Genomic DNA, 72,089 nt, shown 5'->3' on the forward strand with positions numbered 1-72,089 from the left:
ATATACTCTTTCGTGTGCATTTTTAAAATTCATAACATTGATGAATTTGAAGTTTTGCTGAAAAAAAATTCTGTACATTTTGCGACAAAAAACACAAGTATAGCTATAAATGTAAGGTGAAGGGCAATAACTCCTACAGCCTCCAGGTCTCATCTCCTGTCGTTAAAATTATGATTGTAGGTACGATATATCGTATAGATACAGCGGCTTGGCACGATTTTCCATATCATCTTATAGACGACTTCCACGTTGATCATGTCAGGGTATCGGGCCGACCATCACTGCGCCATTGAAACGTTCTTTTTAAGAACAAAAAGTTGACTCAGATTATTCTAAAGAGAAATTCCCCTAACGCGGGAATATATATCTACAAAGCAACCGTATAGCCTGTCATTCTCCTATAGGTAGTATACCTGGAGCGGTCAACAGCACATATTATTCTTGTCCCTCTACATATCGTAATAAACTAACTGTTAATAGTTCCTCTGAATATCGTAATATACCGACTGTTAATTCTAGTTCCTCTGTATATCGTAATATACCGACTGTTAATTCTAGTTCCTCTATATATCGTTATATACTAACTGTTAATTCTAGTTCCTCTGTATATCGTAATATACTAACTGTTAATTCTAGTTCCTCTGTATATCGTAATATATACTAACTGTTAATTCTAGTTCGTCTATATATCGTAATATACTAACTGTTAATTCTAGTTCCTATGTATATCGTAATATATACTAACTGTTAATTCTAGTTCCTCTGTATATCGTAATATACTAACTGTTAATTCTAGTTCCTATGTATATCGTAATATATACTAACTGTTAATTCTAGTTCCTATGTATATCGTAATATACTAACTGTTAATTCTAGTTCCTCTGTATATCGTAATATACTAACTGTTAATTCTAGTTCCTCTGTATATCGTACTATATACTAACTGTTAATTCTAGTTCCTATGTATATCGTAATATACTAACTGTTAATTCTAGTTCCTCTGTATATCGTACTATATACTAACTGTTAATTCTAGTTCCTCTGTATATCGTAATATATACTAACTGTTAATTCTAGTTCCTCTGTATATCGTAATATACTAACGGTAAATTCTAGTTCCTCTGTATATCGTAATATACTAACTGTTAATTCTAGTTCCTCTGTATATCGTACTATACACTAACTGTTAATTCTAGTTCCTCTGTATATCGTACTATATACTAACTGTTAATTCTAGTTTCTCTATATATCGTACTATACACTAACTGTTAATTCTAGTTCCTCTGTATATCGTAATATACTAACTGTTAATTCTAGTTCCTCTGTATATCGTAATATACTAACTGTTAATTCTAGTTCCTCTGTATATCGTAATATACTAACTGTTAATTCTAGTTCCTCTGTATATCGTACTATATACTAACTGTTAATTCTAGTTCCTCTGTATATCGTTATATACTAACTGTTAATTCTAGTTCCTCTGTATATCGTAATATACTAACTGTTAATTTTAGTTCCTCTATATATCGTAATATACCGACTGTTAATTCTAGTTCCTCTGTATATCGTAATATACTAACTGTTAATTCTAGTTCCTCTGTATATCGTACTATATACTAACTGTTAATTCTAGTTCCTCTGTATATCGTAATATACTAACTGTTAATTTTAGTTCCTCTGTATATCGTAATATACTAACTGTTAATTCTAGTTCCTCTATATATCGTAATATACTAACTGTTAATTCTAGTTCCTCTGTATATCGTAATATACTAACTGTTAATTCTAGTTCCTCAATATATCGTAATATACTAACTGTTAATTCTAGTTCCTCTGTATATCGTAATATACTAACTGTTAATTCTAGTTCCTCTGTATATCGTACTATATACTAACTGTTAATTCTAGTTCCTCTGTATATCGTAATATATACTAACTGTTAATTCTAGTTCCTCTATATATCGTAATATACTAACTGTTAATTCTAGTTCCTCTATATATCGTAAAATATACTAACTGTTAATTCTAGTTCCTCTGTATATCGTAATATACTAACTGTTAATTCTAGTTCCTCTGTATATCGTTATATACCGACTGTTAATTCTAGTTCCTCTGTATATCGTAATATACTAACTGTTAATTCTAGTTCCTCTGTATATCGTACTATATACTAACTGTTAATTCTAGTTCCTCTATATATCGTACTATATACTAACTGTTAATTCTAGTTCCTCTGTATATCGTTATATACCGACTGTTAATTCTAGTTCCTCTGTATATCGTAATATACTAACTGTTAATTCTAGTTCCTCTGTATATCGTACTATATACTAACTGTTAATTCTAGTTCCTCTATATATCGTACTATATACTAACTGTTAATTCTAGTTCCTCTATATATCGTACTATATACTAACTGTTAATTCTAGTTCCTCTATATATCGTAATATACTAACTGTTAATTCTAGTTCCTCTGTATATCGTAATATATACTAACTGTTAATTCTAGTTCCTCTGTATATCGTAATATACTAACTGTTAATTCTAGTTCCTCTGTATATCGTACTATATACTAACTGTTAATTCTAGTTCCTCTATATATCGTAATATACTAACTGTTAATTCTAGTTCCTCTGTATATCGTAATATATACTAACTGTTAATTCTAGTTCCTCTGTATATCGTACTATATACTAACTGTTAATTCTAGTTCCTCTGTATATCGTACTATATACTAACTGTTAATTCTAGTTCCTCTGTATATCGTACTATATACTAACTGTTAATTCTAGTTCCTCTATATATCGTAATATACTAACTGTTAATTCTAGTTCCTCTGTATATCGTAATATACTAACTGTTAATTCTAGTTCCTCTGTATATCGTAATATACTAACTGTTAATTCTAGTTCCTCTATATATCGTTATATACTAACTGTTAATTCTAGTTCCTCTGTATATCGTACTATATACTAACTGTTAATTCTAGTTCCTCTGTATATCGTAATATACTAACTGTTAATTCTAGTTCCTCTGTATATCGTAATATACTAACTGTTAATTCTAGTTCCTCTATATATCGTTATATACTAACTGTTAATTCTAGTTCCTCTGTATATCGTACTATATACTAACTGTTAATTCTAGTTCCTCTGTATATCGTAATATACTAACTGTTAATTCTAGTTCCTCTATATATCGTTATATACTAACTGTTAATTCTAGTTCCTCTATATATCGTAATACACCGACTGTTAATTCTAGTTCCTCTATATATCGTACTATATACTAACTGTTAATTCTAGTTCCTCTGTATATCGTAATATACTAACTGTTAATTCTAGTTCCTCTATATATCGTAATATACTAACTGTTAATTCTAGTTCCTCTATATATCGTAATATACTAACTGTTAATTCTAGTTCCTCTGTTTATCGTTATACACCGGCTGATCATTCACTTACAATACCAGAACTATAAGTCTTAACAATCAGACGAGAATTCAGTGTGTGTATCAGCAAGACTCGGTCATGTGAGAAAAGGAAACACCGATCTGGACAGGAAGTCAGTCGGACGTGTCGTGTTTATTCAGACAATACCACAGATCTGGACTAATGTATAAGAACAATGCTAAATGAAGCACAGCGAGATGGCCAACGTTTTTTGTAGGTAAAGGAATTATAGTTTGTTTGTTTACATCAAAACACGAATATCATGGATTCCAGAATGGTATTTAATATTCGGGGTTCTAGGTTCGAGACTTTAAAATCGACTTTATCAAAGGCACCAGGAAAACTACTAAAACAATTAGATACAGGTAGCGAATATTATGATCCAGGTAAACAGGAGTACTTCTTTGACCGCGACCCAGACATCTTTAACAGTGTGTTAAACATGTGTAATACAGGATTACTACACATCCCAAAACACATCTGTACCAGGCTCTTCAGATCAGAGATGATGTTTTGGGGTGTATCTACCACAAAGATATCCACGTGCTGCTGGGGGACCTACTTCAAAGAGGACGAAGAGGCGGAGGTTATTGAACATCTACAGGAAACAAATAAACAAGTGAACGAGATGTCACAATCTCTAAAGAAGGACAGTGCTCGATACAAATTCTGGATTACCATAGAAGACCCCGAGTCTTCACTAATAGCCAAGGTAGGCCGATCTGTGACGTAATGTCAACGTCAAACTATTGTCTATGACGTCATAGATTTATCAGTTTTAAACGTCACATTCTCCGATATTTAGACATAACGTTAACCTGTTCCTCAAAATTATAATATATCACAACGAATTACTCTTTCTGATCTTGTTCATTTTCGTCGTGACACCTGAATTCATTGACTTACATGATAAATATTAAAGCGACTATAACTGTAGATTTCATAATCGGTTTCATGTTCATAATATGATGACTTCTTATAAATAGTGATATCGGTTATATATAAAGATATACATGTATAGCGATGAACGAGCCTATACCGTTAAAACAATTCTATGAATATATATTTAAAAGAGTGTTCCGCGGAAAAAGCCGAGTGGAGTCACGTGAGTGCGAATGACTAATCCGCACAGCGTTCAGCTGACGCGCATTAATGTACATTGTTACCGTTCTACGTATTTCGAAAGGACGGCTGAGAACACTTTTGATGTTCTTAATGAAGAACAAGTCTTATCCTTACGATACTTAATTTTAATGTTACGAATGATAACATTTTTACAGTTATAGTCACTTTATGTTACACGAAAGGTAGCCATCGTTATTGTTTTCGCGGTCTTAATGATTAGCGCCTACAAAAGTCATACAACTGAATAGTTCCTTCCAATGTGAATTTGTAAATAAATGCAGTGATAGTAGAAACATTATTATATTAATATTAAATTATTAAACTACCTCCCTTAAACAATGTCTCACTTTTGGCCTTAATTTGGTATTTCACCCCTTTCTGAAAGGATTTAGGTTCAGTCCCTTGGCCTTTGATTGAGCGTTCGTGCCTGTGAGGATTCCCCAGACCGTGACATACCAGAGTCTTTTCCGTCAATAGTAGTCTTAAACTAATGGTACCGTATGACGTCAAAGTTCCTGCTTAACTTTTGGGGGTTAGACGACTGGTTTGACAGTTGTCATTATACAATTATTGCCCTTGTTCAGGGTTGACATGAATATTTGACCACCCGAGTTGGGGCTCACGAGAGGGTGACATAACGATTTTGGAGGGCTCACGAGAGGGTGACATGATGATATTCAGAGGATGACATGATGTTTCGAAAGCGACAGCAAGTAAATAATGAATTATTTGGAAATTTGTGGTTGACATAACGAATGTTTTTAATCACGTGACATGGTTTTCACTAATCAGAAGCTGTGATACAAGTCTAATGTATGATACTATATTTTGACAGGGTGGGGTATCCTGCTGGATATATTCGGCAGTATCCTTCAACGAGGTAACACTGAAGTCTGCATCAGTTTCGTGCAATCACAATGTGCCTTCCGAACCACTCATGCACAAACCATCGATGTCTCACACACGGGAGGCCGTCCTTAAAATGTTCATTTAAAAGGATTTTCAGGACAGTGAGCCGATGATGCAAACCCAACAATTGTATAAATGCAGGAATATCTTTTTAGTATATTTAAAATAACACCTATGTTTAATCAGCTTTTACTTTATACATTGTAGATGTGGTTCACGTTTTACATGGCCGTCGTCGTGGTGAGCAGCATCACTCTCTGTCTTTGGACCATGGACGCATTTCGGGCAGATCACTACCTATCGATATATCAACCAGACACTTTCGCCGAATTCCGAAACTCCTCCGAAAAATGGATGCGTTTGATGCTGACAGACCCGATATTGTCTGTACTTATCATAGACGCGCTATGTATGCTTATATTTACATTCGAATTTGTCGTCCATGTTTTAATTAGTCCCCGGAAACGACTTTTGCTCAAGCGACCCATCAACATAGTAACAATTCTCGTGATTGTTGTCATGTGGATAGGATTTGTGCTGGAATTCACCAAAGAAAAAATGGCTGCCAGCTCATCGACACGCCATTTCTTCTTCGCCTGTAAAGCTCTTACTATGGGGAGGCTGCTCTTATTTCTGAGACTGGGGAACCAATTCCGAGCGCTGCGCGTGTTGATAAAAAGTATCCGAGCAAGTCTGTTTGAACTGTTGCTGATGATCCTAACTTTTGCGATAGCTGCTCTTATCTTCGGTAACATGATGTTTTTTGTACAACTGGAGGAAATGGATGGCAAAGACAATCTCTTTATTTGGGTGTGGTGGGCTATAATTACAATGACAACCGTTGGATATGGCGACTATTTTCCAACTACTTTGCTTGGTTACGTTGTGGGAGTGACTTGTGCAATATGTGGAGTCGTCATTCTGGCAATGCCCATAGCAGTCATCTCGTCAAACTTCTCCGCGTATTACACACTTAGCAAAGACAAAGGTAGAATGGCTAAGATACGCAGGCGCGAAATGAAAAGTCTTAAAGAAAGTCAGGACGATACAAAACTTCTAATCAAGTCAGATTCTAGCTGATATGCTTTTGCTCATTGAAATGCTTTGTAATAATAAGTTTAAGTTACTTTGTACCACTATAGCACAGCAATATACATTATCAGTCGTTGTTATCGTACCTATAGCAACCAGCAAAGGTTTTCTCAACTTCCCGGATAGCATACAGCCGGTACTGACATCTCGGCGCGAACAACTCATACAGGACATTTCATATCACTTTATCATCTATGGCGTGTGGAATGTTGCAATATTCATAGAATTTATGTGTATGTTCTAAAAATAAATACATATATTTGTTCAAGGTGACTCATACGTTCTTAAATGTTTTCTGACTTTTCTCTCTGACTTCCCTTATTGTATTGCATTGTCAAAGAGACTCCAGGCATCTGAGTTTGACATCCGTCCTCATAAGGTAAGGGCGTTAAAATCCTAAAACAAAAAAACAACCAAGTCACACTTTAAAGCTGAACATCAATCAAACAGGGCAAGTAGACTGTGTTTACTAACGCAACCATGACTGCGGATACAATTGCTAGGCTCTTTTTAATTTAATTTTTTCAATACTAGTGTAACTCTGGTAAATATTAGTTTAGCGATATACCGCTCAGCTAGAGATATCTTCTCTTTAGCTCGATCGGTAGAGCGTAAGACTAGTAAGCCAGAGGTATAAGATGATGTACAAGGATCACATTGTTATTCTATCTTTGCTATTCAATGAGTGAATGACCAATCAATTTTATTGAATTGGTATCTTATCCTTCAGATAGAAATTTTGTTGTATATTCTCCTTTCAATGCTACAGATCTCAATGCCCCTGCCATACTCCAGTATGCAGCGTTCGGCTGTCATGCCTGTTCAGCTTTTGGCTTCTTTCTCGCCATCTTGCCAGACACATCCGTATCTCAAAGAAGGATTTTGTTGCAGTTGTGTCCTAAGTTTTGCTTTATACCATATAGGAGGTAAGTATTTTATTATCAACACTGGCATCAGGGCTAATGAATGGTGGTTAAGTAGGTAAATTTTGGTTTGATTTTGTTTAGTACTCTTCAACGCCCTCTTTACAGCTAATGTCCCATCAGGGGGGCGTCCACTGTGTGTGAGACGCATACGTCTCTTAAGTATGTAGTCACGTGTGCATCTGCTCCGCGAACATGTATTCAGTACTGCCCGATGTTACTGGACCAACTCAGATTCGAATTGAGTTGTTGTTTGTATCAATAGAAAATTATGCCCAAAGACATATCAACAGTGAACATAAATACATTAACAACAAGAACTGACAGTGACTAGAAACAACATCACTAAAATACCTACCGTAGCGGTAACAATGGCCGCGTAAACATGACACTCCATCCATAAAAAGTAACCTTGGTGATTACAACACAACACACACACACACCCCTAACAATGGCCGCGTAAACATGACACTCCATCCATAAAAAATGACCTTGGAGATTACAACACAACACACACACACCCCCTAACAATGGCCGCGTAAATATGACACTCCATCCATAAACAGCAACCTTGGAGATTACAACACCCCATCCCCCCTCCCTCCCCCCCCCCCCCCCCTCTCAGGTAGGGCGAAAGAATTGTACCTGCTGCCCCCATTGCAAGAGGCGACTAAATTTGGGATCTTATCTTTTCTCTTCTTTCTTTACAGCTTTCTTCTTCCAAATGTCTCCCACTTTTGGCATTTAGTTTAGCGTTCGCCCCTGTGAGGAAGGCTTTGGGTTCTGTCCCCTGGCCAAGACATACCAGTCTTTAAAAATGGTATTTGCTAATCCTGCTTAGCGCTCAGCATATTTGGAGTGGAACGACTGATTCGCCCGTTGTCAGTATAGTGTGACTGGGTGGGGTGTGCTGCTGGGTGTCTTCGGCAGTATACTTCAGTGAGGTATCACTTTAAATCGGCAAAAGTTCCGGCCTATCACAAGGAGACATAACATGAACATACCGCAGCCTCCCAAAACACACATACGCACGGGAGGTCGTCCTTAAATGACCTTAGTTGTTAACAGGACGTTAAACAAAATACCCCCCCCCCCCCCCCCCCCCCCAAAAAAAAAACCCAAAAAAAACAAACCATGCTACTCGATACATATTAAGCAACCTTTGAGACGACCTACTTAATTATGTTCATGCAAAGGTGGGAAGGGCCAGGTACAATGTCGCCGCTTACAAAATACATCAAAATATAGTTGCACATATCCAATAATGTTTTGATCTAAATTCCCTTTCATGAAAACAGAACAACGAAAACTATATGATCATCCTTGTCCCCATTTAGATTGAATAACTATACGCATAATTTTACACTAATTTTAAAACATATAATTTAATTTTGCTTGTAACAAGCATTTTCATTGGCTCAAAAAATTATGTTATCATCTCATAACATAAATAATGACTGTGACGTTGGCGGAGTAATCGTTGTTCACGGGATTTTGTATTTAGTATTTATACAGTCATAACAGAAAAAACTGGAGTGTACTCTAAATAAACCGCGAAGCGGTTTATGGAGAGAGTACACTCCAGTTTTTTATGTTATGACTGTATAACAGAAAAAATAATTAATGTTAATTCTTATAATTTAATTTCGTCTTATACACACCAAGATATTTCACTTTCTTTGGCGAACTCTTTTCTGTGATAAATTATTACGCAACGTCATCAGCCAATCAAAAATGACGTTACATTTCGCAACGTCAAAAATTTTGTTATGGAGGTATAACAAAATTATTTCAGCCAATGAAAATGCGTGTTTCATACAAAATTAAATTATTAAGGGTTAACTGTAATATCTGTACTCTTTTCATAAACCGCTTCGCGGTTTATTCAGAGTACACCCCACTTTTTTGTGTCATTGCTCAATAACGTAAAAAATATTACAGTTAACCCTTATATCTCCCTATTGAGTCTCGCCTTCTGCCCCACGATACTCAATTTTATCAATATTGAGTCGCCTTCATCCAAACATTTTGCAAACCGATTAAATATACAGGTATGACTACTATTTATGACCTGTAGCGATACTTCACTTTTGCTAATTCTTTAAAACAGAGAATTGTATTTTGCGTATTGACGTTATCTGTTATAACTGCTTTCTACTTACAAACTATTATTTCAACAAAACCTACATTTCATGACAGGGTTGCTGAGCATTACAGGATGCATCGTTCTCCGTGTTCTATATCCATAAACCACACTTGGTTATTCCTTCTACATGTGTGTAGCATCCGGCACCTACACGCTGTTTCTGGTAAAGTGCTTTCAGATGTAGCTAAAACTGTTCAGATAATGGTAAAGAAATGGATACATTTTTATCAAAATAACCGTATCTTTGTCCTGGCAATACAACTTCCACCTATCATTTCAATCGTGATTCTCACTCACCTATGACATTTATGCTTTGTTTTGTGTTCAAAAATATTTAAAAATTAATATTGTGTATTTTATTGGTAAATGAAAATATTATGTTTTGTTTTCTATATCTACCAAGCTGCTTTAACACCAATTTATTACCAGGTCACAACTTTTTGGACATTGGTAGTATGTTGTCTTATCCCTGAAAATGAATCACCAGGTGGAGCCATTGGTCAGCAAACTGGAGATGACGACAACGGACACCAAAGCAGGGAAACTATCGGGCATTGTTCTTCCATGGAGTTGGAAGGTATTGGAGACCCATCAGAAATCAATGTCTACCACACAGATATAAACCAACAGCATGTTTCTATTGGCAGGGGACATGTGAACAATGCCTGTCAAACAGATAGCAGTCAACAGCAAGTGAACATGGCTAGAGCACAAGTTCATGTGACGCTGTATGAAAACTTATTTGGTTGGACAAGATCGGGGCGTTTCACTTCGGTTAGGTAGAACAATGGCTGACTAAACCTCGCTACCCATAATTTGCCATCATGACAACCAAATGACGTATAGTATTTTTGAAAATAGCACATTGTATTGGCTATCCCTCAAAACCGGTTTATACCAATGTTACCATCAAACACGTTTCCATAGTAACATTTATGGAAACGCCTGGTGTCTTAAAAACTCTATTTGTTTTCTTAAAATATTAATTGTGACAAAGTTACAAAAATGTGTTAAATGGTAAAAATGAAAATATAGTCTAATGATAATAAAATGTGAGAATCAATGCCGAAGTGTTTATACATGTATAGTCGAAATTAAAACTGGATACCTACCAACTTTTTATGTAAAGAGCCGCGAAAAATCTTATACACGCATGCGCAATGCGACTAATGCCCCAATTAAACCTATAAACAAAAACATACATCTCCTTTGACTTAGAGGCATACATTAAGTTTGAATGAACTTGACCTGGGTACTGATGAGTTATTTGCCATCAAACAAACCTGTATACTGTGATCAGTTTACCATGGCAACCACAATTTGCATATAAACGTCTATTTACATCTACACATGATCCACAACATTCCTGTGTAGTTTCGATAAAATTCATTAAAGCTGACAGTGCAAGTTAAAAAGCATCCAATTGAAATTAAAAAAATAATACATGTACAGATTTCCAAAAATCGTTTCCGAGACAATCCCCAGTTACGGTAGTGTCGTATCTAAGGACGGGCAGACAGTTTTCTTCTTTGTTATGCGTGGATACAACCAATGCTTTTTTTTTTGGATGCTTTTAACTTGCACTGTCATCTTTAAACATGATTGGTGCATTATCGACAAGATGGCCACCATAGGGTTTATGTGGTTATCATGGTAACTAAATCACTTCTTTTGTTTTGAAAAATAGTACCGTTGCATGTTATATACCAAGTGTCAGCTTATAATTGATTAATATTTCGATCTGTTTCCGTAATAACTGTTCTTAAAACACCTGATGTTGAACGGCCTGTGTGACCTAATGGCTAGTACTCTAATGCATGCGTATGACGTCAGAAGTGTGGCGTGCATTCCATGCTTTAATACGGTTTCCAATATAATAACAATTACCACAAGGACAGTAAAACGTAGTGGCATCACGGGTTACAATCAGGGTAAGAAAATTATGGCACCTCATGACATCTGGGAGACATGAGAACTTGTTATCAGAACACTTATCATCATCACTGGACAAGGTTAATGTGTACAAAATAGCCGGTCGTCAAATCTAAATGTGTTTGGATCATTTTGTGAATGCAGTCAGATCTCCGCTTAGCTTCAATAGAGGTTTACATTTCGCTAGATGTACAAAAAGATGATATGATCTAAATAAAGGCATGAACTGAAGAGATGCACTGTAGTTGTCATTGTTATTTCAGTCGATAAAAGGTCAGTTTGGTCGTATAGTGTGTGTTTATTCATCAAAACCGATACAGTTAAAGTAACATGTAGTTATGGATTCGCCGAATGGGCCACAACCAAATGATATTAAACTGTAACGGGAATGGACTTTGTGAGTTATGTACCTTTGATTGAGAGTTGTGTCCCTTAGCAGAAGTATGGCTTTGTGTATGTATTAGAGTATTTTGTGGAATTATAGTTGAATTATTAATTGTGAGTGTGAATATATGTGTTCAGAATGTAGAATATATGTAGTATGAGAGTATGTATATAGTTTGGGAATGTGTGCTTGTAACTATGATTGTGTATTTTATATTGAAAACAGTGTATGCTAATCTATGTCTACCACTGTGAATGAAAACGGATGCAAGTTTATATGTGTGAATGTACCTAGTATGCGTGGGAAGTTGTATGAAGATATAGAAGCTGGTACTTCATTGTTGCAAGTTGGTTATCAAACTTTAAAAAAAGCAAGTTGGTTGTTTATTTCCCTTCTATTCTTTCCTTTCTACACTTTCCTTTCACTTAACAGAAGCCATTGGCTGGTTGTTTTCCTTCAATATTTCAGTCTATGTTTTGGGTTATAGCTGTAATTCAAACCGTTAAAGAATTGGTGCCGTGAGAAACTTTTTAGTCATCCATACTTTGAATGTGTATCTGTGTGTGATTAATACTATGGAGACATTGTTGAAGTCCTTTAGTATCAGTCCTACATTGTATTATGTTTTATGAACCAGGATTTACACATGTTGGTATTCTGTTTTGTGAACCAGGAGTAACACCTGTTGGTATTCTGTTTGTGTGAACCAGGAGTAACACATGTTGGTATTCTGTTTGTGTGAACCAGGAGTAACACCTGTTGGTATTCTGTTTTATGAACCAGGAGTAACACATGTTGGTATTCTGTTTTGTGAACCAGGAGTAACACCTGTTGGTATTCTGTTTTATGAACCCGGAGTCCCACCTGTTGGTATTCTGTTTTATGAACCAGGAGTAACACCAGTTGGTATTCTGTTTTATGAACCAGGAGTAACACCAGTTGGTATTCTGTTTTATGAACCAGGAGTAACACCAGTTGGTATTTTGTTTTATGAACCAGGAGTAACACATGTTGGTATTCTGTTTTATGAACCAGGAGTCACACCAGTTGGTATTCTGTTTGTGTGAACCAGGAGTAACACATGTTGGTATTCTGTTTCATGAACCAGGAGTAACACATGTTGGTATTCTGTTTTGTGAACCAGGAGTAACACCTGTTGGTATTCTGTTTGTGTGAACCAGGAGTAACACATGTTGGTATTCTGTTTTGTGAACCAGGAGTAACACATGTTGGTATTCTGTTTGTGTGAACCAGGAGTAACACATGTTGGTATTCTGTTTTATGAACCAGGAGTCACACCAGTTGGTATTCTGTTTTATGAACCAGGAGTAACACATGTTGGTATTCTGTTTTATGAACCAGGAGTAACACATGTTGCTTTCTGTTTTATGAACCAGGAGTAACACATGTTGGTATTCTGTTTGTGTGAACCAGGAGTAACACATGTTGGTATTCTGTTTTATAAACCAGGAGTAACACATGTTGGTATTCTGTTTTATGAACCAGGAGTAACACATGTTGGTATTCTGTTTTATGAACCAGGAGTCCCACCTGTTGGTATTCTGTTTTGTGAACCAGGATTTGAACATGTTGGTATTCTGTTTTGTGAACCAGGATTTGAACATGTTGGTATTCTGTTTTGTGAACCAGGATTTGAACATGTTGGTATTCTGTTTTGTTAACCAGTATTTAAACGTGTTGGTATTCTGTTTTGTGAACCAGGATTTGAACATGTTGGTATTCTGTTTCATAAACAAAGAGTAACACATGTTGGTATTCTGTTTTATAAACCAGGAGTAACACATGTTGGTATTCTGTTTGTGTGAACCAGGAGTAACACATGTTGGTATTCTGTTTGTGTGAACCAGGAGTAACACATGTTGATATTCTGTTTGTGTGAACCAGGAGTAACACCTGTTGGTATTCTGTTTTATGAACCAGGAGTAACACATGTTGGTATTCTGTTTCATGAACCAGGAGTAACACATGTTGGTATTCGGTTTGTGTGAACCAGGAGTAACACATATTTGTATTCTGTTTTATGAACCAGGAGTCACACCAGTTGGTATTCTGTTTGTGTGAACCAGGAGTAACACATGTTGGTATTCTGTTTTATGAACCAGGAGTAATACATGCATGTTTGTACATGTTTTCTGTTTTGTGAATAAAGAGTATAAGTCTGATTATATAATTACACCATTTATTTTAAAATCAATATTATAATTATAATTCAATTACTTCACACAGTACAAAAATCTATCTTAATGATAACAGTATTTTGGAATCCAGTAAAAATTATAAAACATAATTCTGAATTTGAAATAGGAAATTAATCTTTCTTCTATAGAGACTGGTACAAGAAAGAAATAGTCATTTTAGGTAATATGTTGAAAGACCTACTAAATCAATTTACTTTACTTTTAAAGAATTTGTTCAGAAGTATCGTGTTAATGCTAACCATGGCTTGTTGACATCTGTTTTGAAATTCATTGAGAAAAACACTGCTCCATCTTACAGGATTTCTATTCCATATATACCCACAAATATTTATTTTTTTAAATACAAAAGAGGTGAAGGATATGTTTATTAGCAATAAAATATTTCCTACAGGAAGAATAAAGTGAGAACATGTTGCAGTAGAATTTGCAAACAAAACATGTAAATCTATTTTCATGACCGTTCTAGGTAAAAACACAAAATTAAATGGCATCAGTTTCATGTGAATCATTATATATTAACAACAAACAGCATGTTATTTAAACCAAGCCTTGTTCTAACACCTTTATGTTAACTATATTTAAAAGAAACTCTTATTCACAGTATATGGGAATGTCAAGAAGTTCAAAAACTATTGAAAAGCTTTAAAAGACTATCAAATATATTACAGTGTAACTATTCCATTCTCTATTAATAACACTTCTTACCGTTTTTGAATATTGAATCCAACTTGCAAATGCCAGAGTTAATAATGAGATCATTTTACTTGTTTAACCAAAATATATAGGAGCAGATGTCTTCATAATTCTCTTCATTGAGGTTCTTACAATCTAAGATAGTTATAAAGCAAATATTTATCTAGAAGTTAAGGTCAGGCTGAATCTGAAAAAAAATTGATAGAGAATGGGATAAATACAAGGGTTTACTTGAACTAGCCATTTGTTACAATACCATAATATCCTTATCTTCTCATTTCCTTAATAGTTATCTTGAAACAGATCAAAGTTACATAAAGAAGCTTCACATTATATAAATTTTATTGGTGTTACCCCTCTCCCCATTTCTTTGTACCCCCTATTTCTCCTTAAAATGTATATATTAGAGCAAATTCTATAATATAAATAGTTATGTATGACTGTAAATGCATGTTTTCTGTGTTCTATTTAATAGGTTCATATTTTCATTAAAAGAAAACTATAAGAATTAAATAGTACCAAATCACAACCAATAATATAATTACCACTCACTACAGGAAGAGGAAAGCAATAAGGTTAGGTGAGACAACCTCACTAGCCAATACATCGTCTGGAATCTATACTGTAGGTTGAGATGTAAGCTGTACATGTATGTCTATTCTAGACGATACATAAACACACATATATAGACTACTTTATGCATCTTAATCTCTAGGGTATGAATGCTTGGTTTGTTAAATGGGATCCCCTCCTGTGTGAGGACAGCTCATTGTGTGTTTTATTCTCTTAGAGCATTAGAATTATTTGAACCTTAAAAAAAAAGAAACAAAACCCTAACAAAACAAACAAACATTAACAAGATGCCCAATGTGTCTGCAATGAACAACCAATTGGAACTTGTTAACTACCTCAAACAACAACACGAATGTGACTGGTGTATGGATATGTAATGAATTAGAACATTCTATTTACAGAAGTAAGAGAAGCATAAATATTGTAAAGAATTCAAAATGAAAAAAATATTTCAAATATACAAAAATGTATAGTAAAGAATTAAAAATGAAAAGAATATCTCAAATATATATTAAAGAATCTAAAATGAAAAAAAAAAACCCATTTCAAATACAAATATATACAAAGTTTTTTATATGATTGAAATGATGCCATGTCAGTGTTTCCACTGAAAAGGTAACATGTTTTTGAGAACAGTTCTGACTTCCTCATCACGCCATGTGTTACCCTGGCACCTTTATACCCCCTCCATATTAGGAAGGTTGGGATACAGTATAGGCTGGAATCAGCCAATCTTCATCTTCACCAATCTACTAAGGTGTTGTCTTTGTCGTGCCGACAGCTGACCATTCAGACTGATAAACCGTTGCTGCTCCTCCAATTGCTTGAGTTCTGTTTGAGTCTTGACCGACACCAGCTCCGAGCTGTACAAATCTTGTTCACCGAGAGGTTTGGCATTTCTCTCCTCGTAGTGGTACAGGAGAATCACATCAGCTGTAACAACAAATAAACTTTTCTGTACTTGAACTGCCTCTTTGAATTATTCTAACTATGCTTCACATACTAACCATATTTCACATGCTAACCATGCTTCACACTCTTTCCATGCTTTGCTTGATAACTATGCTTCACATACTTATCATGCTTCACATACTAACCATGTTTCAAATACAACTAACCATGTTTAACATATTAACCATGCTTCACATACTAACCATGCTTCAGATACTAACCATGCTTCACACACTAAGCATGCTTCACATACTAACCATGCTTCACATACTAACCATGCTTCACATACTAACCATGTTTCACATACAACTACCGGTAACCATGTTTAAAATATTAACCATGCTTCACATACTAACCATGCTTCACATACTAACCATGCTTCACATACAACTAACCATGTTTCACATACAACTAACCATGTTTCACATATTAACCATGCTTCACATACACCATGCTTCACATACTAACCATGCTTCAAATACTAACCATGCTTCACACACTAAGCATGCTTCACATACTAACCATGCTTCACATACTAACCATGTTTCACATACAACTACCGGTAACCATGTTTAAAATATTAACCATGCTTCACATACTAACCATGTTTCACATACTAACCATGCTTCACATACTAACCATGCTTCACATACAACTAACCATGTTTCACATACAACTAACCATGTTTCACATATTAACCATGCTTCACATACACCATGCTTCACATACTAACCATGCTTCAAATACTAACCATGCTTCACACACTAAGCATGCTTCACATACTAAGCATGCTTCACATACTAACCATGCTTCACATACTAACCATGCTTCAAATATTAACCATGCTTCAAATACTAACCATGCTTCACACACTAAGCATGCTTCACATACTAAGCATGCTTCACACACTAAGCATGCTTCACATACTAACCATGCTTCACATACTAACCATGCTTCAAATACTAACCATGCTTCACATACCAATCATGCTTTACTTAATGACTATACTATACCCAAGCAGGAAAAGATTAACATTTTTGCATCTGTGCTACAGACGTAAATCAATGCAACATACTGATCAGTATTACTTAAGCAATATGCGTCCTCTTCCTGCCCTTTTTAGTTGTGATACTGTTAATAAAGATGGTGCAGGTTCTGATATTGGGAAAAAATATAGTTTCTCAAAATAGTAGCATTAACCTTGACCTTACAACCCTGGAACTTAGACTTGTCCATGATATTATGAACCTTTTTAAGTGTCTAAAGTTTGATCAAAATCCCTCAAGAAATGAAGCCTCAAGAGTGTTAACAAGTTTTTTCTAAAAATTTGGGTTTTGAGAAAAAGACTTGAATTTTCAGTCAGTCTGACCCCTTTTTGCGCTGCCCATCAGTCCTGTGAGGGCTGGGGACCATATGATTCATCATTATGGTTGACCTTTGGCTTTAGAATGCTGGATGATTCCAATGAAATCAGTTTAGGGGTTTCTGCATGCGGAGTCAAAAATGTCACAATATCAGGGCATTCTGATTAGAAGTCAAAAATGGTTTACGAATGCACAACACACAACTCTTCAACTCTGTCTCAGGTGACCTAATATTGCCTCAAAAAATGAAGCTGCTATAGGGACCAACCAACCTATTGTTTTTCCATAGACTATAGTGTTAACCTTTTGAGTATATCATTAAAATTCTTGAATCCAACATGGCAATTATGGTTTATATGAGAGTTTAAGGTCTCATATAACACGTAATAAAAAAAACCCGTTATGTCCTTCACCTCAAATTTTCTCCAGGGTAGCCATTTTGAAAAATGAGTGAATTTCGCAGTAAAAATTTTCAAAAATCTTAAAAGTTTTCCTATTAATTATTATTACCCAAACTTTTGGAAAAAATTCAATCGGACTTACAAAATTTATATCAACATTTCTTATAGATAGTTACCTATCAGGCTACAGTACATATCTTTTTTCTTACTTCATAACACACTGGCCAATCAGTGACTGCCAGACATTTTATCCTTGGCTCAACTTTCTATACACAGGGGATGTTTCAAAAGTCTATTGTTTCAATTTGTTGGTTGTTCCCTTTGTTAGAGTGCTTCAAAACATCGGTTGGTGTTCTGTTTGTACATAGAGAGGGACAAGGTATATATACAACCTCACCTCCTAAAGCAGCAGAGATCTAACAAGGAGATAGCATTATCAGATGTTTACCCTGAAGGATCATGCAAAGTTGTTGGGGACTTTTTAAGAAAATTATAATACATGTATGTTATAGATAAATGATAAAAGACACTAAGGTATAGCTACATCAAAGATGTACAAATAAATTGTATGAACACACTACCAATTTTCAATAACCAAGAGGCCTAGAGACATTATATAAGGCCTAAGTTGTGGTTCGTGAAAAAAAGAGCTCAACTTTCTTTCAAGATCACAGGGGTCAAATGTGCTAAAATCTTTGAAATACATTTTTCTCAAGGTCATTAGAGTCAAATCTGCCAAAATATATATCAAAACTCAAGTGGATATTAAGGCCCAAAGCCTCTTATTAAGATTTGCTTTGGACAGCAACAGCATAAGTTAGTGATTTGGGCCGTTTGTACAGGTAAATGGTGAAATACAGTAAACAAAAGCTCCACTAAGATGTCTGTAATTACTTTATCAGGCCGCAAGAATAAACTAAAGTTCTGTTATTTTATCATGAATTTAAAACAGCTGAATTACATGTAGTTATGCTATCACCCATTCCTATACAAGCTGGAAATATACAGAAAATTGTAATGAATCAAAATAAAACATACTTTTAGAGAAAAAATTTGCACATGTAGTTTCTCTTGTCTAATTCTATGAGCAATACTCTAGATGCTGCATCAGACAGACAGAACCCATTTAATACAAATTAACACAGGTAGAGGAGGGGGGGGGGGGGGGGGGGGGGGGGGGGGGGGGGGGGGGGGGGGGGCAGGTGGTGTAACAGTATACTAGGGGAGGTTGATTGTCTTAACTACAGGGGAGGAAATAGTCTACATACAAAGGGAGGTAATTTGTACATAAACAAGGGAAGATAATTTCTCCAAAAATAAGGGGAGATAAACTGTCTTTACACCATTGGAGGTTGTTTGTCCATATACAAAATGGAGGTTAAGCATCTACTGTATACCTGGTATTTTTCGCCCCAGGTTATTTTCATCCTTGAGCAACACAAAAGATATTCGCCCCGTTTTAATTTCGCCCTAAACTACTTTTAAGAAATGTATTTTCCTCATTCACAATCGGAAAATTCTGTTCGGAATTCTCGATACAATTGCACTCGGAACACTCGGGATTTATCCAGTTCCCGCATTTTCTTTTCTTCGCATATCCCGCTAAGGTGTGAAATGTAATCAGGTGTGAAATATACAACGTTTACCTGTGTTCAGATTTACTTTAGCCTATATTGATTCAAATAGTACTATGTTTTCATGGTCGATTTTAAGCAAACGCGATGAGTGGTAAGTTCACCGTGCCGTGACTAATTAGAAGTCTACTGACCAGTGTTTTCTTTTGTTCATTTGTCATCGATTGAAGCCACAAGCGATGGTGAAGTCATAAAATCAGCTTTCACAATGGCAGAGACCTATTTGTGTGCATAATTTTAAAATATGTTTGGATTTTAAAAGTTACTTAGTATTTAAAGCTTTTGTTTAAAATCAAATATATACTAAACCTAGTACGCTGTCTTAGCCGATATTTTCGATTTAACTCCACGTGATATCGCAAATTTACAAGGCCTATATTTAGATCTAGATTTTATTTCACATGCACAGACTGGAATAAAACAATTACCTATTTTATAAACTTAGTGTAAATATATAACACGTGTTGCCTGTAATTGTATAGGATATAACACACTTGGAAAATACGAGGGTATGTTTTGGATCCGACTACAAGTATCCTATGTACGATAACTTGTAAATCCTGCAATTGAGCTTGAAATTTTCGCCGTCATCTTAAATTCGCCCTATCATCAAAGGGCGAAAATGGCGAAAATTAAACGGGGGCGAAAATTACCAGGTATACAGTATATACAATGTTAGGTGATCTGTTTATATATTCAAAGTCAATAATTCGCTGGTCTGTGACCTACCATTCATTTTCCACAAGGCCAGTACCGTTTTCCTCTTCAACTCCCCTATCTCCCGTTCAGGACTCTCCAGAATGATGTTACGAGAATTGAAGTCAACATGGACCAATACAACCTTTAATAGAGAAAAAAAAAATATTGTAAATTCATAAATTGTTAACAAAATAGATACATTTGTATTTGAAAAATCTTTTATTTCCTGATATTTTACTAAATTCTGGGGATCATCATTTCACCTCTGATTTAGATGATCCCTCATAACATCTATCTTAGATTCAAAATCTACAGAGTAGTCAGGGCACATCCTATCTTATAACTAACCTGTTTTGCATGCCAGATTTTCATGAGAGATATTTGATGCGAGATATTTCATGAGAGATATTTCATCCCAGATATTTCACGAGAGATATTTCATGAGAGATATTTCATGAAAGATATTTCATGAGAGATATTTCATGAGAGATATTTCATCCAACATCTTTCATGGGAGATATTTCTTCCAAGATATTTCATCTGAGATATTTCATTTTTAACTTGATCAGTTACCGTCTAAGAGTCATTTCATATGGAGATGCATACAAATACACAGTATATTCATGGCAATAATACAATGCTTTTATAAAACTGTATTTCAGTCGGAGTATCAGGATTAGCTGTACAATGATAATTTTATTTTCATGAAAATAATGACAGTTATCAAGTGAAAACTGCACAGACAAACAGGAGGAAGACAGTTTCTCTGACATTTGTCTGACTATACTTACCTTTGATGGGGGCACATTTACGATGTCCTCCTCTCTGTAGATAATACATTTAGTGACCTTGACCTTTCCACCTAGGAACGACATTGATACTTTAACATGTTTTGTGTGTTCGGGATCATTATTGAAGCTCAGGATACACACAGAGTTCTCCGTGGACTTTTCTGAGATACCATCCAAGACAGACCGAGGCTGACCTTTAAATCCATTGGTGTGCTGCTTGTCGAAGGACTTTGGTGGCTGGAAGACAAAACATATTATCCTTTATGGTAGAGTGCTGCGTATCAGAATGCCACATAACCAGTGGTTATGGGGATGTGTTGGGTGGAGGGGTTGTAGGGATGTGTTGGGTGGAGGGGTTGTAGGGATGTGTTGGGTGGAGGGGTTGTAGGGATGTGTTGGGTGGAGGGGTTGTAGGGATGTGTTGGGTGGAGGGGTTGTAGGGATGTGTTGGGTGGAGGGGTTGTAGGGATGTGTTGGGTGGAGGGGTTGTGGGGATGTGTTGGGTGGAGGGGTTGTAGGGATGTGTTGGGTGGAGGGGTTGTGGGGATGTGTTGGGTGGAGGGGTTGTAGGGATGTGTTGGGTGGAGGGGTTGTGGGGATGTGTTGGGTGGAGGGGTTGTCGGAATTTATTGGGTGGAGAGGTTGTGAGAATGTGTTGGGTGGAGGGGTCGTGGGGATGTGTTTGGGTGGAGGGGTTGTCGGAATTTTATTGGGTGGAGAGGTGTGGAATGAATGTGTGGGTGGAAAAGGGGTCGTGGGGATTGTGAGTTGGGTGGAGGGGTTGTGGGGAATGTGTTGGGTGGAGGGGTTGTGGGGATGTGTTGGGTGGAGGGGTTGTAGGGGTATGTTAGGTGGAGGGGTTGTAGGGATGTGTTGGGTGGAGGGGTTGTAGGGATGTGTTTGGGTGGAGGGTTGTGGGGATGTGTTGGGTGGAGGGGTTGTGGGAATTTATTGGGTGGAGAGGTTGTGAAGAATTGTGTTGGGTGGACGGGTCGTGGGGGGGAATTGTGTGGGTGGTAGGTTTTTTGGGGCCTTTGTTTTTGTTTGCATTGGTTGGGTGCTTTGTTTGGTGTGCGTGGTTGTCGGTGTCCGTTCGTTTTGCGGTTTTGTTGGTATTTTTTTTTGTTTATTGTGTTGTTGTTCTTTTTTTTGCTTTTTTGTTTGTATGTTTTTGTATGTCGGGGTTTTTTTTCTTTGTTTTTTCTTTTTTTTTTTCCTTTCCTTTTTTTTCTCTTTTTTTTCTCTTTTTTTTGTGGTTACTTTTTTTTTTTGCAGTTTCCTTTTTTTCTTTTTTTTAGTTTTTCTTTTTTGTTTTTTTCTATTTTCTTTTTTTTTTTTCCTTTTTTATTTTTTCTTTTTTTTTTTTCTTTTTTTTTTTTTCTTTTTTTTTTTTATTTTTTTTTTTCTTTTTTTTTTGTCTTTTTTGTTTGATCGTGTTTGGGTGGAGGGGTTGTGGGGATGTTTTGGGTGGAGGGGTTGTGGTGATGTTTTTGGTGGAGGGGTTGTGGGGATGAGCTGGGTGATTGGGTTGTGGGGATGTGTTGGGTGGAGGGGTTGTGGGATGGGTTGTGGAGATGTGTTGGGTTGAGGGGTTGTGGGGATGTGTTGGGTGGAGGGGTTTTGGGGGGTGTTGGTTGGAGGGGTAATGGGGATGTGTTGGGTGGAGGGGTTGTGGGGATGTTTTGGGTGGAGGGGTTGTAGGGGTGCATTGGGTGGAGGGGTTTTGGGGGTGTGATGGGTGGAGAGGTTGTGGTGATGTGAGTTCTCCGTGGACTTTTCTGAGATACCATCCAAGACAGACCGAGGCTGACCTTTAAATCCATTGGTGTGCTGCTTGTCGAAGGACTTTGGTGGCTGGAAGACAAAACATATTATCCTTTATGGTAGAGTGCTGCGTATCAGAATGCCACATAACCAGTGGTTATGGGAATGTGGTTGGGTGGAGGGGTTGTAGGGATGTGTTGGGTGGAGGGGTTGTAGGGATGTGTTGGGTGGAGGGGGTTGTAGGGATGTGTTGGGTGGAGGGGTTGTAGGGATGTGTTGGTGGAGGTGTTTGTATGGTGCTGTTGTTGGGGAGGGGGTTGTAGGGATGTGTTGGGTTGAGGGGTTGTAGTGGATGTGTTTGGTTTATGTGGTTGTGGTGATTGTGTTTTGTGGAGTGTTTTAATTTATTTTTTGTGTTGGATTTTTTGTGGTGATGTGTTGTGGTGTATTTGTTTGTAATTTATTTTTTTTTTTTTATTTTTTTTTTTTGATTTTTGTTTTATTTTTTTTCTTAATTTATTGGGTGGAGAGGTTGTGAGAATGTGTTGGGTGGAGGGGTCGTGGGGATGTGTTGGGTGGAGGGGTTGTCGGAATTTATTGGGTGGAGGGGTTGTGAGATGTGTTGGGTGGAGGGGTCGTGGGGATGTTTTGGGTGGAGGGGTTGTGGGGATGTGTTGGTGGAGGGGTTGTGGGGATGTGTTGGGTGGAGGGGTTGTAGGGGTGTTTTGGGTGGAGGGGTTGTGGGGTGTGTTGGGTGGAGGGGTTGTAGGGATGTGTTGGGTGGAGGGGTTGTGGGGATGTGTTGGGTGGAGGGGTTGTCGGAATTTATTGGGTGGAGGGGTTGTGAGGATGTGTTGGGTGGAGGGGTCGTGGGGATGTGTTGGGTGGAGGGGTTGTGGGGATGTGTTTGGGTTGGCGGGGTTGTGGGGATGTGTTGGGTGGCGGGGTTGTAGGGGTATGTCGTGGCGGGGTTTGTCGGGCTGTGTTGGGTGCGGGTTTGTGGGGCGGCGTTGGGTGCACGGGGTTGTGGGGGTCTGTTCGGTGCGGGGTTGTGGGGCTTTGTTGGGTGCGGGTTTTCGGGCTGTGTTGTTGTGTCGTGGTATTGGTGGTCATTTCTGTGGCGTGGTTGTCGGGCTGTTTGTTTGTGGACGGGTTGTCGGGCTGTGTTGGGGTGGCTGGGGTTTGTGGGGGCTGTTTTTGGGTCGGCGGGGTTGTGGGGCTGTGTGGGTGGGCGGGGTTGTTGGGCTGTGTTTGGTTGGCGGGAGGGGGTTGTTGTGCCTGTGTTGGGTGGACGGGGCTTTGTGGGCGCTTGTGTTGGGTGGCGGGGTTGTAGGGCCTTTCCCTTAGGGGGTTGGCTCGGTTGTGCGGCTGTGTTTGGGTGCGGGTTGTGGGCCTTTCTTGGTGGCGGGGTTCGTGGGCTGTGTTGGGTGGCGGGGTTGTGGTGCCTGTTTTGGGTGGCGGGTTTCGTGGTGCTGTTTTGGGTTGGCGGGGTTGTGGTGATGTTTTGGGTGGCGGGTTTGTGGGGGATGTTTTGGGTGGAGGGGTTGTGGTGATGTGTTGGGTGGAGGGGTTGTGGGGATGTTTTGGGTGGAGGGGTTGTGGTGATGTTTTTGGTGGAGGGGTTGTGGGGATGAGCTGGGTGATTGGGTTGTGGGGATGTGTTGGGTGGAGGGGTTGTGGGGATGGGTTGTGGAGATGTGTTGGGTTGAGGGGTTGTGGGGGCGTGTTTGGGTGGCGGGGTTTGGGGGGGTGTTGGTTTGTGCGGTGTCCTGGGATGTGTTTTTGGTGTCGGGTGTTTGTGGGGATGTTTTGGGTGGAGGGGTTGTAGGGGTGCATTGGGTGGAGGGGTTTTGGGGGTGTGATGGGTGGAGAGGTTGTGGTGATGTGATGGGTGGAGAGGTTGTGGGGATGTGTTGGGTGGAGGGTTGTGGGGATGTGATGGGTGGAGGGGTTGTGGTGATGTTTTGGGTGGAGGGGTTGTGGTGGGGAAATGTGTTTGGTGTATTGTTTTGTTGGGGATGTGTTTGGGTGTAAGGTTTTTTGTTGAGTGATGGTGGAGGGGCTTTGGTTGGCTGTGCTGGGTGGCGCGGTTTCGGGGGCTGTGTTCAGGGGTTGGCGGGTTGTGGTGCTGTTTTTTGGGTGGCGGGGTTTGTGGGCTGTTTTGGGTGGCGGGGTTGGTGGGGCTGTTTTGGTGAGGGTTTGGTGCCTGTTTTGGGGGCGGGGTTGTGGTGCTGTGTTGGGTGCGGGGTTGTGGGTCTGTGTTGGGTGGCGGGGTTGTGGGCCCTTCTTTGGGTGGCGCGGTTTGTGCGGCTGTGTTGGGGGGGGGGGTTCCGTTGGGATGTGTTGGGTGGAGGGGGTTGTGGGGAGGTGTTGGGTGGAGGGGTTGTGGGGATGTGTTGGGTGGAGGGGTTGTAGGGACCTGTTGGGTGGAGGGGTTGTAGGGATGTGTTGGGTGGAGGGGTTGTGGGGATGGGTTGGGTGGAGGGGTTGTGGGGGTATGTTAGGTGGAGGGGTTGTGGGGATGTGTTGGTGTCGGGGTTATGTCGGGCTGGTGGTTGGGTGGCGGGGTTTTGGGGGTCATGTTAGGTGGCGGGGTTGTTCGGGCGTGTTTGGGGGGGGTGGCGGGTTTGTCGGGCTGTGTTGGGTGGCGGGGTTGTCGGGCTGTGTTGGGTGGCGGGGGTTGTGGGCTGTTTGGGTGGCTGGGTTGGTGGGGTTGTTGGGTGGAGGTGTTGTTCGGATGTGGTTGGGTGGGAAAGGGGTTGTTGGGATGTTGTTGGTGGAGGGGTTGTTGGGATGTGTTGGGTGGGGGGTTGTGGGAATTTATTGGGTGGAGAGGTTGTGAGGATGTGTTGGGTGGAGGGGTTGTGGGAATTTATTGGGTTTAGTGGTTTGTGGGATGGTGTTGGGTGGATGTTGGTGATGCTGTTTTGGTTGTGAAGGGTGTGTGTGTGGCTGTTTTTGGGGTGGCTGGGCGTTGTTGTTCTGTCTTGGGTGGCCGGGGTTGTGGGGCGGTTTTGGGTGGCGTGTTGTGGTGCTTTTTTGTGGCGGGTTTGTTGGTGCTGTGTTGGTGGCGGGGTTGTGGGGCTGTAGTTTGGGTGGCCGGGGTTGTGGGCTGTTTTTGGTGGCGGGGTTTGGTGGGGCTGCGCTGGGTGCTTGGTTGTGGGGCTGTGTTGGGTGTCAGGGGTTGTGGGGCTGGGTTGTGGCTCTTTGTTGGGTATGCGCAGGGTTGTTGGGCTGTGTTGGGTGGCGGGGGTTTGTGGGTTTGTTGGTTGTCCGGTGGTCCCTGGGGCTGTGTTTTGTGGCTGGTTTTTTTGGCTGTTTTGGGTTTATGTGGTTTGTCTGGTTTGGGCCCTTTGGGTTTCTGGTTTTTTGTGTTTGTTGCGTTGGTTTCTCTTTTTTTTTTCTTTTCTATTTTTTTCTCATTTTTTTTTTCTATTTTTTTTTTGTGCTTTTTTTGTTTATCTGTTTTTTTTTTTTTCGGGGTTGTGGGCTGTGTTGGGTGGCGGGTTTCGGGGCTGGTTGGGACAGGCGGGGGGTTGTGGGTGCATGTGCTTGGTGGCGGGGCTGTGGTGACTGTGCTTGGGTAGCGCGTTGTGGGGCTTGTTGTGGTGGTCTTTGTTGTGGGTGCTGTTTTGTGTATTCTGTGTTGTGGTTCGGCTTTTTGGGTGGGCGGTGGTTGTGGTGTGGCTGTTTTTGGGTGCCGGGGTTGTGGTGCTGTTTTGGGTGCGGGGGTTGTGGTGCTGTGGTTGGGTGGCGGGGGTTGTGGGGCTGTTTTTGGTAGGCGGGGTTGTGTGCTGTTTTGGTGGCTGGGTTGTTTGTTATCCCACTTGGGCTGGTGTTCGGGGTGCTATTTGGGGCTGTGTTGGGTGGCGGGGTTGTTGGGCTGTAGTTTGTGGCGCTGTGTTGGGGTTGCGGGGTTTTGTGGACCTGTGTTGGGTGGCGGGTTTTTTGGGGGGGTTTGGTTGGGCCGGGTCATGGGCTGTGTTGGGTGCGGGGATTGTGGGGGGCTGTTTTGGGGTGGAGGGTTGTCTTTGTGCCTTGTTGTTGGAGGGGTTTTGGGGTGTGTTGGGTGGCTGGGTTTGTGGTGCTGTGTTGGGTGGCCTGGGTTTGTGGTGCATTCTCTTGGTGGCGGGGTTGTGAGGTGCTTTGTTGGGGTGGCGGCGTTGTGGGGATGTGTCGTTGGGGGGTTGTTGGGCTGTGTTTGGGTGCGGGGTTGGTGGCTTGTTTTGGGTGGAGGGGTTGTGGTGATGTGATGGGTGGAGGGGTTGTGGTGATGTGATGGTGGAGGGGTTGTGGGGATGTGATGGGTGGAGGGGTTTGTGGGATGTGTTGGGTGGATGGGTTGTGGGGATTTGTTGGGTGGAGGGGTTGTTGGGATGTGTTGGGTGGAGGGGTTGTGGGGATGTGTTGGGTGGAGGGGTTGTGGGGATTTGTTGGGTGGAGGGGTTGTGGGGTATGTTCAGTGAATGGATTGTGGCGTATGTAGGTTGTAGCACAGGCGCTTGCATAGAAAATATTACTTTAATTTTTTTTTTAAATATATGACAGTGGTATGTGTAATCTGTTAGATTACACATACCACTGTCATATCAAAAAAAAATTAAAGTAATATTTTCTATGCAAGCGCCTGTGGGTTGTAGGGGTTGTTTGCAAAAATTTTAAGAGAAATTATGATATCTGGAATTCATCAAGGTGTCATAGATATACATGTACCTCACAACAATCTTTTGCAACAAAAGATTTATTTTTTTCAGATTGATCTGTTCTCTATTCTTCTCTTCTCTCCCTTGTTTCTCTTGCTCATTTGATAACAAGGTGAGCATATGAAATCTCAGAAAAGTCTATGAATGTGAGAAAAAGCAATAACAAACAAAGTGTAAAAACCAAGATGACTGTCCATAAGCCAATCTGTTTAGCTGATCAGACCCAAAATTGAATGCCCCTGTCTCCTACTCACCTGTACTACTGCCTGGGGTTGTCTCCCCTTGTCTCCTTCTCACCTGTACCACTGCCTGGAGTTGTCTGCCCCTGCCTCCTTCTTACCTGTACCACTGCTTGGAGTTGTCTGCCCCTGCCTCCTTCTTACCTGTACCACTGTCTTGAGTTGTCTGCCCCTGCCTCCTACTAACCTGTACCCTTGCCTTGGGTTGTCTGCCCCTCCCTCCTACTAACCTGTTCCCTTGCCTTGGGTATTCTGCCCCTGTCTCCTACTAACCTGTACCCTTGCCTTGGGTTGTCTGCCCCTGCCTCCTACTAACCTGTACCCCCGCCTTGGGTTGTCTGCCCCTGCCTCCTACTAACCTGTATCCTTGCCTTGGGTTGTCTGCCCCTGCCTCCTACTAACCTGTTCCCTTGCCTTGGGTATTCTGCCCCTGTCTCCTACTAACCTGTACCCTTGCCTTGGGTTGTCTGCCCCTGCCTCCTACTAACCTGTACCCCTGCCTTGGGTTGTCTGCCCCTGCCTCCTACTAACCTGTACCCCTGCCTTGGGTTGTCTGCCCCTGTCACCTACTCACCTGTACTACTGCCTGGGGTTGTCTGCCAATGTCCCTTAATGATGATTTTAACTTCATTACATACACCACCAGAAAGACTTCGCCTACAGCTACAATGATACTGATGTACTTCCATGGCTCTGTAAAAATATTCAAAACAAACTACTTCAGTCTGAATGATAAAATGGTTTAACACAAAATGTTAATATATACATGCAAGTAGAAAAGAGTGATGGACAATTTATTTCTTAATTGAATATTAACCTCTGTTGATAAGTTAATGAGTAAAAATACTCTCTATATATAAAAGTATATTCTGAATAGAATTTAGTTTCTTTCAGGAATTATTCCAATTACCAGAAATATACTGATCTTCAATAACTCACTGGAATTTTTTCAAATATGAAAATAATCTCCCAAACACAACCCAATCCCAAACCAGTTTTTCATCAATAAAGCACCAAATTTGTGATATTATTTATGATGTCACAATATATGGAAAAATTCAACATTTAGTTAACCATACACTATTAAGAACAAAAGCATAATATTCATTTGTTCATTCATTTTTCATTCAATCATTCATTATTTCATTCATTCACATTTGTAAGCAAATGGGTATTTCACCTTCGGCTATCTGTTTCAGTATTGTTTGGTCTATGTCCCTTTGAACTCTGTGTGTCTGCTCAGACTGGTGACGAAGTTGACCTTTGACTTCAGTCATATTTGAACCGACGTTTTTCACCGACACACTGGTGTTTTGTATTTGTTCGGCATGGTTTACAAGTCTTTTATTAAAATCTTCAGCATTTCCCTGTAGATAACTGACATTATTTTGCAGGGATAAATACTTCTTCTCTAGTTTATTGTAATTAGTTTGTAGTTCTGTCAAGTTACATTCAGGATTATACTGTTCCATGAAATTGGTTACTTCCCTGGGATCCAATTCTAGTGGTCTTGGATACTTGAAAACTTCGTAACAGAAAAAATCTGTAGCTGGCTGCCATATTACACTCCAACTAACCAGTACAGCAATTCTGGAAAAAAGAAATGTGCTTGTTGAGTCGCCTTTACAACTGGTAGGGATTTAAAGGAATTTCTCTCTATTTCCCTTACTGAGCCCCAACCCTCTGGCCCCTGAGGGGTCAAAGTCACTGTTTACAACAAGGGTGTTTCTGATTAAATTGGGTTTAAATAAATTATTACTTTATGACTAGTAGCGATTTAAAGGAGGTAAATGTGAGACCACAGGGTCATGAAATTTATAATTTTGGTAAAGCACCTTACCACCCTTCAATTTATTCTATCTTATTGGGATCTTGAGAAGAGGATTTCTGAAATTTCAGTCAATTTGACACTTTTTTGCCCCGCCCCTCAGTCCCCTAGAGAATGGGGACCATATAATTCACAAATTAAGACACGAAAGGTGATTAGAATAGCTCATTTGAAACTTTTTCTCAATGAAATATTATCACACAAAATGATTAAAAATAAGACTTACGTCACACTAGTATGCATTATCAGTCCAAATCTGTAATTTTTTGTGGTACAGATTAACCCCAGAAATTCTAAGTAGTCTTGTATGACTGTCCTCTGCACCACTTGTGTTCCTACGGATTTCAATCTATTTCCTGTATCCTTGTCGACAGCTTCTTCACCTTGACCTCCTGACTGTTTTGTACCAGAATCTGCTAATGTCTGCTGACTATCTTCTGAACTCTGACCTTGACCTCCTGACCCTTGTGTACCAGAATCTGCTGTCTGTTGACTGCTATCTTTTGAACTCTGACCTTGACCTCCTGACCCTTGTGTACCAGAATCTGCTAATGTCTGTTGACTGCTATCTTCTGAACTCTGACCTTGACCTCCTGACCTTTGTGTACCAGAATCTGCTAATGTCTGTTGACTGCTATCTTCTGAGTTCTGACCTTGACCTCCTGACCTTTGTGTACCAGAATCTGCTAATGTCTGTTGAATGCTATCTTCTGAACTCTGACCTTGACCTCCTGATCCTTGTGCATCAGAATCTGCTAATGTCTGTTGACTGCTATCTTCTGAACTCTGACCTAGACCTCCTGACCCTTGTGTACCAGAATCTGTTAATGTCTGTTGACTGTTATCTTCTGAACTCTGACCTTGACCTACTGACCCTTTTGTAACAGATTCTGCTAATGGCTTTTGACTGCTCTGTTCTGAATGCTGACCTGGACCTCTAGAATCTACTGACGGAGACTTGTTTTCTGTTGAATCTTGATGTACATCAGCACCTTTATTACTCATCCCGAAACTGTCTTTCTCAAGCACGTATATAAATATCTCTCACAGGTGTTAGGATATCGGTTTCCAGTGAGAGAGGGTAGTTCACAGAAATCTGTAAAACAGACATACATACTAGTAGTTTGTGGTAATTTTATGTTATACTTGACTGAGAAAACTAAAATCTCTTCAAAAGAAATTCAGATAAATTAATCTTCTGCAAAATCTTGAGGAAAAGGTTTGTGGATAATTTAGACAATCTGCAAAACGATGTTGTTAATTTACCAAATGTGAATATTTTTAATAATAGGAACTGTGACAGATTTTGGATAAATTACCACTTCAAGTGTGAAGCCTAATCACATCCATTTTTATTTTCTCCAATGGACATATGACCATGCCCCGGATGTGTTCATTTGTATTTGAAGTGTATTGTAGGTATATTACAGTCAATATAATAAACAGAAGCAGCATATAGAGGCTGACGATATTGACATCCAGGTATCAGGTCCAGATGAACTACATGTATGTGAACTACAGAACAATATGAACTTCACCTCTAAATCCATGTCAGGGATATACTTTGTAACTTGTGTGCATAGATTGTACTGTAAACAACCCCAGGATAACTTAATGTTGTATTGTATAGAATGTTCTTTCTGATGAAGCAAAGTTACTTCCCTTTGTTCCAGTCTCCATCAGTACCAATTTGGTAAAGCAATTAGCTTATCACCAGATAGGGATGAGCCTTGAGAGAAATTTAATATTTTCGAACATACAAATGTATTAGAAAAAGGCTAAAAATAACACATCTTTTTTTTTCGTTTTTCCAAATAAACCAAAAAAAAGTGTTATTTCACTTAACACAATTTTTTTATATTTCTTCAAAGAAAGATTTGATTTCACTTTAAGTCCACATTATCATTTTGCTAACCTTTTCTGTCAACATTTAGCACAATAGCTATAAGTATTGATCGATTCATGATACATTTAAAAACTGGGTGAATAAATAATTATCAAAAGAAACAGAGTTTTAATTGAAAACCCACTGACAATTACAAACTATAGCTTGTCATCGACTGTGAAATCACAGCAGGAAGTCTGAACTAACTAAATAATTCCAACTAAACAACAGAAAATCCAAATTGAATTGTTTCAACTAAACATCAGAATCATTAAAACTAAACAACAGAAAATCCTAACCGGATCATTCCAACCAAATAACAGAAAATACTAACTTGATCATTCCAAATAAAAAAAAAAAAGAAAATCCTAACTGGAGCATTCCAACTAAGCAACACAATATCCTAACTGGATTATTTCAACTCATCAACAGAAATTCCTAACTGGACAATTCTAACTAAACAACAAAAAATCCTAAATGAATCATTCCAACTAAACAAGAGAAAGCCCAAACTAACTGGATAACATATAATTCTGACTAAACAACAGAAAATGCGATTGCCATGTACTAGACATAATTTTAATACATTTTTAATAAATTTGAACAGGCACAACTAGAACGTCGTCCAGAGGGCCAACTCATACCCCCACTCCTGCAACCCCCATATAATGTATAATTACTCAAAGAACAATAACAAGTTTTCTATAACAGGTTTTACTCCATTATCATGGCTTTAGTTCTGATATTTTAAAAAGATCTTTGTTCAAATATAATTATTGAAATATGAAGCTAAGCTCAACAGGCATGACAAATTGAGGTCCAACATGTGAAGTTCCTCTGGAGGTTATTTAATAACTGGTGATAATACAAATTGGCACACAAGACAATGGAATGACCTCATAATTTCAGGTAGTTATGCTAATCAACCTCTGATTCCAAGTAGAGACATGAGGGATTTCTTTACATAATACATAATACCATTGAATGATCTTTATAGGTTCCATGTCAGATTGATCTTTTCTCTACTTTTCCCTTCCTCTAAGTCTTACTATAATCTGTGTAAATCAGAAATAGCCCTCTAGTACTTTCAAACAAGGGTAACCTATATATAAAATTTAAGATTTAGCGATAATGGCTGTCTGTCGGCCATGTTGTTTTCAGATTGGTCCCCAAATGCAATACCAGGGACCAAGGGGAACGGACATATGAAATTTGAGAAAGATCCCTTCAGTACCTTCTGTAAAATAGCGATAACAAACTTCAATTGTCAAAATTAAAGATGGCTGCCTGTCGGCCATGTTTTTTTCTGACTGGTCTCAAAATCCAATATACATAACTAGGCACCAAGGGCAACCTACAAATGAAATATCAGAAAGATCCTTTCAGCAATTTCTGAAAAAAAACAGCAATAACAAACTTCAATTGTCAAAATCCAAGATGGCTGCCTGTCCACCATGTTGTTTTCCTATTGGTCCCAAGATGCACTATGCATAACTAGGCACCAAGGGGAACCTACATTTGAAATTTGAGAAAGATCCCTTCAGTGCTTTCTGAGAAATATCGGTAACAAACTTCAATTGTCAAAATCCAAGATGGCTGCCTGTCGGCCATGATGTTTTCCGATTGATCTCAAAATGTAATATGGATAACTAAGCACCAAGGGGAACCTACATATGAAATTTGAGAAAGATCCCTTCAGTGCTTTCTGAGAAATAGTGATAACAAACTTCAATTGTCAAAATCCAAGATGGCTGCCTGCCCCCATGTTGTTTTCCGATCGGTCTCAAAATGCAATATGCATAATTAGGATCCAAGGGGAACCTACATATGAAATTTGAGAAGGATCCCTTCAGTGCTTTCTGAGGATTAGTGATAACAAACTTCAATTGTCAAAATCCAAGATGGCTGCCTGTCGGCCATGTTGTTTTTCGATCAGTCTCAAAATGCAATATGCATAACTAGGAACCAAGGGGAACCTGCATATGAAATTTGAGAAGGATCCCTTCAGTACTTTCTCAGGATTAGCGATAACAATCTTCAATTGTCAAAATCCAAGATGGCTGCCTGTCGGCCATGTTGTTTTCCGATCGGTCTCAAAATGCAATATGCATAACTAGGCACCAAGGGGAACCTGCATATGAAATTTGAGAAGGATCCCTTCAGTACTTTCTCAGGATTAGCGATAACAAACTTCAATTGTCAAAATCCAAGATGGCTGCCTGTCGGCCATGTTGTTTTCCGATCGGTCTCAAAATGCAATATGCATAACAAGGCACCAAGGGGAATCTACATATGAAATTTGAGAAAGATCCCTTCAGTATTTTCTGAGGATTAGCGATAACAAGAATTGTTTACGGATGGACGGAGGGACGGACGGAGGACCGGACGGAGGGACAGACGGACCACGGACACAGGGCGATTTGAATAGCCCACCATCTGATGATGGTGGGCTAAAAAAACAAGAGGCCCCTGGGGCCCGTATCGCTCACCTGCTTGGATTAGACCAAATGTCAAAATAATGTTCATATTCAATGTTTTATTTGTAAATCTCAAACAATGCTATGTTATAGTGTAGAAATCCGAACTGCTTTCAAGATTAATGAAGTCCAAACTCTCTAAGGTCTGAAAGACCTCAAGAATTGTTTTTAGAACATGCATTCATCACTTTATGACTAGTAGCGATTTAAAGGAATTACCTCCATTTCCCCTTTTGGGACCAGCCCCTTTGGGGTCAGAGCCACCATTTATGCAAAATCAGAATACTGCAAGATACACCAACTCCAATCTCACTTCACACTAGAAACGATCAGAATATTGTTTAATACTACGCCCACTCGATGGCAATTCCACTATACACAAATAATGATCTGAACACTGCTAGGTACGCCAACTCAAATCCCACTATACACAAGTAATGATCTAAACACTGCTAGATACACCAACTCAAATCTCACTTCAAACTGGAAATGATTGAAATATTGTTAATTAGTATGCCAACTCCAATATCACTTCATACTGGTAATGATAGACACACTGCAAGATACACCTATAACTTCAATCACATTACACAGCAGAAACCAATTTGAACCATGTCAGATATGTTAACTCCACTCACACTACAGTACACTGGAAAGATCAGACTAATGCCTGATATACCAACTCCAATCACAATGGTTCATTGTAATAACGCTTTAAAACTAGAGGCCCATGGGTCTTAACGGTAACTTGAGTTTTGATATATTTTAGCACATTTGGCCCCTGTGATCTTGAATGAAGGTCAAGGTCATCTATTTGAAAAAACTTGGAAACACATGATCCGAGCATACTACATACCTCATATTGGGTCTCTGGGCCTATTGATTATCAAGAAGTTGTTTAAAGATTTAAGCATATTTGACCCCTCTGACCTTGAATGAAGGTCATGGTCATCCATTTGAGCACACTTGTTAGCCCTTCATCCCAGCATGCTATGTACCTAATACTTTTTTTAGAGTATTGGGACTCTAGGCCTTCTGGTTATCAAGAAGAAATTGTTTAAAGATTTTGGCATATTTGACCCCTGTGACCTTGAATGAAGGTCTGAATGAAGATCAAGGTCATCCATTTGAACAAACTTTGTAGCTCTTCATCCCAGCATGCTACAGACCCAATATCAGGTCTCTGGGCTTGTCGGTAATTGAGAAGAATTTGAAAATGTAAATTGGTTATGACCCCGACGGAAGATGCACAGCGGACGACGCACAACAGACAACGCACGACAGACAATGCCGGACAAAAGGCAATTACAATAGGTCAACTGAGACTTTGTCTGAGGTGACCTAAAAATGCATATATATATATCTGCCCATTATATTTTGTCTGCAGAAACCTATATACTACATTAATTATTGTAGGTGTATATATACACATGCTGTGTTGATGCAAAGAATGGCAGACACTGTGCTGTCCCATAAACAATGTACAGCCAGTTTACCTCGTACAACATCCTTATTTCCAACTAGTTTGTTTTACATATAGTTGTAGTGTTTTGGTGTTGAAAGGTGTTGAAAAATGGTAAAAGTCTGTAATAAACAGAAACAAAGAAACGTAAGAATACGCGTAAAAAATTGAATTTACATGTATAGCAATTTTAACATTGTCAGTTATATGGTAACTATGAGCTTCCATACATTGAACATTTTGACAAACTGACGATTCCTTCGATCACGAAAATTCCATAAATCTTAATAAATGTCGTGGTTTCAATGTTCAACAATGATTGGCAACAATAAATCTTCAATTCAAATAGCAGCATTGTTATTAAAAGCTCACAACTGAGAGTCATAGCTCCGTCTGCACATCGTATAGTGACACCACGTGGTACGAGCGCAGAAGTTTCACAACTGTTGAAATAATCGTACTTTGTAAGAAATAACAGTCATAGATGAACAAAAACCACTTATATTACTTATATAAGTTCTGATAACTGAAAGTACTTACACCGTGGTGGCTGCAAGTTACATACATCTTTTTCTTTACACGAAGTATGCATCAACCGTAGTAAACAACATTGTCAATATTGAGAGTTCTTCAAAGGGAGATAATCGCGAGACTACTACGGAAGCCGCGGCGGCACACTCCTCGCCTGATGTCACTAGACAACACTATCGAGTACCACATAATACACTTTCTATGTCACATTCAGCCTTTGTTGTCTCCAAGAAGTAAGATCAGTTCGTTGATCGGTCGTACATATAACACAGGCTTTCCTCGTCCGGAAGTAATCTTGACCTCTGCCGTTCGAACTAAACCGTCATTGCTTGGGAAGACCCTTGCGACATAACCCAATGGCCAGTTGTTCCTTGATACCTCATTGTCCCTAAGTAGCACACTATCCCATATCGCGATATTCTTGCGCTTGTCATTCCATTTCCGTCGAGGTTGTAGAGTATGGAGGTATTGGGCTCTCCAGCGCTTCCAAAATGTGTCGGCTAGAACCTTCACTCTTTTCCACTGCGCCTTGTGCAAACTAGAATTATCAAGAGGCACAAATGGTTCGATGATGGAGTCTGGTTTCTGTGTCAGAAGTGTAGCCGGACTGATTGGAAATGGATCCTCCGGATCTGAAGACACGGGTACTAGTGGCCTGGCGTTAACGATCGCGCAAACCTCAGCTAGGAAGGTAACGAGTACTTCGTGAGTCAAATTAGTGTCCATCACTGTTGTCAGCATTGACTCAAGAACGCGACGTGAGACACCTATCATCCTTTCCCAAGCCCCGCCCATATGTGATGCGTGCGGTGGGTTGAAAAGCCAGGTAGTTCCGCGGTCGCATAGGAATGTCTTCACTGCTTCTTCCTCAACCTTAAAGGCGTTAATCTGCAGATCATCCACCGCGCCAATGAAATTAGTGCCATGATCTGATCGGATCTGTTTTACATGGCCCCTCACAGCGGTAAACCTTCTGAAGGCATTAATAAAAGACGACGAACTCAGTTCTTCTACCACCTCTATGTGGATAGCCCTGGTGGTGAGGCATGTGAACATAATTGCCCAGCGTTTTGCTTGGGCTGAACCACCACGAGTACGCCTGCTAACAATCTGCCATGGACCGAAAGTGTCCACACCGACGTTGGTGAATGGTGGGCCAGGTTGAAGTCGGTCGGAAGGTATGTCTGCCATCAATTGGTGCTCCAATTTCCCTCGAAGTTTACGACATTTCACGCACGCATGCAAGACCGTTGATACCAAGCGCTTACAGCCCGTTATCCAATATCCTGCTGTCCTCACGGCTCCTGTGAAATTTCGCCCTTGGTGTTTAACCTGTTCATGAAATAGTCTCACGAGAAGTAATGCGACATGATGCTTCCCAGGGATGATGATTGGATTCATTTCATTCTGTTGAACATGGCTTTGATTTAGGCGTCCGCCTACTCGTAGAATTCCATCCTGATCCAAAAATGCGTTCAGTGACAGAATCGAACTTCCGTTTGGAAGAAGTTGATCGCGTTCGAGACTGTTTAGTTCTTCCGGATATGCCTCTTTTTGCACCTCCTTCACCACGAATTGTTCGGCCTTGTGGTAAGCAGCAACACTTCTGTCCTTACTGCAAATATGCCAACCCCTACACTCGGACTTGCTGACAATGGACTGTGCCACATGCGTCAGTGTCATAATAGCCCTGATAAGGGTCCTCCAAGTAGAAAATCTTGCGAAGCGATGAGAACCAAGTGGTGACTGTTTGACGTCTGTCTTTAGACTTTGAACCTGGGGCCTTACCTCTTTGTCATCTTCTGGTTCATGCAGATCAAACACATGCTCTGATGTCATATCATTAATCGTAGTAAGACGAGTAGGTCCATTGAGCCACATGCTGTCTTGAATAGCCTGGGCGGGTACTGATCTTGTCCCTTCATCTGCTGGATTTCTATCTGTTTGCACATACGACCATTGATCTGCGTCCGTCACGTGTATAATGCGTTCTACCCTATTGGCTACGTATGTATAAAACCTCCTTGTTTTGTTGTATATGTAACCAAGTACAACTTTGCTATCGGTGTGGAATCGAAATTTCTCAAGAGGGATATGTAAGTGGTCAGATACTGTCTCTGCTATGTCCACGGCCAATACTGCAGCACACAATTCCAGTCTCGGTATCGTATGGCCATGGAGGGGGGCTACCTTAGCCTTGCCAAGAATGAATCCAATATCTTGTTTTCCGTTTCCATCCTTTGTATGTAGATAACTTACTGCAGCGATAGCTTTCTCGGAGGCATCAGAGAAGACATGGACGGTACTGTCAATAGATAGTTTGAATGAAAACTGTGCGTAGGTCCGAGGTATACGAACATGTTGTAGGTGTTCAAGAGAGTCTCTCCAGAGTTCCCATTGTATGCGCTGTTCTGCGGGGAGAGGTTCATCCCAATCTTTGGTTCCATGAATAAGAGATCTCAAAAAGTGTTTCCCATCGATTACTACTGGAGCCAAAAATCCTAACGGGTCGAAGATCCCGTTGACAGTTGACAGTATGCCCCTGCGCGTGTATGGTTTAGCTTCTGTTGAGACTTGATAAAGAAACGAGTCGGTTTCCAAACTCCAACTGACTCCCAAGCTACACTGAACAGGCAGTGGTTCACATCCTAAATCGAGATCCTTAACACCTTTTGCAAGGTCGTCTGCAGGAAAAGAGTTCATAACTTCATCACTATTAGAGGCAATTTTGTGTAAGCGTAGTTTCCCTCCTTGGTGAAGTGCATGCTGTGTTCTTTTCATAAGGTCAACAGCTTCGTCGACAGTTGGTAATGAGGTAAGCCCGTCATCCACGTAGAAGTCATTAGTGACAAAGTTGGAAACGTCATCATCATTTCCTTCGGCTGACTTTCGAAGTCCTAAGGTGGCAATGGCAGGAGAAGGACTGTTTCCGAAGACGTGGATGCACATGCGATATTCCACCAACTCATTTTCCGGATTGTTGTCCTTGTACCATAAGAACCTTAAGTAGTTCCTGTGGTCTTCCCTTACTTGAAAGCAATAAAACATTTGCTCAATGTCTCCTACTATAGCCACCGACTCCCTTCGGAACCGCATCAGCACTCCAAGCAAGCTATTTGCAAGGTCTGGACCAGACATGAGGACATCGTTCAATGAAACTCCATTGTGCCTTGCCGAGGAGTCAAACACTGCTCTAAGTTGCTCCGGTTTCCGCGGGTGGTATACACCGAAAATTGGTAAATACCAACATTCTTCGCTGTCCTTAAGCGCCGGCGCTAACTCGGCGTGGCCACTACTGAATATCTTTTCCATGAAGTCTACGAAGTGCTGTCGCTTCACGGGGTTCTTTCGCAGACTGGTATCCAGGGTTCTTGCTCGTTTAAAAGCTTGTGTTCGGTTGTTAGTCAATCTTGGTCGTGGATCGCGGAATGGCAGTGGAGCTATCCATTTACCATCATTACCTTTCACAAGCTCTTCTTTCATGATGCCGAGAAACCTTCGGTCTTCCTGTGACATGCTGACTTTCTCATCCTCCTTTGTACGATGGAACACATGTTTTCCTAATACATCAAGCTCCTTTAAGGACCTGTTCGCATCGTAGATGCACTCAAATTCGTTCGGACAGGGTTTGAAGAGTGATGGTCGGCCATCTGCTAGGAAATTGGTTTTACAAACATTTACTAGTTCTGGAATGCGAGTCCTTCCTAAGCAAGTCTCTCCGATTATGACCCAACCGAGAGGGAGTTTCTGGGCATATGGCGTGTTTGATGGTCCTATTCTCTGGTCCAAAACATGATGAGCTCTAATTACGTCCCTTCCAATAAGCATCAAAATGTGAGCAGTGTTGTCAATAGGAGGAATACACTTGGCAACGTCTCTGAGATGGGCGTAGTTTTCGGCTACCTCAGGAGTAGGTATTTCATCGCGAATTTCAGGGACGCGGTCACATTCTAACAGGATGGGAATGTCAAGACTTATAGACCTGTCTACAGGTTCAACGATAACCTTAGTCGAGTCTCTGCCTGTGGTCTTCGAAACCCCGGACACCGAAGATAACACGTAGTTGTGTTGTTTTCCTTTAATGCCAAGTTGGTCAAATAATTGTGATTTGGCCAGTGACATGTTGCTCTGGTCGTCAATCATGGCATAAAGTCTTATGCGGTCTGTGGGTCGGTCTTGATGGAACGCGTCAACAAGAACAATTTTGGCACATGATTTCCCTTTGAACTTATTGCCACAGATCTGCGTGCAGTTAACTTGGACAGGAGATTTAGATACCAGTGATGCAGGCTCCTCGCCGTACTCTAAGGAGCCTGAATTTGACTGATGCTCAAGATGGAGTGCTGTGCAGTGCCTTGCACTATTACATTCGCTACAAGGTTGTTTCACATCACAGTTGCGACTGATGTGTGACGTCGATTCACAGCACCGGAAGCAGACCTTCTTATCCCGCAACAACTTCTTCCTCTCCTCCATCGACATGGTGAGGAAGGCCCTACATTTGTTGAGAGTGTGGGAACTAACGTTGTGTAGAAAACAAGTCTTTCTGTTTCTGTCACTGTTTTGTATGCTATCAGCGTTGGTTTTCCTGACTGAGATGTTCTTTCTCTCTTGAGGATTCCTTTGTACAGTCTTATCATTCTTGCTTCCATTAGGTTGGTCATATGTGAAACTGGGATTGTTTTTCACTTTACTTAGATCTCTCAAAAATTCAGAGAAGAAACTGAATGGAGGAAATGCGACATGGTGTGTTTTTGTAAACTTTATTGCAGCATTGGTCCATCTCTCTTGTAGGTTATGTGGAAGTTTGGACACAATTGGCGAGACTCCTGTCGATGAGTCGAAGTATCCTAAAAGAGACTTATATTGGCTATCCTCCTTGAGTGATTCAATTTCGGATGCTAAATCTGATAGATCAAACAGTTTTCTTGGTGTCTCTTGGTGTAAGCTTAGGAAAGCTCGCTAACCTCTGTCTAAGTGAAGCTTCTATCATCTCTGGTGCCCCAAACCGTTCGTCAAGACGCTCCCATACTCTCAAAAGTCCTCTTTCTGGGAATCCGAAGTTTGAAGCTTTGAGACTTACGACATGTCGTTTAGATTCGGGTCCACACCATTTCTCAAGCAAATCCATCTCATCTCTTGGGGTGACGTTAAGATCTGCCATGATTGACTTAAAGCTTGATTTCCAGGTTTGGTATGACTCTGGTCTGTCATCAAAATTTGTTAACCTTGAGAGAAGAAGATCCTTCTTCAACAGAAAACGGGTGAGGTCCATAGCTATACCTGTGTCCGTATTGGTTGCCGTAGTAAAAACAGGTGCATTTGGATTCATAGGTAAATGCAAGTGTGGGTCTGCTGTCACCGGGAGTTCAGCACTATGATCATGAAATACTGTTTCTTCGACATAGGCTCTTGTTCGTTGCTGCGTGTCAAATTTCGGAATAGCCTTTATCCTATCGTGGTTATGAGTTAGGTTAAACTCCTCCGAGTCCTCAAGGGCTTCCGCTTCCGCTTCCGCAGCAGCGACCTCCTTCTTTTGTGTAAGTAGGTCAAGATCGGCTTCTAGGTCGGCTTTCTCCAGTTTGGCTGCTGCGCTAGCTCGAGCACTTTCCAGTTCAAGCCTTGCCTGTCTCTTCTTTAGGGCCGCCTCTTGTTCAGCATATTGCAGGCGTGCCTTCTGTGCCTCAGCCTTTGCCTTTTTTCTAGCGATGACAGAAATCACACTTGAATTTTTCGAACTAGACCCAGCACTGGATTGTCTCGAAGATAATGCAGGCTCAATTGACTTTTGCTTCTCTGCCCGCTCCATACACGTGCCTAATTCCTTAATAGATTGATCTATGACTAACGTATGACTGTGCCATCTCAAACTCTGGTTATCAAGAAGTTCAAGGCTCTCTTCTGTGTTTTTGCGTTTCAGATACTCGAAGAAACTGGATTGGAGTTTATCAAGGCTACCAGTACATTCCCGTATGTTTCTCTCAAGGTCGATCAGGGAATCGAGATCTAATTTCCTACCTTCACCTTTTACACGTCGAAGATGGGAATCTAATTCTATCCACATATCCTCATAAAATTTGTTGTGACTTTGGACTGCATCCTCGTACAGTTCCTTAGCCTTGGGAGTTAACGTCCTTACCCTAGGCTGACTGGTGTGTGTTGCCTCACTGAGCTCCGTTACTTGATGTGTGTTGTCTGTGTGGTCGTCCATGCTGTATGAATTCGTGTAGGCGTAGACCGATGTCTGTGTCCTTGACGTAGACGTTGTCCCGTTGCCTGTTGAAATCGTAGCTGGATCTCAACTTCAGCCGATTGGGTACTTTTACTGTGCTGTCCCATAAACAATGTACAGCCAGTTTACCTCGTACAACATCCTTTATTTCCAACTAGTTTGTTTTACATATAGTTGTAGTGTTTTGGTGTTGAAAGGTGTTGAAAAATGGTAAAAGTCTGTAATAAACAGAAACAAAGAAACGTAAGAATACGCGTAAAAAATTGAATTTACATGTATAGCAATTTTAACATTGTCAGTTATATGGTAACTATGAGCTTCCATACATTGAACATTTTGACAAACTGACGATTCCTTCGATCACGAAAATTCCATAAATCTTAATAAATGTCGTGGTTTCAATGTTCAACAATGATTGGCAACAATAAATCTTCAATTCAAATAGCAGCATTGTTATTAAAAGCTCACAACTGAGAGTCATAGCTCCGTCTGCACATCGTATAGTGACACCACGTGGTACGAGCGCAGAAGTTTCACAACTGTTGAAATAATCGTACTTTGTAAGAAATAACAGTCATAGATGAACAAAAACCACTTATATTACTTATATAAGTTCTGATAACTGAAAGTACTTACACCGTGGTGGCTGCAAGTTACATACATCTTTTTCTTTACACGAAGTATGCATCAACCGTAGTAAACAACATTGTCAATATTGAGAGTTCTTCAAAGGGAGATAATCGCGAGACTACTACGGAAGCCGCGGCGGCACAGACACCATTATATATAGGGATCATTTTGTTCATTGTCAGAGGTCGGCAATGTGAGTTCGACCTTAGTTTTCCAGACCTTTTTTGCATCTGTTTGTCACATTGTGATATGCAGTTATCTAATTACTATGTGCTGCAATTGTACACCTTCAATAACTTAATTTACAAGAAAATCTGGTGTATGTCCAAGAAATGAAAAAAAAAAACTGTGTCCACGACAAGCATGCAACTTCAGCACAAAGAAGAATCTATTTTAGAGAGCAGCACACATTTGGAACTCCATCTCTACTAGAATTCCTGACATCTGCGCGCAATACAAACTGTTTCAAAATTAGACTTGATAAATTGTTGGAAAACCAAGATATTCATGCAGAGCTAAATTATCAATATGAACTGATGTTTAAATCTAATTGATTCAATATATAGAACTTCAGTCAATAAGATATTAAGATTTTATCACATATCTAAAAGCCTACCATATATAAGAGGTGTTAAGCCTTATTTTATCATTATTAGACAATGTTAGACTACAAATCATGATGCCACACATATATACATAATGTATGTCTGTAGGAGACAGTTTGTTTTCAAGCCAAGCTACACTGTACATAATCAATAAACATGTTAGTCTGGTTATGATTGCTTACCTTGCATGTTGAATACGTGAATAACATACATAATTTGTCAATTGTGAAGTTGATAAATATTTGCAGTTGCAGAATTAAACGAAAATAAAGAAATTTGGTTTTCCCAACTTACCCAAGATCAAACCGAAAGTACCAATCAGATTGGAGTACGTTTAATCGTGTATGAGTAAACTGTTTCTTACTTCGCCAAAATAAATAGTACACAATTCACATTCATGATATCAATCAATAAAAACTAAAAAAATAATCTAAAATATGTTCTGTTGTCTATCAATAAATAGATTTATCTTAATAATGCTCAATAATACCAGCTTTGTTTAAATTCCTGTAGGCTGTGATGTGCATCCTGTATTAACAGCGGACGAATATATACGTCGCTAAGAGTTTGGTAGACGAACGCGCAGTATACTGGGCACTTCTGAGCGACGAAGACGGAAATCAGGTAAATACAGCATTCAAACGAAACTAAGAAGGAAAATCCACCAAAGGTTTAATCTACAAAATCGGGTAAGTTATTGTTTTTTTTTTTCCAATGAAGACTGTGTTATCGGTGCATTTGTCCAAACATTGCTTAACGCCAAAGCCGTATGAATTCAATATTGTCGACGATACAGGTGTTATAAACGTTAGTTACTTTCGATATGTCACTCTTTCAGTGACGGATAAATATTATAACCATAACCTCGGCATTCCTCTGATATATTTGCAACACCACAGAGATTAACATTTTTGAGTCAAAATAAAAAAAAAAGTGTGTAATTTATGCCCTGTGTTACAAGTCTATTTATAGAAATTGAAAACACCAGTCCTTATCGTGTTTTGCGTCTCAAACTGTGATATATATATATTGTTTATATTAGAGTTTGTAATCTGATTTTAAAGTATTTGGTACAGTTAAATGCATCAATAGTTTATTGAAGGTCGTCTCTCCCGAGTTTATAGCGAAAACGAAAGTAGACTTCTTTTTCCATGAATTCCATTCGGAACAATAATTTAACAAACGTTCCGAAAGCGTACTGTAGACTTACACAAGTCACAGTTTAGTATTGTATCCGGAAATGAAAATTAACAGTAAACACTCAGATATAGAGTTGAAATCCAATATCCTTGAGATGTTCTATACACAGAAAGGTATGCAGCTTCCATTATAGATCCTCTGAAAACTGTTCCAATACCCGCATAATAAAAAAGAATACAATATTTTTCACTTTTTGTCACAAATCTTTTTTCTCAACTACAATATGTTACATTTTGGTAATGTCCAAACGTAATAAAGTCACATATGTTTTGTCTGTAAAAGACATAATTTATCTTTGTAAATTTCTGAAGCAGATCGAGATATTGTCTGTTCTATAAGGAGTGCCGTTGTTTTCAAACCAGGTTTTCAAGGAACTCATGTCTTGACATAATTGGCTTATATATATTTCACTGAATCAATCGCTTTGCTTGCATGTGTGTAATCGTGAAATCCCTTAACAGAATGAAATGGAGTTCAATCGGCGAAAAAAAAAAAAACATTAAAAAAGGAAAAGGATGATTGATAATTTACACACACCCATAAAACAAATATATCCCAGTATTAGCCAACATAATCTTGGGGAAAATATTAGGGGGATAAAAATGTAGCGGATTTGGACTGTGCTGATCATTGGCGACCAGGTAGCTCAATTGCTGGAGTGCCGGTCTAGAGTTCGGAGGGTCCCAGTGCACGTGTCATATCAAATTTGTCCGGCTGGCTCCCATTAGAAAAGAATCCAGATACTTTTTTGCACTTCATAAAATTGGATCAAAACACCGATTCTGGTTGTTACATTTTCTGCTGTTGTACAAATGTGATAGCCTTTAATGTATCTGAGTGAGACAAGATGTCTAATGGGCCTGTATCACTCACTTTTTTATACAGATGGTAAGCTGATTGCCACATACAGAATTCAAATATCAGAGTAGGCTATATATAGCTAGTGTTTGAGGTCATCTGACCCAAGGTGTCAGGATGACCTATAGCTATCATATGTTCCATCCATCTTTATGGGCTTTGCTTTTACTTTCAAATGCCTACTCCTCCTTAACGCCAGAGCAAATTTTAACCAAATTTGGGTGAAAAGTTAGGTGAGGGCAATCATAATTTATATAAATTAAGCTTGACTGTCGGACCCCTGGGGACAGATGGGCGGGGCTTCAAAAAGTGAACTTGGCTGAAAATTTGCTTTAAAACTTTTATGATTGGCAAACAAATATCCTGATACTATTTGGATGGGGGATACAAATATGATGACACAGGGTTCTCAGCCAGAGTGATCCTTATCAATAGTAATGGAATAAATGTACAAAAAATGTAAACATTCAAGACAAAAGCAAAGTTGATGAAATAAACTCACTAGACAAGATTACGCTGGTTTCTGATGCTACTCCCAAGTGTACCTACAATAGATATAAGTATATATATGAGATTCAGAGTGGCTTCCTTGGAGCTAAAGAACCTGGGTTAATATAATTGTGGTTGTCTTTAGAGGTTAAGACTTTGTAAAGGAAGGAGTAATTGCTCAGTATATAAATGTTGGGACAGAACCCAGGAAGTCGACAAACTATCGTTATACAAGGTTATATACTTGTGCCTGATGACAGAACTTTTACACAGATATAGTACAAAGAGCACTATAAAATTTGCTACATGTACATTTTTTTAGGCCAACAAGTACATGTAAAAACAGATCTTTCCTAATCATACATGATAACACTATGAGTACATGTAAAAACAGATCTTTCCTAAGCATACTGTACATGATAACAAACGCTTGCTGGAATCTATTGGTGTCCGTGTGTGAGCATTTATACATTGATTATGTAACAAAGGTAAATACTAGCTTGGTGAGATGAGTGTCGTCCATATCAGGCTCCCAGGATTGATAGAGTGGTAGAGGCATTGAAATAAACCTGTCAAATGTGGCCTTGCAAGGGAGGCGTTGAGAATAGTAATGTGACAACTCCAGGTTTGGTGACTATTAAATATAGTAGATAACATTGGGAGGGGAAATATATGGTCACATATGACAGGTAGTCTCTTAATCAAGGTGGTCACAAAGGTACTGTAGAATTGGCACCGATATTTTCATGTAGAGGGATTCTCTAACCTTTTACTCAATTGGTACATTGCCAACATTATTATAATCCCTGAAAACTCCAGGACAAGTTCTTTAGTAAGGGTGTTCCAGTGTAAGACCAGTAAGGGTGTTAGACCAGTAATGGTGTTACAGTGTTAGACCAGTAATGGTGTTAGGGTGTTAGACCAGTAATGGTGTTAGAGTGTTAGACCAGTATGGGTGTTACAGTGTTAGACAAGTTAGGTTGTTAGAGACTAGTAAGGGTTTTAGGGTGTTAGACCAGTAAGGGTGTTAGAGGCTAGTAAGGGTGTTATAGAGTGTTAGACCAGTAAGGGTGTTACAGTGTTATACCAGTAAGGGTGTTACAGTGTTAGACCAGTAAGGGTGTTACTGTGTTAGATCAGTAAGGGTGTTAGGGACTGGGTGTTAGACCAGTAAGGGTGTTACAGTGTTAGACCAGTAAGGGTGTTACAGTGTTAGACCAGTAAGGGTGTTACAGTGTTAGACCAGTAAGGGTGTTACAGTGTGAGACCAGTAAGGGTGTTACAGTGTTAGACCATTAAGGGTGTTACAGTGTTAGACCAGTAAGGGTGTTAGACCAGTAAGGGTGTTAGGGTGTTAGACCAGTAAGGGTGTTACAGTGTTAGACCAGTAAGGGTGTTAGTGTTAGACCAGTAAGGGTGTAAGGGACTGGGTGTTAGACCAGTAAGGGTGTTAGGGTGTTAGACCAGTAAGGGTGTTAGGGTGTTAGACCAGTAAGGGTGTTACAGTGTTAGACCAGTATGGGTGTTAGAGTGTTAGGCCAGTAAGTGTGTTAGAGTGTTAGACCAGTAAGGGTGTTACAGTGTTAGACCAGTAAGGGTGTTACAGTGTTAGACCAGTAAGGGTGTTACAGTGTTAGACCAGTAAGGGTGTTAGGGTGCAAGACCAGTATGCCCGAGGTTCTGGGTTCCCTACCAGATACAATGAAATAGAAATAATTAATTATTCAATTAATTCCAATTGGTTTGTTTCTGATTTAAGACACGAGGATGGGAGGTATGGATGATCAACAGAACCACCCCACTGCTGACAGGTATGTGTATTCCTTTGTTGATGACTCCAGTGATACAGACACTGACACCAGCAGGTCCACACGCCAACGCCGAAAGCTGGAGGATCCTGACGCAGAGCTGAGAAAAAAGAGGGAGAAATTGAATGTTGATATTGCTACAGAAGTTGGCCTTGACATTGATGGGAGAAATCCACTGAACATAGCTATAGTTGGGAAGTTTGGAGTTGGAAAGAGTTCTACGATAAATACTCTCCTTACAGCTATGAATGATGACAAATATCGAGAGTATGCCATTACTGGTAACTTTGGCGGTCTTGCACGACAGATGACCTATCTCACTAAAAGGTTTGCATCAAGAAACTAGAATGTTTGATAGATTTGAAGAAAGTTCACTTGTATTACAAAGTCCTTGAATTGGTATAGGGTGTTCAAAACAATTGGACACATCTGAATTACTGTTAATTAACATACATTATCATAATTGATTATGTCATTTATACTAACTGTAAACTACACTGCAGTGGGTTGTTACAGTATATATTGCAGTTAACTGTTAATTAATGTATCAAGAAGTGCCGTAATCAGCTAGCACACAAGAAAGGCAAGCAATCTTCTATGGTGGTGTGACATTGCATCCTTCATCCGTCTGGTGGTCACCTGCCTGTTAATTTGTCTGTCTGTCTGGTATCAATGTTCTCAAGATATGTCATGACATGGGACCAGTATCTTGTGTGCATTACTACCAAGTTTTGTTAAAATGACCAACCTACTTGATCTAATCCCTTTGACCAAATCAAAGTTTCAAAGGTATCTGTTCAAAAAAAACTTTGTAGCCCACCATCTCAGTATGCCCAATTATATGACCTTAGTGCTGTTGTTAATACTCAAGACAAAGTTCTTTAAATATTTTGATACATTTGACCCCTGTGACCTTGAAAGTTGGTTAATGGCATTTGAACAAATTTGGTAGTCTTTTGTCCCAGCATGCTTCTCTTGGCTATTGAAAAGAAGTTGTTTAAATGGAAAGGACAAATGTAATGTTAGACTGGTAGTTTTGTAGCACTCTAGTATGCTTTGTATGCAGATAACAGTATCTCGAGCGACTACTTCTTGTTGTGTCCCTGACCTTAAAGTTGAACTTTAGTTTATAAACATGTACTACAATCTGACAGAAGTTATGTGACACTCCTTTTGACATTTCAATGGCTACACGTTTATCAGATTAAGTAGTCTGATGAAGGTGACAGTGTAGCCATCGAAACATCACACTCTTAAATATCACAATGGGGTTGTGTTATTTAACTTCTATCATATTTACATTACCAAACTTCGGAAAATGTTCAAGAAATCTTCAACAATCTCTTAAAACAAGCAGATATTATAAGACATTTTCTTTATTGTTGATTTTTAGGGAAGTGACATATGTCATGGATCATAATGAAATTACACAATTATGGTTCCCTTGGTCTGAAGTTGTGCATGTAGCCCCTTTAAATCATCAGTTCAACTTCAACGGTCTCTAATTGTCCATGTTCAAATTTTAAACTGATCAGAAGAAGAACATTTTGAGGATAAAGTTGTTAGAACAAATATTTATTATTAAAAAGAACAAGAGAAAAGTACAGAAAATTACAGAAAATACTTACATAGAACCAATAAACATGCAGCACACAATAGCAAGTGGCTATTTTAATATCTCCTAGAGATATCTTGTTTAAGATATTTTCTTCTGTTTTTAAAGCTTCCCAAAGAAAGCTTACAGAAAGCCGGCCTATCCTAATGCATGCTATCCAACATTTATCGACATTGCCGGATTTGATGATGAAGAAAACGATTTGAGTAAAGAATTATTACGGATTGTCTTCTATGGACGTCTTCCTGTTGAGGACAGCTTGAAGGTATCATTACAAGATCTTATCGAAAGAGTTGAAATGTGTCAGTTCCTCACAAATATACGAAGGCTCTTGAGCTTCTGTCATGGTTCAGCATATATCTGTCAGCATTTAAGACCACCATGCATCATTGGGACTCCTGAGCTGAAGCACAGGGACTTGGCACGATATTCCAAATGATGGTCCATATATATCTGTATAATAGTGTTACTATAATACATATATGTGGACCATCATTTGGAAAATCGTGCCAAGCCCCTGTGAGCTGAAGGTTTACAATGATCTATAGCTAGTTGTAGTTGCTTTTTTTCCCTCATGTGTTATTTTTTCTTGTGAACATGATGACTTTTGTAATATGAATGGATTTCGATGAAACTTTGTATACTTTTATAAAGCAATAATATTGGCAATCAGGCCTCTTGAGAGTTATGGGTAGGGTGGGGTTGGAGGATAACAGGAAAATGCTTGATAGCTATATTGCTCAAATCTGGTACATATCTGGGTGAAGAAAACTATGTGCTGTTGTATACAAATGGATGATCTGGTTCACCAGGGAGCAGTGCAGGGAGGGTATATGTACATGTAGGACCCAATATGGAAAGCAAGCAAATTTTTCTATATTGATCAAGTGACTGTGATGAAATTCAGTACTATCTTTCTGTTTCAATGCTTTTAAATTTTTTCGGTTGTGTACAGGGAGCCAAACAGGTGTTTGATGAGACAGGTATGAAGGGACTCAGAGAGAAGTACTCCCAAAACCTGGAGCTACTCAAACTAGACAGAATCATTTTTGTGGCCTCAGCACGAGAAGCTATTCCAGAAAAACTTATCACTTGTGTCATGGAAGCGGCCAATCCTGTTGGAGCTAAGGCTGGGAAAGGAAAGATGAGTAAGTTTTTGTTGAAGATCTGTATGAATCTTTCATTTTCGGATTCCACTCCACACTTTGTTGTCCATATTTAATTTTAGACCAGTAAAGCAGTATTGGGGCAGTCTTAGATTTTGACATTTCAACTATATTGATTAATCATTTTTGAACCAATCTGTTTGCCCTAAGTTGGTTTTGTAATCATGACATGTAGTTGTGATTCTTTGAATGACATTTTGCAAAGTTTTTTTTTTTTAGTATTTTAATTTTTTGCAAGGATATCTTGTTCAATTTTCAATTGATCGCTTTGCAACTAATAGACATTGTAATCATAGTATGTAATTGTTTATCCCATAACAGCATTTATAGGTCATCTGACCAAAAGGGTCAAACTGACTTATAGCCATCATGCCTACATGTGTTGTCCATCATGGTCCACCGTCAGTCATTACGCTTCGTCCATATTGTCGTCCGCCTTGCTATGTGGGTAAACTTTACAGATCTCACATTTCTCAAGTTCCATCTGTGGAAATCAGCTTAGTCTGATCTGAAATGATCCTGGATGGCCCTGACTATATATAAGTGTTATTATTTTTCCGGGTCAGTTGGAAATCGAACATAGCAGCAATCTTGCAAAACACATTTACTTCTCCAGTTCTACTTTGATATTGCAGCTATGCATGGTTGCCATTTCAAAATATTATTGCACAATAATGGTTTTCCTGGACAACACATATTTTAAACTTCTTAATTTAAGTTCCACAAGTGGGATTCAGCTCTAGCTTTCCTGAAATGATCCTGAGATAGTCCTGACCTAATGTAGTTTTTGTTGAGTTTTGTCCGAAATCCAAGATCGCCACCATACCTGCCATCTGAAAAAAACCCATGATCCTGACTAAATGGTTACATAGCGTTTTATTTTTTGGGTTGGTCAGAAATCCAAGATGGCCACCAGTGTGTATATTACAACAGTAAAAGGTCTTTTAGAGTCAGAAGACAGTTATAAGTAAGGCCCATAAGGCCTCTAGTTATTTGACTATTTATTTTGATAGTTGATTTTTGTCCAGAGATCTGTATTTTCCAACCAATCTCTTTTGAAATTTAACCAGTAGGCTTTATAATTATGATGTTTTGTAGTGTTTTCATGAAATGCATTTTGATGAGACCAATTTAGCAAGACGTATTGTACTTACATGTTGCAGCAGATTGTCAGCCTCAGTTTTGAACCATTTTCCATCAACCTTTGTAGACCTCGGCTATGACATAATGTACTTTCTGAGTAGCCTTTTATACATTTGTGTATACAAGAATAAATTATTTTTGTGTGTTTCCATAGCAATCCCAGTCTTCGGAATTATGACCAAAGTTGACGGAATAGATCTGGATTCATCAGAATTCAAGGAAAGAGAGAAAAAATTCCTGGAATGTTTGGGTTTGGTAGGTGCTAGACAGCGTTATGCCCGACTCTGTAACTACTGTAGTGAAGTGGATGTTAACGATGAACGACTGGAAAAGTACCTGCCAAAGATTGACGTTCCTGCACTGAAATTCCTCAGACAAGTATGATATGAATTATTTTAATGTCTTATTTTTTACTTTTCTATAAATTTGCCCCCATTTCTAATGAGATTGAAAAAAAAACTGTTTATGATAAAAATTCAGAATTATCCAATGCATACAGAACTTAAATAAGGATTCGGTATTTTCAAATACAATATTAAATGGTTAATGATCAGTATAAGTTGTTGATTTGTATCTAAAATTTGAGGCTTTTTTTCAATGAATTACTTCCATAGTGCTCTCTTCTTTATCTGTGCCAGTTTTTAGGTCTTGTGATTTAAAAGATTGTCTAATTCAAAAAAATCAATTGTAGATCCTAGACCCTGTGTACGAAGTACAAGCTGGACATGAAACATTTACCGACACTTGTCCAAAACCTGAGGAGCCAGGTATAGTACCAGAAACCATTCCAGAGCCCCCTAGACCAGAAGCTTCAGTCTTACCATTCAGTCAGCCTGTAGGGCCTCACTCACCGCCGCTTACCCTATTGCTGACCTACGCCATCAAAGGCATCCTCATCGCTCTTTTCGTCTATGTTTGCCTTGCCCCTACCATCTCCAGCAAGGACTTGCTAAGCATATGCACATCCTATGACAAACACGTGTCAATGAATCCACATGGATTTAAGGATGGCCATTTGACCAATATTTGCAATAGAAAAATGGACATCATCGGGAAATCGTTGATGGGGCCTCTGATCGTTTTCGTCATATTGATTGTATTGATGGATTTTCTGATGCCTTCATTGATACAATATTTGACTGAAAAAATTAAGAAGCCAAAAACAGACTAAGATTTTTGAGATTTAAAAGACTGTAATATTAAAATACGTAGCATGGATAGATACCATTTTTTTTGTCCATCAGTCTGGATTTTGCCCCTGGACACTGTAAAGTGACGCATTTCATAGGCCTCCTAGGTCATTGTTGTTATTTAACAAATATAGAGTGCAGTAGTTATGTTTGTTAATATGAACATATTATTCTTGCTTTGTCTTGCACCGATTTTAATAATATTTGAACCAAATGTTATTGATATGTTTTACTGTAAATTTATAGGAAAGAAAATAAATCTATCTTGTAGAATGAGGAAAAATAAGAGAAAGTGAGTAAACATCCTCAGTCAGATTAAGATAATGACATAAGTAAGCCTCTGATTTTCTACAATATTTCAACCCTAGATATCGACAGTGAAAGATTCTGATAATTCTCCATCTGAACTGATTTGAAAGGAAAAATATGTGTTTTCATGATCTAGCCACATAATTTTATTTCAACTTTGGTTTTGTGCGCAACACTACCTAAAAGGGACGAGGCAGCAATCAGACCTGTCAAGTTCTCATGAACAAAATGCAGGTCATTACTCATAAAAATGCAGGTCATAGCACTCCAATTCAGGTCATTGCGCCTAACGGCATTTAACTTGAAATAAAAACAATGAAACTGGAAAAATTTATCAACATGTGTCATTTAATAAGCATTTCTATGCATACTTTCTTCATTTACATGAATGTTTTACATTGTAAGTTGTTGTAGCTGTTTTTGCCATCTTCAAAACATTGGTGGAAGGTTGATAATCACAGCAATCACTGTCACAGTTTATTTTGGTAGAAAGCAGTGCACATAAAGTGTCATTGTTCATGTCACTCCTGAAATCTGTCGTGATCTTCCTTACCATTGAAAATGCTCTCTCACTATCAGCATTGCTGTTTGGAAGTGACAGCAGTGCAAAAGCTAGCTTAGATAGAACATCAAACCTGTCACTTTTGCAAAACACATCCTTCTGTTTGGACATTTCACCCCAAAACTTGTCAAGATCATCTGTTATGGGTGGCAGATCTGAATCAGGTGACAGCATGTAGTCATCAAACTGATCCTGCAGCTGTTGAAGGTTTTCATCAGTTGACAAAGATGGGAATCTCTTAATAAGTCTTATTACTGAAATAAAAAGGACATTATATAGGTAATGAAATATAATGTTTGTTTTCAATATTTAGAAAAAATGAAAAACAAATTTCATGCCTATTGATAATGCTATTTTTTGTAATCAATAACATGACATCTACCTGCATCTGAAGTCTTAGAAGATCTTGCTGATGGGTTGAGAAAGCCCAAGTCTTTCATGGTTGGATCACCAAAAGGGAATTTATTGCACATTTTCTCCACAATTTTAGTGTAGAAAGATCTAACTGACCTGCAAAGACACAAATATAACATGATAAAGTCTCTGCCAAAGTAACTTTATCCTGTACAGGATCTTTACAAGGAGATACGAATGCAGAAATCGATCTAGAATCGACTTTGATCGGTTGGGGTATTTACCGAAACGGACATGGAATTACCGAAACGGTGGAGAATGGGGCTTAATTTAGCATTCTTTTAAGAGAACGGAACCGAATATATGTTCTACAGTGCCTAACTGTGTTATATGTAAAATATCGGGGGTTTATTTGACAGAGAAATATTTTAATTAGATTTTTTAATCATTCGCGATTAGCGGCCCGATTGTCGTCCGGGTTGCATTACCGAAATGGCCGATAATGGACCCGAAATCGATATTTTTAGGAGAGAATGGACCAAATATTGTATTATTTGGTGTGTATAGAGGTCAGAGGTAAAATATGTTTTATTTCTTTTGCCTAGAAGTATTCAAAAATAATTATTAAAATACCCGATTGATGGCCCAATTTTCGATTGAGACGAACTACCGAAATGGAATTAAATTTACCTGAAATTATCTGTTTTTGAAGAGAAAGGACCCAAAATATTATTCTTCAGTAGATAATTGAATAATGTATGAAATATGAAGGGTTTATGTGACCTGGAAGTGTTTGAATTTATTTTTTAAAAAACCTCGCGATTTCACATTCAGATTGTAACAGAGTCGCTCGCATAGGGCGTGAGTAAAAGAAAGAGCCGGAAAACGGAAATCAGGATTACCTAAACACATGCAAAAATACTTATAAATTTAGTTACAATTAATAAAAGGATTCCTTGTTCTTTATAGGTTTTTTAACTATAGAAATACCGTGTTTGATTCTCTAAGTAAAATTGTTGTGGAACCTTTGGTATTTTTTAAACCAATTTATTTTAACAATTTATAAAAATAGTGATTTTTTATTCTCACCAATCCATATTTCAAACTTGAAGTAATTAATGAATTGAATTGAAGCCAAGGCAATGGATTAATATTTTTTCTTATTATTTTTTTTAATAAACTGCAAAAAAGTGTCCAGATGACTTTTTGTGCCATGCTGTCACAAAATTTCCATTATAATTCTAAAATCAAAAATTAATATGAAAATATGATAGCTGCAATGGGAATTTATGCTAAAGATATGATCATATCAGTCAATTCAGTGATCTAGATTCAGAGATTTAGTTCTCTGGTTAATTGGCCAATATCAATTTTTTAAATCACTGATTAAACATCAGAAATCTTTTGACTAATATGAAGTTTGAATGCAGCATTTAACTTTATAACTGTATAACTCATTGATCAATTTTCTGTTTACTGCATAACAGTTTGACTGGTATAGAAGCATTTTTCTTTCAGTAGATAATTAACCATAATTTGTCGTGAAATTTTCACCAAACACAAGACATATTCCACCAATTTTTTTTCAATGTTCTTTGCAACTTTAAAATGTGCTTTCTAGTTGTTATTCTGAAGAAATTATTTTTAATCATGAATTATTGCTTGATAATACATAAAGTAAAGAAATTTAATGATGATGCCTGTGATTTTTCTTTTAATTAATAGATCAACTTTATTTTGATTTCTTTTTACAATAATAAAAATTTAGTGTACATTGTTGTTCAATGTTTTAATTTGTCCTTATTCTCATACTAAACCCTAATTCAGACATTTAACATGTTTAGTATATATATACCTAAGTAACAGGGTATATTTGTAACCCTAACTCAAACATTTAACATATATGTTTAGTATATATATACCTAAGTAACAGGGTATATTTGTAACCCTTACTCAGACATGTAACATGTTAGTATACCTCTGTGAGTAACAGGGTATATTTGTATCGTATCAAATGTAATCCTGCAAACCCAAATGATGTGTCACAAATATATGTTGTTTGTGTGTGTTGGGACATATATTTATACACCATCTTATGGTATCACAACTGGACTGGGTTGAGCACTGGTGGCCAAGTATCTCAAAAGGTTATAGTGCCCATCTCAGAGTTCGGAGATCATGCAGTTTCCTCTCCTATTACATTGGACCCCAAACTAATTAACCATAGAGGTTATATGGCCTTTGTATGTGTCTTTGTTGTCAAAGACTTTGAAGGGATGAGGAATGTAGTTAAAATAGACTGGACTAAGTGTTAGTGGCCAGGTTGCTTAGAAATGGTTTAAGTGTTTCAGTCTAGAGTTCAGGGGTCACCGGTTCAAGTCCAGGATTGGTTGTTATATTTGTCTCTCCTGTTACATTGTAATGAGCAACGTGTCCCAAATCAGGAATGGTATTATGTTTTTAGCCCACCATCATCAGATGGTCAGCTATTCAAATCGCCTTGCATCCGCAGTCCCTCCGTCCCTCCGTCCGTCCATAACAATTCTTGTTATCGCTATTTCTCAGAAAGTACTGAATGGATCTATCTGAAATTTCATATGTAGGTTCCCCCTGGTCACTAGCTATGCATATTACATTTTGGGACCAGTCGAAAAACAACATGGCCGACAATCAGCAATCTTGTTAGCCCACCATCATCAGTTGTTATCACTATTTCTCAGAAAGCACTGAAGGGATCTTTCTCAAAATGTAGGTTCCCCTTGCTGCCTAGTTATGCATATTGCGTTTTGAGACCAATTGGAAAACAACATGGCCGACAGACAGCCATCTTGGATTTTGACAATTGAAGTTTGTTATCGCTATTTCTCATAAAGTACTGAAGGGATCTTTCTCAAATTTCATATGTAGATTGCCCTTGGTCCCTTGTTATGAATATTGCATTTTGAGATCAATTGGAAAACAACATGGTCGACAGGCAGCCATCTTGGATTTTGACAATTGAATTTGTTATCGCTATTTCTCATAAAGTACTGAAGAGATCTTTCTTAAATTTCATATGTAGGTTCCCCGTGGTGTCTTCTTATGTATATACCATTTTTGGACCAGTTAGAAAACAACATGGCCGACAGGCAGCCATCTTGGATTTTGACAATTGAAGATTGTTATCGCTATTTCTCATAAAGTACTGAAGGGATCTTTCTTAAATTTCATATGTAGGTTTCCCTTGGTGCCTAGTTATGCATATTGCATTATGAGACCAATCGGAAAACAACATGGCCGACAGGCAGCCATCTTGAATTTTGACAATTGAAGTTTGTTATCGCTATTTCTCAGGAAGTACGAAAGGGATCTTTCTCAAATTTCATATGTAGTTTGCCGATGGTGCCTAGTTATGCATCTTGGATTTTGAGACCAATCGGAAAACAACATGGCCGACAGGCAGCCATCTTGGATTTTGACAATTGAAGTTTGTTATCACTATTTCTCAGAAAGTACTGAAGAGATCTTTCTCAAATTTCATATGTAGGTTCCCCTTGGTGCCTAGTTATGAATATTGCATTTTGGTACCAATTGGAAAACAACATGGCCGACAGGCAGCCATCTTGGATTTTGACAATTGAAGTTTGTTATCACTATTTCTCAGAAAGTACTGAAGAGATCTTTCTCAAATTTCATATGTAGGTTCCCCTTGGTGCCTAGTTATGAATATTGCATTTTGGTACCAATTGGAAAACAACATGGCCGACAGGCAGCCATCTTGGATTTTGACAATTGAAGTTTGTTATCGCTATTTCTCATAAAGTGCTGAAGAGATCTTTCCTTAATTTCATATGTAGGTTCCCCTTGGTGCCTTCTTATGTATATACTATTTTTGGACCAGTTAAAAAACAACATGGCCGACAGGCAGCCATCTTGGATTTTGACAATTGAAGATTGTTATTGCTATTTCTCAGAAAGAACTGAAGGGATCTTTCTCACATTTCATATGTAGGTTGCCCTTGGTGCCTTGTTATGCATATTGCATTTTGAGACCAATCGAAAAACAACATGGCCGACAGACAGCCATCTTGGATTTTGACGATTGAAGTTTGTTTTCGCTATTTCTCATAAAGTACTGAAGGGACCTTTGTCAAATTTCATAGGTAGGTTACCCTTGGTGCCTTGTTATGCATATTGCATTTTGAGACCAATCGAAAAACAACATGGCCGACAGGCAGCCATCTTGAATTTTGACAATTGAAGTTTGTTATCGCTATTTCTCAGGAAGTACTGAAGGGGTCGTTCTCAAATTTCATATTTAGTTTGCCCTTGGTGCCTAGTTATGCGTATTGCATTTTGAGACCAATCAGAAAACAACATGGCCGACAGGCAGCCATCTTGAATTTTGACAATTGAAGATTGTTATCGCTATTTCTCAGGAAGTACTGAAGGGGTCGTTCTCAAATTTCATATTTAGTTTGCCCTTGGTGCCTAGTTATGCATATTGCATTTTTAGACCAATAAGAAAACAACATGGCCGACAGGCAGCCATCTTGGATTTTGACAATTGAATTTGTTATCGCTATTTCTCATAAAGTACTAAAGAGATCTTTCTCAAATTTCATATGTAGGTTCCCCTTGGTGCCTTGTTATGTATATATTGCATTTTGAGACCAATTGGAAAACAACATTGCCGACAGGCAGCCATCTTGGATTTTGGCAATTGAAGTTTGTTATCGCTATTTCTCAGAAAGTACTGAAGGGATCTTTCTCAAATTTCATTTGTAGGTTGGCCTTGGTCCGAAGTTAAGCATATTCCATTTTTGGACCAGTTAGAAAACAACATGGCCGATAGACAGCCATCTTGGATTTTGACAATTGAAGTTTGTTATCGCTATTTCTCAAAGTACTGAAGGGATCTTTCTCAAATTTCATATGTAGGTTCCCCTTGGTCCCTCGTATTGCATTTTGGGACCAGTCTGTCCTGAAAACAACCTGGCAAACAAACAGCCATTATCGCTTAATCTCAAATTTCTTATATAGCTAGGATTCCCTTGTTTAAAAAGTACTGGAGGGATGTTTCTCAATTTGCACAGATTAGTAAAATGAAGGGAAAAGTAGAGCGAAGATCAATCTGACATAGAACCTATGAAGATCATTCAATGGTGGGCGCCAAGATCCCTCTGGGATCTCTTGTATTTTGACAATTGAAGTTTGTTATCGCTATTTCTCACAAAGGACTAAAGGATTCTTTCTGAAATTTCGGAAAACAACATGGCTGACAGGCAGCCATCTTGTATTTTGACAATTGAAGTTTCTCTTCTATCTACTTTCTTCTTCCTAATGTCTCCCTTGACAATGCCTCACTTTTGGCCTTTAGTTGAGTGTTCGCCGCTGTTAGGAAGGCTTTTGGGTTCTGTTCCCTAGCCGAGACATACCAGAGTCTTTAAAAGTGGTAGTTGCTGCTCCTGCTTAGTGCTCAGCATATAAGGAGTGGGACGACTGGTTCGCCCGTTGTCAGTATAATGTGACCGGGTGGGGTGTGTTGCTGGGTGTCTTCGGCAGTATGCTTCAGTGAGGTAGCACTATAAATTGGCAAAAGTTCCGGCCTATCACAAGGATACTTAACACGAACATACCCCAGCCTCCCAAAACACACATAAGCACTCGCCACACGCATGCATGTTAAACAAAATAAACCAAACCAAACCAAACCAGCATGCTACCGATCTAATATTGGGTCTCTGGGCCTTTTGGTTATCAAGAAGGAAGTTTTTAAAGATTTCAGCATATTTGACCCCTGAGATCTTAATAAAGGTCAAAGTCATCCATTTGAACAAACTTTGTAGCCCTTTGTCCGAGCATGCTACTGACCTAACATTAGGTCTCTGGGCCTTATGGTTATCAAGAAGAAGTTGTTTAAAAAAATTAGCATATTTGATCCCTGTGACCTTGGATGAAGGTCATGGTAATCCGTTTGAACTAACTTGGTAGCCCTTCATCCCAGCATGCTACTGACCTACTATGGGGTCTCTGGGCCTTATGGTTATCAAGAAGTTGTTTAAAGAGTTTAGCATATTTGACCCATGTGACCTTGAATGAAGGTCAAGGTCATCCATTTGAACAAGCTTGGGAGCCCTTCATCCCAGCATGCTACAGACCTAATATTGGGTCTCTTGGTCTTTTGGTTATCAAGAAGAATTTGTTTAAAGATTTAAGCATATTTGACCCCTGTGCTCTTGAATGAAGGTCAAGGTCATCGACAGCCGGAACGCGCTATATTACGCTACCCACAATAACATTCCAAGGAGCTTTGAAGATGGCGCGATGAAAAACTTACATAAAAACTTAGTTTGGTTACAAGTGTGTGTGTGTGTGTGTGTGTGTGTGTGTGTGTGAGAGAGCAAAAAATCATCCTCAAACAAAACATCCAACAGGGACCTTGTCGCACACTACTGAGCGGTACTCGGTATGACTAATGGAATCTAACATGGTTCTGTTCCGTGGACAAGAATATATCGACCCTCGTGTAAGAGTTTGGCTGGCCAGCACTCGGCAAGCAAATCCATTTCTGTATCAATGATTGATCAAAGAAGTCTTAACATCGTTTAGAAGACCAATTTTCGTACTATTTTAATTTAACGTCCTCGCAACAGCCAGTCATATGAGGGCGGGTGTCAATGAGACACCAATATAGGAACATGAAGCACAGAAAAGAGCAGTGAGAATAGAAAGGATTTAAGATCCCAAGTGTTGAAATGTGGTAGAAGACTTCTAATGACAGGCAGGAGTTACATATATATTCTTTCCCCACTTCTTAACGGACTCGGATTACAAAGTGAAGCATTTCGTAATCAAAGATGTTACATCTCCGACAAAGAGATACGACAGTACGTTCAAATGAAAACAAAAATAGGCTGATGTATATTTCACATCAAACCAATAGTAACATTATAAACGATATAAACATCAATACTGCTTTGTTTTTTGTTTTGTCTTTTTGTTGGTTATTTGTCCCCATAAATTCGTGTTAATCAAAAGACATCTGACTCTAAATTAAAACCCTTATATTATTGTAGATTGTATTCTCTGTAGCAAGTATATAGTGGCACTGTTGGCCATGGTGGCAATCCTGGATTTCTGACCGACCCAATAAATAACAACACTTGGTCTGGACCATCTAAGGATAATTTCTGTTAAGTTAGAGCTGAATCCCACTGGTGGAATCTGAGAAGAAGTTTGAAATTGGCATTGTTCAGGAAAACCATGATTGCACAATCATGTTACAAAATGGCCGCCATGGCTGCCAAGTCAATGATTTTACGAGACCAAAATATAACAACACTTTGTTGGCCCACCTTCCTTAACATCCTCACCAATTTCAAGCTCAATGGCACCAGTGGAACTGGAGAAATTTAAAATGTGATTTTCAAGAAGGTGGCTATGGCGGCCATCTTGGATTTCTGGCCGAACTGATAAATAACAACACTTGGTAAGGACAATCTCAGGATCATTTCTGGTAAGTTAGAGCTGAATCTCACTGGTGGAATCTGAGAAGAAGTTTGAAATTGGCATTGTTCAGGAAAACCATGATTGCACAATCATGTTACAAAATGGCCGCCATGGCTGCCAAGTCAATGATTTTACGAGGCCAAAATATAACAACACTTTGTTGGCCCTCCTTCCTTAACATCCTCACCAATTTCAAGCTCAATGGCACCAGTGGAACTTGAGAAGTTTAAAATGTGTTTTACAAGATGACGGCTATGGCGGTTATCTTGGATTTCTGACCGACCCGAAAAATAACAACACTTGATCGTGATCATATCACGATCATTTCAGGCAAGTTTTAGCCCAACAGCACTGGTGGAACTTGAGAAGAAGTTTAAAATGTGTTTTTCAAGATGGCGGCCATGGCGGCAATCTTGGATTTCGGACCGACCCAAAAAATAACAACACTTGATCAGGATCATCTCATGAACATTTCAGGTAAGTTTAAGCCCAACAGCACTGGTGAAACTTGAGAAGAAGTTTAAAATATGTTTTCAAAATGGCGGCCATCTTGGATTTCGCACCGACCCGAAAAATAACAACACTTAGTCAGAATCATATCAGGATAATTTCAGGCAAGTTTCAGCTCAAAAGCACTGGTGGAACTTGAGAAGAAGTTTAAAATGTGTTTTTCAAGATGGCGGTCAAAGCGGCCATCTTGGATTTCGGACCGACCCGAAAAATAACACCTGATCGGGATCATCTCAGGAAAAATTCAGGCAAGTTTCAGCCCAACAGCACTGGTGGAACTTGAAAAGAAGTTTAAAATGTGTTTTCAAAATGGCGACTGTAGCGGCCATCTTGGATTTCGGATCGGCCCGAAAAATAACAACACTTGGTGGGGATCATTTCAGGCAAGTTTCAGCTTAATCCCACTGGTGGAACTTGAGAAGAAGTTTGAAATGTGAAAAGTTTGCGCACGGCGCACGACGACGGACGAAGCATGATGAATATAGGTCATCTGACCCGTCATCTGACCTGACCCGACCCTACATAAAAATATATGTGTGTATACAGGATAGGGATATCTTACCCGACGGGTTATAAAATGTGCTGAAACCCGAGGCTTGCCGAGGGTTTTTACCACATTTTGTGAATCGGAGGTATGGAAATATCCCTATCCTGTATACACACAATATTAAAGAGTCTTCTCCCATATCACTTTCAAATTTCTGGCAAAAGTGTCTCTTAGCCATCCAGTTTCTTCATTTTGCAAATGACTTTGTCATTTTTACCAAATATACTTGATAACCTTCTGAAAGATCATACCCAATTTCCGCCAAACTGTAAGTTTGTACACAAATACCATAATTGTTATGGTTCATTAATTAAAGAATTAATAGTCTACTGTACTGTTATGATTGGCCTGCAGGCCTAGTCTACAGTACAGTAACGGAGTGGTATCATTTAACCGTGTAGGCATATCGGCTTATTGTTGGTATGATAGATAATTATCCTCATAATACATGTATTTTTATTGTTAAGTGCAACAATATAATTCCGACACCGACGATGAGGACTGTCAAATTAAACACAAGTAGACGACGTTGTAAGAGTTGTCCCCCTTGAACGGAGATTACTCTGCTAGCTTGAAATGCTGTGTATAAAAGATTTATCTAAGATAGATTTATCTTATATAGCTATCTTACATGGGCAAACTCTATCCAACATGGCGAGATACAAGAGAAATGTATTTCCACACTTTTATGTCAGTACAAACATTTTTGTGAGAAGCAGGGTATACGTGATGTGAAGCACCTTCATAAAATCAAGTTTAGAATAAACCAGTTTTATTTTGTGAGAATTGAGACAAATATGTTGTTCACAAAATGTCCTTATTTGTGGTATATTGGGATGACAAAGGCTATTTAATAAAATATGTAGGTTAGAGCGCTGTCTACATAACCCCGGGTCGATTTCTGCTTCCCGGAAAACTGAGAAACGGGCTGGTATAAAAATGTACGTGTATGTGACGCTGTGGTTGTGTCCTTCGGCATGGCATTTTACACACATTACTATTGATGCCATACAACGGGCCTCCCGTATGTTTGTTTAGTTAGGTAGTCACTACCTGCGCCAAAGAGACCCCGTCTCAAAATGAACCTGGCTGTTCACGGGGGTGATTAACACAGCAGCCAAACTATATCAGCCGAGGTTATGTGTGAAGTAGAAACATACAGGGAACTGCATTGAAGTTTAGCGTTTCATTGCTCCGCCCCTCCGTTTACTCCTTTTGATCGAATGACCAATCAAATCGTTTGTTGTCGGATTCCTTCAGTGTCACAGCGGAGGTCTTGCGATGCATTACTGTCCCTTTCATCTTATCGTACATTGTAGTACACGTAACTGCCATGGCTTGACATGATGAATGAAATGAAATGTTCAATTTCGGGAACGATATACTATTTTCAACTTTCCCATATTTAGCACATTCGTAATTACAAAAAGATTTTTTTTGTTAAAACGTAAAATGTACTTGTGTTATCCTACACGTATCCCTCACGGTTATTTGTTTATATTGCATGATAAAGTGTGTTGATGTATATACTATATATCCATTTCATTTGAAAAACATACAAATGGGCAATAATTTAGCAGTTAACTCTAAATGCCGAAATATTTCCGTAGGAACAATTAATTGAAACAAACTGATAAATCTTGCATTTTCGGTATACAAATGATGACAAAATGATTTTTCTACATTGTTAAAAGAAATTATTTTACATCATTGTGGATATAAATTTGTACATCTACATTTGCCTTCATGCTACATAAATGTGCTGTAATGAATAAATTGAAAATCATACATTTTTTTTAAATACAATACTACTAAAATTTCCCGTTTGAACATTCATTTCAGAATCAATAATACAAAACAAGCGACACTCGTTTTATCAAAAGTTTAATGATGAAAATTATTTTTAAAAGTGTACTGAAAATTAAAAAGAATTGCCTCACTCGCAGGCGATAATATTAAAAGAAAGAAAATCTTTGATGGTACCTGGTGAGAATGTACTATCCTACACAAAAAGGAAACTTTTGACACATGCTATTTGTATGTTCACATCTTCCTTTTCTTTGGGGGTAGTGGCGAACACAAGTCGTCTTCTTCAGATATGGGTCTCACAAACGGATTGTTGAATTGGAGCTGATATGGCACGTGCATTATTTGTGGTGACGTTGTCGACGGGCCAACCACCATGTTAGATGGCGTTATCCAGTTAAAATTAGGTTGCCAGGCTATCGCCGAGTTCGCCGTCGCGGGGGTACTTAGCGTCGCAGATGTTTGAGTTCCCGTTGAAAACTCGGGGTATTGAACGCCCCTCTGTTGTAAAAGTTGCTTCACAGGATTGTTGTGAACTTTGGCTTTGTTGAATCCAAATTTTGTGGAACAGTCAGATTTTAATATTGCGGCAAATGTTTTTGCTGCAGAATCAAGATCCTTCGGTACAATACCTCTAAAACGTTTCTCCAAGACCGCTATATCGGGATGTATAGCCCCCATACAGAGCGCGCGAAGACCGTAGGCACCCACGGGATAATACTTCTCTATATCCGTGTTGACGAGGTAAGGCAAAACCTTACTGAAAAATGTATTACATGTTTCGTCGTACGTGTGCTGCTTTAAGCCAAGATTCTGTTTAAGTTTTTCAAGTTCTTTTGTCAAAGTTTTCACTGTCGCTGCAGCGTCCACAATTTGTTTTTTTTGAACGTCATGCTTATCAAGATCATTGCACATGTGAGGCCCTTCACACACGCCCCAATCACAGTTGCGTTTTGTGTGTCCGAGTCTCATGTGGCATTGCCCACACTGCAACTTTGTTTTATCAGCTTTTATATTAGGATTTGAATACTTTTTTTCCAGAGCCTGTAGTTGTTCTTTAGCACTATCTAATTCCACAGTTTTCACATGCATGTCATCCTGTAAATCATCCATCATCATCTGTAAAGGTGTTTTATATACCTTAGTTGATCCATGCGGAGTACACACAGTGCCTTGGTGACTCTGTCCCACGACAGCCTGGTTGGCATCTACATGCATATCATGGCTATCATCCGAAAATAAAGACCGTGGCTGTAACGAATCATTTCTTTCTTTGTGACTTACAAATGGCTGTGGGGAGTTTCCATCAAATGTACGTAATTTCATTCTCCTCATTGATGTACCCGATAGAACTTTAGCACACCTAAAAGCTTCAGCAATGCAAGTATCGCTCACCGCAATGACCCAGGCTCCCTCGTCGTCAAGATATTGTATTCCGAATATCTTTTCCCGCAAATTGTCAATCCGACACTGTACGTCGCACTTCAGTTCTTCATATGTACAAACCCGATCTGGAATATTAAATTTCCTTATTTTCTCGTGTCCATATTCAATCTGCACCTGTAACGACTCCATAACTGTATTTGATACACTGCAATCGGTCTGACCTACATGTAACATGTGGTATTCTACGGGTCGCACGCTTTTGACCGTGACGTAACCTTTGTTGATTGGACGCTTCCATTTCTTGATTGAAATAGGGTTTCGGAAGGTTCGATTTAAAAAAAAAAATTTTTTAAATTAATCGTCACAAACATGTATATTTGGACTTTGTTTTTGGTGTTATCGTTAAAATAACCATTATAATATATAATGATCAAAAGCAGTATTTCAATTGAAATATTTAAAAGAAAGCAAAGCGTGACTAACACCAAAGCGACATTTCGCGCTTTTTATTATTTATTTTTAGATATTTTGGCGCCAGTGTCATAAATTGAAGAAAAAAAATCAAAATGACTACACGGAAAAACGCGAGTGGTAGAGAGTACAAAAAAGGAGATGGCATTAGTTCGGATTTAAGAAAGCTGATTGTCCAAGAAACATTGCATCTTGGAGGGAATGTTTTGACCGGAGAAATTCCTAGAGGAGTTTTTACCAAAGTTGCGGAAAAGTATAAAGTTAATCGCCAGACTGTAACAAATTTCTGGAGGCAATATGTGTCAGATGGCGCTCTGTCGGAAAAAACACGGAATACATTGGGAAGACCAAAGCTTAATACAACCGATATTGAGATGATACATTTTTAAAAAAAAGATAGACCATCTATAACCGGGACAGAACTGAAACAAAAATTGATTGAATATTCCCCCGTCTCGGGAAAAGTTGATACTTCTACTATATACAGAACTATGTCAAAAAAATTGGATCTTACATATAAACGGATTACACGCCCATCCTGTGACAGGTTTTCGCAACATAATATGGTTTACACACAAGCCTATATGGATTTTTGCAAAACGGTACGGCCGTGTCAAGTGAAATTTATGGACGAGAGTGGGTTCAAAATAACCACCACTAACTCTAATTATGGTCATTCTAAAAAGGGTGTTGCATGTGTTGAAATAGGCAAATTTCACCCAGGTCGTAATTTAACTTTAAACCTAGTTGTAGGTTTGAATGGTGTTATATATTACAATTTCGTGGATGGACCTTCTAACATGAACACGTACTTGAACTTCTGGAATGAAGCAAGTTTATCTCAGGACCGACTTGGTCGATCGGCTTTTTTACCGGGCGATGTAGTAGTTGTGGATAATTGTGCAATACACCATAACAACGCAGAGATAGCCCTTTCACAGTTTTTCCAAATGCAGGGTGTCGGCTATACATTCTTGCCTGTATATTCACCGGATCTAAATCCAGTTGAAAATTGTTTTGCGAAAATTAAATCTTTAATGACCCAAGAACGATTCCGGGAACTTGCGAGTGTGAACTTAAAACTCTCTATCATACGTGCCATAGAGGAAATCACTCCCACCGACATGAAAGGCTTTTACCGACACACCGGCTGTTTCAACGTTTGAACACTGAACAGGCTCCGCCCACATACTTCGCAGTATAGATTGACAGGTAAACGAGTTACAAATTGTACCAATCAGCATCGTTGAACGTTAGTTCCGTAGGTCCTTTCGCTAAACTTCAATGCAGTTCCCTGTAAAGCGACTCTGGCAGAAGCAGGCCTCTATACAAACAAGTACTAAGCCGACAATAAGTTGGCAATCAATATTTCGGTGTGTAGTACATCCATTTTAAAAATTAAACAAGACAAAGTGACATTTTGTATAGGGTATATGTTCTTGTTTATTTAATCATGCACGGTGTACTGTGACATGTCAGAATTGCGATGCCGTCAAGTTAACATACATCTTGTATTTTATCAGAAACTCTGCTATACATACAAGAGATAGCCTCCTATACTGCTACAGCGAAATATCTAGTAGATATATTCCAATTATGGGATATAATGCTATACACAATGCAGTAAGAATATATGTCACCTACACTGATGTTCGCAAAAACGTAGCCTGTCGTTCTCAGCTCACAATAGTTTATCATTGATAACAAACAAAGGCGGTTTTTTATTATTTAATGTCATAGCATCAGCTAGTATTGCTATCTACTGTAATATGATTGACAGGGGCCTTCACATAACAGGCACACACTCGCCGCCAGACGCATGCGTCTCGCATATAGGGTAGACTGTCCTTAAATTACAATAACTGTATAGGACTTTATACAAAACCAAATCATACATTTAGGGAATGGTATTATTATTTTCTTGCTAATGCGTATGGTCGAGGTTTTGTTTGTTTGTTTTTGGATTTAACGCCTTGATTCTAATGGTATACGGGCGGTCGGTTACAGGGTAGATTAGGATCCTCAGCAAAAACAGGAATACTGGAGAGGAAGCATGTTTTAAATTTTCCAATAGTTGTCGTTTGGTTAGCAAATTCATGTATGTTTACTTAATGTACCGCAAATAGAGGGCACAGAAATTAAAACACACTTTAAATTTCCGTGGATGATGTGTCGAAAAAGCGAATATAGATACATTTGTGTATGTTACGTGTTGTGAATTGATTTTTTCCGATTACTATAAAATACTAGAAATTATATATTTCGTTCAAAGAATAACTTTTTTATGTTCTAATTCACCAGTTCAAACGAACATAAATTATTTATCAAATAAAACTCAACACACTGACTGTGTTCAGAATACCGCTTACTGCAGCTGAAGCTATTTACTGTGCACTCATTTTCATAAACAAAAATCACGACAATGTCCATAATCACACGCGATACCGCCATAATAGTCCTGGATCTTCGACCTCTTTACCACGTGCATGTCCGGCCTACAGACCTGTAACACAGAAAACAAAACAAGAACAACTTCTCTTTCCAAGATAGATTTGGTGGGGGGGGGGGGGGGGGGTCACTATAGCGTCTGTCGAGGTGCGCTGCAAAAGCTCGAATGACCCACGTACCTAGTACACCTGTCTAACCCACCTACGTGCATCTCGCGCTACGTACCCGATACTCAATGCCCCATAGTCACCCCACGGGTGCCCCTCACTGTAAACACAGTGCAAACGTAACATTGATTAATTCAATTATTCAATTATGTTCTAATTCACCAGTTCAAACGAACATAAATTATTTATCAAATAAAACTCAACACACTGTGTTCAGAATACCACTTACTGCAGCTGACGCTATCGGAAACAAGGAACGGGCTGGGAAGTGTAACATAATAAAGAAAATTCTCACCAAGTTTTTTCGTGACGGACGTCCTCTCGTCGATATTTTCATGAACGTAACCGTCTTTAGCTTTGTCAGATTTCCATCGACCATGTTTCTTGAACATGCGATCGATGACCCCTGCATTGGCTGCCGCAGTAGAACCTCCCGACCTAAGACTATGTAACCCCGAATCTTTTACTATCTAGGCCTAAAATCTCTAATTTTTCAAGGAGAATTTCCCTAGCTCTAGTATACGAGAGTGGTCCAGAATTTCTAAGCCTGTAGGAATTCGAAAGTTTGCAATAAGATAATTGCCTAAAAATATAATCAGTGGAGTTCGGTAGAATATGCGCTGCATTTAAATATCTTTCAACCATGGAAACTGGACAAAGGTCTGTAGCTGTTCTGGAAATAACGAGCTCAGATCCAGACCCGTGAACATCGGTCTTACTTCTCGGTATAATAATCGTCATGTACTTTTGAAAAAATTCTATATCTGATCGCTTAATATTGACCAATTCGGAAAATCGAAAAAATCCAGCGAAACCCAAAAGACACATGCAGACGACCCTGAGATCTGCGAGAGAACTATTTTCCTTAGCAAACGAATCAGATAAACGTCGCAAAATTTCCGGAGTAATTGGGTCCTTTTTACAATGATTAGAACCCAACAATCTAGCGCCACCTTCTCTAACAATTTTAATAAAACTAGATTTACAAGGGTTAGGAACACCTGCTAGATCATGAGCCGATCCTATTGAATATATAGCCTGGTCTAACTTAGCCACACTGTTAGCAGACTGAATTATAGACACTAGGTATCAGCTGATCTCGAAATCCGAAGCAGGTAAAACTGTGATATTAAAAGAATTAGCCCAAGTACACCAGTGCTGAAATCCGTATCTGTAACTTTTTGAGTGTTCCTGGCCTTAGATGCGAAGACAACTTTCCGTAAATCATTGACGAGAGGCGCAAATCTGTTATCCCCTGCGCTGTAAGCACTCGCCAAGGCCCAATGTCCATGGTTATAAACATCTGTAAGTCGTATAATCAAAACAAACAAAAATCAATATATGGCTGCCCTGTTTTAAGAGTAGTTCCCTATACAAGCACAACAAAGGCCCTATAAAATTACCTACATGTACCAGCCTAGGATGTCGCATATAATGCTAAGTGTACATATACCGGCCTAGACTAACATACACTGCTACCTGTAACATACAATGTCGCGCGTTTACACCACACTACGCACAGGGACACGTTACAATAATAATGTATGTATAAAATATATGGGGGGTCGATATAAACATAACACAAGGGACGAAGCTCCGATTCTGGAAATCCCAGGGCGCCAATTTCAAATATAAATTAACAACATTTAATCACGGGAATTGCTGCTATCGTTTCGTTATAAGTTATAGTTTTCACACATATAATCCATAATTGTCCATCTGTTCTCATACTCCCCATTTTAAAGCACTTTGTCGGAAGTTTTCAATGTTCCCTCCAAAAAAGTGATGCCATGGACCGGAAGTTGCGCAACACCTTTCGGAAGGCGATGGACAATGGCAGCCAAAGGTAAGAAAACTCCCGAGGCAACCGGAAAGAGTCATATCCGCAGTGAATAATTTTGGCGGAATTTTTTAAACAAATCATGACTGATATCGTGTCTTGGTGAGTAATCGTTAATTAATCGCTTTATGCGTGATCAGAAAATTATCAAACGTATTCCATAATTAGGAAGGGCCTTTTCTAAGTAGATTGTGATATGATATATTCAATGACACAACGTTTCAATATTTTTCTGGCATAATTTTAATGAAGGGCCCCAGCTGTTGCTCACATACATATGGCGCAATATTTGAAAAAAAATATGACTGATATTGCGTCTTGGTGAGTAATCGTTAATTAATCGCTTTATGCATTATCAGAAAATTACCAAACGTATTCCATAATTAGGAGAGGCCTTTTTAGGTAGATTTTCATATACTATATTCAGTAATACAAGGTGTCAATATCTTTTTATGGCATAATTTTAATGAAATGCTCCAGTTGTTGCTCACATACTGAGTACCTTAGACATGCAACTAGAGCCTATTGGTGAATAAAAAGTTAAATCATTTGTAGATTGTGGTGCCCAGGCACTGGGAAATTAATTGATTACATATTTCAGAGTTATTAAAATAGTCATTATATTATGAATTAGGATCCATGTTATAAGTATAATAATTTACTTTTATTTTAGATAAACATTTGATTTCTGAGGTTTGAGCAACCAAATGACGCTGTATGAGATCATATTTTTTTCAGATATTTCAAACCATTGAATTTAAGATTTAAATGAAAGGATAATTTCACCATGTCACAGGCCAATCAAGTCAGCAATATTATGAAAATGGCTTACATTTATCTTTTGATAATTTCAGTTATAAGAATTTTGATTACCCACAAGACACAAACTGATTGATATGAATAGATAATCTAGTAAATTTACAATTATTTAATTTTTTTCTTCAAAATTAAAGTATGACATACATGATTTAAGGTATTTCAAGTCAAGTCAAAGAGCCAGGTTGAGGTCAAATGCTTTTTATTTCCCCGAGATAAGCTGGCAATATGTGCAAATTCCTTAAATCTTTTCTACACAATTTTGACA

At 38.9% G+C, this 72,089-nt stretch overlaps 5 protein-coding genes across 6 annotated transcripts; 2 read left to right on the forward strand and 3 right to left on the reverse strand.

The window, feature by feature from the left end:
- The first annotated feature begins 3,706 nt into the window (after positions 1-3,706).
- LOC117340436 (potassium voltage-gated channel subfamily C member 3-like) lies at positions 3,707-6,566 on the forward strand. Its single transcript, XM_033902197.1, has 2 exons — positions 3,707-4,164; positions 5,694-6,566. The coding sequence occupies exons 1-2, from the start codon at positions 3,715-3,717 to the stop codon at positions 6,564-6,566; spliced, it is 1,323 nt and encodes a 440-aa protein (XP_033758088.1). The 5' UTR covers positions 3,707-3,714.
- Positions 6,567-20,568: 14,002 nt separating this feature from the next.
- On the reverse strand, positions 20,569-43,926 carry LOC117340879 (RNA-binding protein FUS-like). Its single transcript, XM_033902656.1, has 7 exons — positions 43,828-43,926; positions 30,050-30,919; positions 29,176-29,585; positions 28,570-28,688; positions 23,101-23,143; positions 21,290-21,526; positions 20,569-20,640 (listed from the first exon to the last, which is right to left on the reverse strand). The coding sequence occupies exons 2-6, from the start codon at positions 30,826-30,828 to the stop codon at positions 21,486-21,488; spliced, it is 1,392 nt and encodes a 463-aa protein (XP_033758547.1). The 5' UTR covers positions 30,829-30,919; positions 43,828-43,926; the 3' UTR covers positions 20,569-20,640; positions 21,290-21,485.
- On the reverse strand, positions 36,389-40,660 carry LOC117340437. The gene has a single exon (XM_033902198.1). It carries the CDS (start codon positions 40,658-40,660, stop codon positions 36,389-36,391), a length of 4,272 nt encoding a protein of 1,423 aa, XP_033758089.1.
- A 233-nt stretch (positions 43,927-44,159) lies between the features above and the next one.
- LOC117340341 lies at positions 44,160-56,111 on the forward strand. 2 transcript variants are annotated; one of them, XM_033902104.1, is made up of 6 exons: positions 44,160-44,269; positions 47,952-48,327; positions 49,724-49,880; positions 50,571-50,763; positions 52,079-52,302; positions 52,616-56,111. In XM_033902104.1, exons 2-6 carry the CDS (start codon positions 47,960-47,962, stop codon positions 53,093-53,095), a joined length of 1,422 nt encoding a protein of 473 aa, XP_033757995.1. In that variant the 5' UTR covers positions 44,160-44,269; positions 47,952-47,959; the 3' UTR covers positions 53,096-56,111. The 2 variants fall into 2 exon arrangements, with proteins under 2 accessions (XP_033757995.1, XP_033757994.1); XM_033902103.1 differs by having other exon boundaries at positions 44,193-44,334.
- On the reverse strand, positions 53,374-54,549 carry LOC117340342. The gene is made up of 2 exons (XM_033902105.1): positions 54,368-54,549; positions 53,374-54,239 (listed from the first exon to the last, which is right to left on the reverse strand). Exons 1-2 carry the CDS (start codon positions 54,516-54,518, stop codon positions 53,800-53,802), a joined length of 591 nt encoding a protein of 196 aa, XP_033757996.1. The 5' UTR covers positions 54,519-54,549; the 3' UTR covers positions 53,374-53,799.
- Positions 56,112-72,089: the final 15,978 nt, after the last annotated feature.

The sequence above is a fragment of the Pecten maximus genome, chromosome 13 (assembly GCF_902652985.1).
Source record: "Pecten maximus chromosome 13, xPecMax1.1, whole genome shotgun sequence".
Classification (NCBI taxonomy): domain Eukaryota; kingdom Metazoa; phylum Mollusca; class Bivalvia; order Pectinida; family Pectinidae; genus Pecten; species Pecten maximus.

Coding starts and splice junctions, on each gene's coding strand:
- LOC117340341 (XM_033902104.1), top strand. CDS start 47,960: ATGGGAGGTATGGATGATCAACAGAACCACCCCACTGCTGACAGGTAT. Junction 49,881..50,570: donor CTGTTGAGGACAGCTTGAAG/GTATCATTACAA, acceptor GGTTGTGTACAG/GGAGCCAAACAGGTGTTTGA. Junction 50,764..52,078: donor GGCTGGGAAAGGAAAGATGA/GTAAGTTTTTGT, acceptor GTGTTTCCATAG/CAATCCCAGTCTTCGGAATT.
- LOC117340436 (XM_033902197.1), top strand. CDS start 3,715: ATGGATTCCAGAATGGTATTTAATATTCGGGGTTCTAGGTTCGAGACT. Junction 4,165..5,693: donor AGTCTTCACTAATAGCCAAG/GTAGGCCGATCT, acceptor TATACATTGTAG/ATGTGGTTCACGTTTTACAT.
- LOC117340879 (XM_033902656.1), bottom strand. CDS start 30,828: ATGAGTAATAAAGGTGCTGATGTACATCAAGATTCAACAGAAAACAAG. Junction 28,689..29,175: donor ACTGAAACAGATAGCCGAAG/GTGAAATACCCA, acceptor ATATTTTTACAG/AGCCATGGAAGTACATCAGT. Junction 23,144..28,569: donor AACCCCAGGCAGTAGTACAG/GTGAGTAGGTGA, acceptor TTTGTCTTCCAG/CCACCAAAGTCCTTCGACAA.
- LOC117340437 (XM_033902198.1), bottom strand. CDS start 40,660: ATGTCGATGGAGGAGAGGAAGAAGTTGTTGCGGGATAAGAAGGTCTGC.
- LOC117340342 (XM_033902105.1), bottom strand. CDS start 54,518: ATGTTATATTTGTGTCTTTGCAGGTCAGTTAGATCTTTCTACACTAAA. Junction 54,240..54,367: donor TTCTAAGACTTCAGATGCAG/GTAGATGTCATG, acceptor TTTTTATTTCAG/TAATAAGACTTATTAAGAGA.